Below are 72,089 nucleotides of genomic sequence, written 5' to 3' on the forward strand. Positions count from 1 at the left end.
GTGTGTATGTAGGAGGCATGAGGAATTGAGAAGGAAGCCTGCAGAGACTCCGTGTGGTCACATCCAGGGGGGCCACAAGGCTGAGTAAAGCCTTAGTTTGGGAGGCCTGGTGATGCCTGGAGAAGAGGGGCGTCACATGGTCTGAGTCGGGAGGACTGTTGGACCATATACCCCCAAGTTATAGCATGGTCACACTCAGGAGGAGTGGTGGACCGAGATCCCAATGTGTTGTGTTGGTCACAGCCAGGAGGCTGCTGGACTGTATGGCTGTGTGAAGCTGGATTTCCCAATGTGAACAGCGACCTATAGGTGAGATAGGCAAGTGCTGTGTATTTGCGAGAGCCTAGACAGGCAAGGTTTGTTTATTTTGTGGTGAGACACTGGAACTGTGTTCATCATGCCAAGTGATGACAAACTTGGACGTTTGATGTGCTGTGTGACAAATAAAGCGTAGTTTGAGCTTGAAAACCCCCTGTTCGATGAGAAGTCTGTCATCGCCGCCCCAAGCAAAGAGAGCAATCCTTACAATATTTTTTCACTGCTATATTGTTCTTACTGTTCAAGCCATGTTTTATTTTCTGGTGTGGCAAATTGGGAAATGTGTATATTGGTGTTTTTTGGGTCTGCTTGCACGGGCACTGGTGGATCCAGGGGGGGCAACAGGGCAATTGGCCCCCCCCCCCCCCCCCCCCGAGCTGCTCAGAAGTGGGGGCGGCGGCCGCAGGGCACAGGGAGATGAGCGCTTCCATTGTGGAAGCGCTCATCTCCATAGTCATCTGTATCGCCGTCCTTTTGGACAGCGATACAGATGGCTGTGCTGCGAGAGCGAACGGGCAGGGGAGGGAGAGGCGTGTCCCTTCCCCATCCTCGGATAGGCTACCGGCCTAGTGCCTGCAGCCTATCAGAGGCCGGCACAGGTGGCGCGATGAGCCGTACAGCGTGGGACACAGGCCGGAAGAGGCCTGCATCGCTAACATGGAGGTAAGTATAAGTGTTTTTTTGATTTTTTTTATATGTACAATAGTTTTACTGGCACATTAGGGGGGGGGCTCTGGTACTGGCACATTAGGGGGGCTCTTGTTACTGGCACGTTAGGGGGGCCTCTTGTTACTGGCACATTAGGGGGGGGCTCTTGTTACTGGCACATTAGGGGGGGGCTCTTGTTACTGGCACATTAGGGGGGGGCTCTTGTTACTGGCACATTTGGGGGGGGGCCTCTTGTTACTGGCACATTTGGGGGGGGGCCTCTTGTTACTGGCACATTTGGGGGGGGGCCTCTTGTTACTGGCACATTAGGGGGGGGCCTCTTGTTACTGGCACATTAGGGGGGCCTCTTGTTACTGGCACATTAGGGGGGCCTCTTGTTACTGGCACATTAGGGGGGCCTCTTGTTACTGGCACATGATTGGGGGGCTCTTGTTACTGGCACATGATTGGGGGGCTCTTGTTACTGGCACATGATTGGGGGGCTCTTGTTACTGGCACATGATTGGGGGGCTCTTGTTACTGGCACATGATTGGGGGGCTCTTGTTACTGGCACATGATTGGGGGGCTCTTGTTACTGGCACATGATTGGGGGGCTCTTGTTACTGGCACATGATTGGGGGGCTCTTGTTACTGGCACATGATTGGGGGGCTCTTGTTACTGGCACATGATTGGGGGGCTCTTGTTACTGGCACATGATTGGGGGGCTCTTGTTACTGGCACATGATTGGGGGGCTCTTGTTACTGGCACATGATTGGGGGGCTCTTGTTACTGGCACATGATTGGGGGGCTCTTGTTACTGGCACATGATTGGGGGGCTCTTGTTACTGGCACATGATTGGGGGGCTCTTGTTACTGGCACATGATTGGGGGGCTCTTGTTACTGGCACATGATTGGGGGGCTCTTGTTACTGGCACATGATTGGGGGGCTCTTGTTACTGGCATATGATGGGGGGCTTTTATTACTGGCACATGATGGGGGGGCATCTATGGGGGCACATTTTACTGGCACATTATTGGAGGCACTATAGGGGCATCTACTAAGGCCACAAAGAAGGGGTATTTTATATGGGGGGCTCTGTAAAGTAGAATTTTATACTGGGGCACATTATGGTGGGTACTATGGGGAAGGGGGGAGAGGAGTACTATGGGGTCATCTACGGGGGGCACTAAGAAGGGGTATTTTATACTTGCAAATTATGAGGGACACTGAGGGCATCTACTGGGGCACTATATATGGGGCATTTTATACTGATACATTATGGGGGGCACTAGGAGGGAGAGGAGCACTATGGGGGCACTATATAGGGGTATTTTATACTTGCACATTATGGGGGCACTATGGGGACATTAGCCCAACTGGGGGCATTACAAGGGGGTATTTTTTGCACTGTCACATTATAAGGAGAATTATTACTACTGGGGGGGGGGGGGGGGGCATTATGGTGAGCTTTATTACTCCCCCATGGTATGAGCCCCCTAGTAGCAGCACCAGCCTCTCCCTGCTCTACTATCCCTCTGCCCCTTCTCCAAATCCTTATTATGAAATCTTTCTCATTAGGATAAAACACATCAGCTCCGCCGAGCCTCCCAGCCAAAGTGTGGAAGTGGCGTCCGAGATCCCCAAGGGCCAAGTAATTGTAAGTTTTCATGTGAAATATGTTTGTTATACACATATAGCATACACTGTGCCACACAATATAAAGTATACCGCTACACTGTGTAGGCTTGTGGCGGCAGACAGAAAATAATCTGGAAGTGCCACTCCCGAGACCAGGCTCTGGATCCGCCACTGTGCACGGGCGGAGAGAACAGGAAGGAAACTTATGTCTTCTGACTCCACGGGAATTTATTTCCCTTCAGGGAAGGTTTTATTCCTAGTAGTTATCACTCTGTTATAACCTTGGACATCTTTATATGTGATGTCCTGGAGTGTACGAGGTATGGGGGGACCTAGAAAAGGTATGGCAGTTTTCTCACATATACGTAGACATAACCTTCGTATCCTTTGTATACAAGAGACTCATTTAACCTTTGAGACGGTTGGACAACTTAATAAACCTTGGGTGCAGTGGACGAAACACTCCTGTTGTACATCTTACTCTCGGGGTGTTTCCTTGTTAGTTCATCATTCTATACGGTGGGAAGAAACTAGGTCGGTTGTTTACTCAGATTTATTTTTACACATAATTCTGGAGCATCTATTCTTATGGCTCTGTGTTGTGTCTTTCCTTTATTATTTCTACTAGAAGTTTATGAATGAATTGCCAGCAGTAAAAGGTACAGGTGGGTGTTACCAGTTGAGAGTGTGTCCCTGCACAGTCTGATACCAGCAGCATTGATTGGACAGAGTCACACACCCGATACTAGTAACACTCAGCAGTACCTTTACTGCACACTGCTGGCAATTTATTTGTAAACTTCTAGCAGGAATAATACAGGAATGGCACAACATAGAGTCATAAGAATAGATGCTCCGGAATTTTTATCACATGGAGAATGCAAGTTGTTAATAAAACTGACATGTCAGGATAGAGGACTGGTCTTCTTTACAGGGTTTTTGTCACCTGAAAAATGGGTATTAAGCTGGCTGACATTAGCACATCGCTAATGTCAGCGGAACATAACTATATTAGTGCCATCTCACTGCCTGAAGCCTTTATTGAGAAAAACAAACTTTTATAATATGCTAATTAGCCTCTAGGAGCAGGGGGGGGCGTTGCCCCTGCTCCTGGAAGCTCCGTTTGCCCACCTCTGGCCACGCCCTTCTTCTCTTGATTGACAGGGCCAGGCAGCGCTGCTCTCCTCCCGCCGGCCGTGTCTGCAGTGTAAATCTCGTGCCGTTCAGTATTCGGCGCAGGCGCAGTGAGGGAAGGACGCTCGGCGGCTGCTGCCTTCCTCACTGTGCCAGCGGTAGGAGAGAAGCACTGTCCTGGTCCTGTTAATCAAGAGAAGAAGGGCGCGAAAAGAGTTATGTTCAGCTGACATTAGCACATTACTAATGTCAGCCAGCTTAATACCTATTTTTCAGGTGACAGAAACCCTTTAATTAGTAGGTCAAAGTGTGCTAGTGAGATTATAGGTTCTTGTCTCACAGTGCTAAGTAACTAAGTGCAGACGACGTCAGGGGGGGGGGAACTACTCTTCTTAGGGAAAGAGCACCTTAATCAGTGTGAGGAGACTTATAGGCCATCCATGCTCCTCTGGAATTCTGGGATTTGCATTCTTTCCCTCCCTAAGTGCAGACCAGACACTCATATTACATACCCAGCATACAGTACGTCGTTATTGATTGGGAGTGCAGCTGATTTTACTCAGGATATAGCACCATAAAAACCCAGACTATTGCAAAAAAGGAAAGTTTACAAAAAAGCGATATTTAGGAATATTGGAGGTTATTTAGTAAAACCAGCGTTTCACGCATTAGTCAGTATAAAAATTTGCCAGAGCAAGATTCGACTCATTTATTAAGAAGTGTACTCCTCTAATAAATTTGTTGCATCATCTGCTGTCTTTGCACCAGAAATTAAATAAACTCCAGCCAGGAAGTGGAGTATATTTCTGGTATATGTGCCAATTTTCTGGTGCGCATGTTAGGCTACTTTCACACTCGCATTTGGTGCGGATCCATCATGGATCTGCACAGACGGATCCGTTCATATAATACAAACGTCTGCATCCGTTCAGAACGGATCCGTTTGTATGATCTTTAGCATAGCCAAGACGGATCAGTCTTGAACACAATTGAAAGTCAATGGAGGATGGATCAGTTTTCTATTGTGAAAGATTGTGTGATAGAAAACTGATCCGTCCCCATTGACTTACATTGTGTGTCAGGACGGATCCGTTTGGCTCAGTTTTGTCAGACGGACACCAAAACGCTGCAAGCAGCGTTTTGGTGTCGGCCTCCAGAGCGGAATGGAGACGGAACGGAGGCAAACTGATGCATTCTGAACGGATCCTTTTCCATTCAGATTGCATAAGGGCAAAACTGATCCGTTTTGGACCACTTGTGAGAGCCCTGAACGGATCTCACAAACGGAAACCAAAACGCCAATGTGAAAGTAGCCTTAAATGAGTCAGATCAAGGAACTCCCATCAACTCATGCACTTTTTGAAAAAGTGGCAATAATGTCAGAAAAAAAGCTAAAAAAAAGTTACAAAATCGGCACCTTCGACAAAAGTCACAACTTTTCTACATCAAATAACTGGCGTGCAACTATGGTAAATGAGATTATAAATGACTCCTCTTACTAAAGGAATATTATTTAAAAAGTTAATATTTTTTATGCGTGGGCATTTCTTAGAAATGAAGAATGCAGCCCTTTAGCTTTCAGCAACAGACACACCAATTTGAGGAATGTGAAGAATAATAGTACAATAAGCTATAAACACAATTGCTGTAAATTCTCTGTATCTAACAAGTTTAGTTTTTATTTTTGAAGGACTATTAAACTTCTAATACAACCCACTTTACATAAAGTAAAGGAAAAAAAAGGGACATGTAGAATAATTAACGCATCCTTCTTTCTGACTTGGCCAAAAATAGTTTTTTTGACTACAGGTCAAAACATGAAACTAGTTATATAATGGCTGGTGGGACAATACATGAAATTCTTTTGCCATTAATAAAGCCCAGTTTGTAAATGGTGAGAGCAGCCAGTGAAACAACCCTAGTGCTTTGTCATGCTGTTCGCTCGAGCCTGTGCATCTGAGCTAGGGCTGTGGGAAAAGTTTCTGAACAACCTTATCAACATTAGGCTCTAAGTACGGACTGTATTTCAAAACAATGTCATCCTTGATCAAGTCCTTATCTGGAATCTTCTTGTTTCTTTTATGCTTACAGTGAAATAGAATGGCATCTTGACTCGAAACGTCTGTAGAATATCCTTCAGCCTTTAAAATGTGGTGGACTGATGTCTGAATAACTTTCCGTGGATTCATAATCATTTTTCGTGGTTTGACAGAATTTCTATCACTAGGTTCTCTATATGGATATTGAAGAATATTAATCCCAGGAACATGATTCCATCGATTGGATCCAGTTGCTTCGACCGATGATGGAAAAGCATGATTTTCAAAACGAAAGACGCTTGCTTCTGGGTGTTTTTTCTGGAGACTCTCCATTAAAGATGACCAATCCCCATATTTTACAGGAAGAATAATCTCATCAATGTCATTTAAGAGAATAAAATTGCTTTTATACATATTTCTGTATATGCAGTCATTTAAAGATGCAATTTGTCCATAGTAGCCAATATCACTGTCAAGTCCTTCAACGTATTTCCATTTTCTCGAAGTTCTCAGATAGGTGTCTATTGGCCAGGGTATTACATCTACATCACCTTCTTGGATGTAATGTCTTAAAACTTTGTCTACATTGTCATGGCAGCTGTTGTTGTAGATGATAATTTTAGAAGCTCCTAGTAATTTATACATTTCAATAGCCTGAATCGTCTGCAAAACATTATTATACTGTCCATAAAAGGCAGAGATACAAACACTAAAATTGGCAGAAAATGCCCTTATAGGATCTTTTTGAATTCTAAACATTGGAATTTGCCTTACGTCTTTTGAGCTGTTTGTATGGACAGACATGTAGACATAATCACATTCAGATGGGTTTCCACATAAGAGATGAGCGGTTTCATATGGAAATCCAAATTGATCCTTAACAATATCAATTTTTGCTTTAACATTTACATAACCATTTTGCTTACAATGGAACAAGCAGTAGAGGTTCTTCACTGTTTTATGGACTATGGCGAGTATTCTTATTAAGCTGTCTCCTCTGGGATCATAATAAGGAGAGATGATGAAGGTTTTGTTATCCTCTAATGCTATGAAGGAGCCGGTAACAACGTTGGTAACATAGCTTGTTTTAGAATCAGGAGATTGTAGTTGATATAATTGAAAGATGTAAATGAACCCAAATAGGTTGGATGCAATGAACAGATATTTAAACGAGTAGTGCATATTTTCTTCACAGGAACAAACTGTCAAATAAGAAAACAAATATTGTAAGTACGAAATAAAAATGAAAACCATAAAAATATACCATCATACTGTAGACATAAACATAGTGAAGTGTGAAAATTATTTAATTTTACTGACAAAACAACACAAACGACAAGTGTTACCCAAGCCCTTCAGGCCGATTCACCTCGCACGCTGTTACGCCCTGCGCCGAGCCGTAACTCGAGCATGAATCACCACCTGAAGCCTGCAAGCACACCCACGCACTAACACAAAACTTTCACCGCCACCACCTGTCAGTTATATGGTCGACAGGACACCCTTGAGTGTTCCACTCGCAAGCAGACACACACACACACATACGGTAGTAAGCCTCACGGAAAACAACATACAGCCTCAGACTGCACACACACTCTTCAAGGAGCTAACAGGTTCTTAAGGTTACAAGACAAACCATCAAACTTTTAGGTTTAATGTATTAAAAATAGACAGTAGTGATGTCCGATTCATCAACGAATTGTTCTTTTGAATCGATCCCTTTCACTGAACCGGAAGAGTCGGTTCACCTGAGTGAGCTGATCCGTGTGAAACAGCTCAGTCAGATAGCAGAGCAGAGACTCTGGCAGCAGGGAGGGAGGAGTGTAATCTGATCCTAGAGTGGAAGACAGCCCCTCCCGTCCCCGCCCTGCAAGAACCAATCAGAGCTGAAGCACAAGCACTGAGTCACACACAGTACAGGGAGTCTAAGAATCGAATGAGTCTACTAGTTAAAAGAATTGAATGATCCTATTTAGTTAGTAGTAGAGATGGGAAGTTCGGATCTTTTTCACGAATCGGTTCATTTGAATCAGTTCACTCAAAAGAACCGATTCATGAATCGGATCTTCGGTTCACTTGCTGAGTCGGCTCTCAAGTGAACCGAAGGTCAGAAGGGACTGGCTCCTGGCAAACACAGCTCTGCTGCAGTGGAGCAGACTGGGATGTAGTGGCTATAGTTATTGCAGGGACTCAGATAATTGTCTGAGAGTTTATTAGTTAAAAGAATCGTGTCACTGAGTCCCTGCCAGACTTCCTGCTCTGCTACAGCATGTAGCAGAGCTGTGTGTGTACAGGGTGCATGTAGCAGTGTAGCATGATGCTACACTGCTGCATGCACCCTGTACACACACAGCTCCGCTACATGCTAGACTAATGCCCCCCCTCCCGACGGACTTGTGGAGACAGGGAGCCGCAGAGCAGGAAGCCTGGCAGGGACTCGGTGACTCACGGTTCTTTTAACTCAAAGAATCAAATGAGTCTCTGACTCATTCGATAGTGATGTCCGGTTCATGAACGAATCGTTCATTTGAATCGATTCAGTTCAGTGAACCGGAGGAGTCGATTCATTTGAATGATCCGATCCGTTTGAAACGCCTCTTCTCAGTCACAGCTCACAGACAATGAATGCAGACGCTCAGCTCACCACCTCACGCTGGCAGCAGGAGCCTGAGGGAGGGACTCGGGAGGAGTCAGTAATATGATCTTAGAGTGGAAGCTGCTTCTGCCAGCCCCACCCCTCCCCGCCCACCAACCAATCAGAGCTGAGGGGGCGAGGCCAGCACAGCACAGTAGCAGCTCTGACTCGAGTCCTCGGAGTAGTACAGGGTCAGGGAGTCTAAATGAATCGAATGAGTCACAAGAATCTAAAGATCCGACTCAGTCAGTGACTCATTCGATTCATTGAGTTAAAAGAGCCGTGAGTCAGACTGTAGAACAGGTCACACTGAGGCTGTCGGCTCTTGTTGCAGCAGTGATAAGGTTAAGGGACAGACGGGAGCAGAGAGATAAGAGAAGGGACAGATGACACAGTTTAGATTACAGGTTGAATTAAATTAAACCTTTAGAATCAAATTGGCTTCTCAGGAGATATATATGACATATAGGCATCTCATTCAGTAGCTATATAACTAAGGGTGGGTTCACATGAGATGCCTTTAACATATATATCTCCTGAGAAGCCAATTTGATTCTAAAGGGTTAATTTAATTCAACCTGTAATCTAAACTCTGTGTCATCTGTCCCTTCTCTTATCTCTCTGCTCCTGTCTGTCCCTTAATCTTATCACTGCTGCAACAAGAGCCGAGAGCCTCAGTGTGACCTGTTCTACAGTCTGACTCACGGCTCTTTAAAACTCATTCGATTCATTTAGACTCCCTGACCCTGTACTAGTACTCAGAGAGGAGTCGAGTCAGAGCTGCTACTGTGCTGTGCTTGCCCCGCCCCCTCAGCTCTGGTCGGTGATTGGGGGAGGGGAGGGGCTGGTACTTGCGAGTCAGCTCTCAGCAGTCTGACTCACCAAGTGAACCGAAGATCCGATTCATGAATCGGTTCATTTGAATGAGCTGATTCAAATGAACCGATTCACCTAAAAGATCCGAACTTCCCATCACTATCATTCGATTCTTTTAACTAATAAACTCAGACGATTCTCTGAGTCCCTGTGACTCCCCCTGTGCTGTGAGTCAGTGCTGGACTGCTGGTTGCCTCTGATTGGTTGGTTGGAGGGAGGGGCGGGGCTAGCGTCCACTGTCGGCTCCTATTACACTGCCTGCTGCTGCCTCTATGCTAATCTGACTGAGCCGTTTCAGTCGGATCAGCTCAGTCAGAGGAACCGACTCTTCCGGATCAGTGAACTGAATCGGTTCAAAAGAACGATTCGTTCATGATCCGGACATCACTAGTTAGTAGACTCATTGGATTCTTTGAGCTAAAAGAATCGTGTGTCACCTACCTACCAGGAGCTGTCTGGTGCGGACACGGCCAGGCTTTATGTTCTGCGGCTCTGTGTCTCCCGCTGCTGACAAGTCAGTGCCCGGTGGGGGCTGAAGAACTGTTCTATACAAGGGGGGGAGCGAGTGGGCTTGTAGTTGTAGAAGCTACAGGTAAGATGTGAATGTTGGGGGGGACCCTCTGAGCTGTGGCCCCCAGTGCACCCATTGGATGCGGCATACACTGCAGCTGAGGTGACTCATGTTGGCTGCAGGGGGTGCAGAGCTATGTTTGCTGGGGGCGACTGACTGTGCAGTGCAGATCAGACGCTCCTGACCTTCAGTTCACTTGCTTGTCAGCCGTCTCTGCAAGTGAATCGAAGATTCGATTCATGAATCGATTCTTTTGAATGAACTGATTCAAATGAACCGATTCATTTAAAAGATTCGAACTTCCCATCTCTAATAGACAGCACTTGGTTGCAAAAAATGATTAACAAGAGACATACATAAATGGCAAACAATGGTAAAATAAACAGGAGAAAAACAAAGAAAGCTCTAATACTTAGCAGTTGTGTAGTAAAAGTCCTTTCCTCCCAGGAGATTTGGGCAGAATACTGGTGCAAAAACCAATTCGATTGGATCACCTACTTTGTGACACCCAAATATCCAGGGATTGCATGTTTATGCCTTTCCTTCAGGGGCAGACCTGAGGGGGATTATCCCGCCCACCTCTGACTCAGCCCCTCTGGCCGAGCTTCATTACCCATGCAGCCGGCCCCCTGGCCATCTAGGGAACAGGTATGAAAATATCAAAAAGATATCTTCACCAGGGCAACTGGGAAACTACAGACCCCAAACCTTCTTCATAATTCATATCTCATCGTTCCTAGTCCTAGCATATCAAACGAGACACGTCCAGGACGCTCAGAAGATGAGATCCTTATTTTAAGAAGATGAAGGCGAGTTGATATGCTATGTCTGGTGTCCATGCGATGTCCCCATCATACCAGATATGATGAGCTGGGTTTTAGAGACGTGAGCCCCATCCTGAACAAGTTATGAAGGATTACAACCAGGGCCGGCGCTTCCATATAGGCAAGGGGGGCAATTGCCCCCGGGCCCCCGAGTCCTTAGGGGCCCCCCGCGCCGGCCCGCAACTAGCTATATTTTCGTGGGGGCGGCAGGACAGTCACACGGAGATGAGCGCTTCCATTGCTCATCTCCAGTCATCTGTATCGCCGTCCTCAGGACAGCGATACAGATGGCTGTGCAGCAGGGAAGGGAGAGGTATGTCCCTTCCCCTTCCTCTGATAGGCTGCCGGCCTAGTGCCTGCAGCCTATCAGAGGCCAGCGCAGGCGGCGCGATGACGTCATTGCGCCGCCTGAGCCGTACAGCGCGGGACACAGGCCGGAAGAGGCCTGCATCGCATCGCTGACATGGAGGTAAGTATAAGTGTTTTTTTTTTGTGTACAATACTGGTGGCTACTGGCACATGATGGTGGGCTCTGGCTACTGGCACATGTTGATGGGGGGCTCAGGCTACTGGCACATGATAGGGGGGCCTATGGCTACTGGTACATGATAGGGGGGGCCCTATGGCTACTGGTACATGATAGGGGGGGCCTATGGCTACTGGCAAATGATAGGGGGGCCTATGGCTATTGGCACATGATAGGGGGCCTATGGATACTGGCACATGATAGGGGGGCCTATGGATACTGGCACATGATAGGGGGGCCTATGGATACTGGCACATGATAGGGGGGGCCTATGGCTACTGGCACATGTTGATGGGAGCGGGGCTCAGGCAACTGGCACATGATGTAGGGGGGGCTCTGGCTACTGGCACATGATAGGGGGAGCTCTGGCTACTGGCACATGATATGGGGGGCTCTTGTTACTGACACATGATGGTGGGGGGGCTCTTATTACTGGCACATGATTGATGGGCATCTATGAGGGCACATTTTACTGGCACATTATTGGGGACATCTATGGGGGCACTTATTACTGGCACATTATTGGGGGCAATTATTGTTGGCACATTGGGGGCACTTCTTACTGGCACATTATTGGTGGGCACTATAGGATTATCTACTGAGGCCACAAAGAATGGTTATTTTATATGGGGACTCTGTATAGGGGCATTTTATACTGGGACACATTATGGTGGGTACTATGGGGAAGAGGGGAGGGGGAGGGGGCACTGAGAAGGGGTATTTTATACTTAGAAATTATGGGGGACACTGAGGGCATCTACTGGAGCACTATATATGGGGCATTTTATACTGGTACATTATGGGGGGCACTAGGAGGGAGGGGGGAGGAGCACTCTGGGGGCAGTATATAGGGGTATTTTATACTGGCACATTATGGGGCACTATGGGGACATTAGCTCAACTGGGGGCATTACAAGGGGGTATTTTTTGCACTGTCACATTATAAGGAGAATTATTTCTACTGGAGGGCATTATGGTGGGCTTTATTACTCCCCCATGGTATGAGCTCCCTAGTAGCAGCACCAGCCTCTCCCTGCTCTGCTATTCCTCTGCCCCTTCTCCAAATCCTTATTATGAAATTTTTCTCATTAGGATAAAACACAACATCAGCTCCGCCGAGCGACCCAGCCAAAGTGTGGAAGTGGTGTCCGAGATCCCCAAGGGCCAAGTCAAGTAATTGTAAGTTTTCATATGAAATATGTTTATGTTATACACATATAGCATACACTGTGCCCCACAATATACAGTTTCTTCTGTAAAAGTCATCAAGTGTCATGGGGTGGGGGGGGGGGGCCTTATTGTTTTTCGTCCCAGGGCCTCATTTCACCTAGAACTGGCCCTGATTACAACTTATTGTTCATTGTCTGATATGAAGCCCCCATGCTGACACACGGCGCCGGAGAGTCTGCTGTCCCCTGTCCTGAATGTGATCAGCAAAATGGCCCATAATGGTTAGCATCTCTGTGCTAACTAACCCCCTGGGGAGCAGTTTGCTGTTTTCACAGGTATGAGGCAGACATCTCGGCCTATATGCAGCCTTCAACCAATTCATCAATGGCTGCTGACCTGCCTGTGCTGTTCCTTTCATATTGAATTTCTGCACCGTATTATTTCTTGTTTTACCTATGTTGTTTAAATCTATTGTTCTCTGCTGCCATCTGCTGGCCGGAATTTGTATGCTGCACGCTTCGTTCGTTGTCTATAAAGTTTTATGTCTGGGCGTGGTTTTAGCAGCCTTGGGCCTGGTCACTTCCTGTAGCCTTTTTCAGTGCTGCATCCTTTGTGACTGGAGACACACACCTCGGCTTGTGAAGGCATCAGTTTTTGACCAGCAGTTGCCTCAGCAGTTAGCCTCAGAAAAGACATCCACATGACAGCATCTACTGCATTCCTGTATTGCATCACTGTATGTCACTGCTCTGGATCAAATAAACCCACGTTTGATTGCATCCTCATGTCTACGTCTGGATCCATCTAACCTGAGCATCTGCCGGTCCGGTCTGCTCCACTGCTTGGATACGAAGGTAGGCCAGTCACAAAGTCATTATCATTTACACCTTCATTCGCCTTCATGTGGGGACAGAACAGTCAAAAACTGCCTTAAAGCCTTATACCCCAATCAATATCCGTCTGAATGTCCAATGCCGGCTACAGATTCCCTCAGAGCCCAGTGCCACACTCAGGAACCTCCCCTGCAACAGGCCCACTCCCAGCAAATCTGCCCAGCAACAGTGCTCGTCCCATAAGCCTAAGGGGAAGCACGGCGTGTCCGCAGTAGATATACTCTCGCCTGGAAGTCCTCCACTACTCGCCAAGCCACTTATTACATCCTATATTAACCCTTGCTTGCATGATATAAGAACTGTTCACGCACGCAGGGCCTCCCTTAAACCAAAACCCCGCAATTCACTCAAGACACCTTGGGAAACTCATCGGGGTGCCTCATCTGAGCCGCACTGCAATTTTCAGCCCCCAATTCAAAAGTTCATTTTCTTAAAGAGACAGCGCACCTTAAATCAAAATGGCCGAAAAGGACCTCGTACAGTTCCCCAGTGATCAAATAAAGCAAATGCAACCTGATACTGATCATTATGAAGAGCTGGAGGTAGAACCCACACTTCCAGCAGACCAAGTCACGCGACCAAGGCGCTCTCTCAAACCAACTATAAAGATCACAGAAAACTATCACACCATGAAAGATGAGCTATGTGACAACTTGGAAGAGCTATGGGGACGAGTTTCCTCCCTCATATCAGGACTTAAGTCCTCCTCAGGCGACACCACCAGTTTACAAGTTGCCGTCGGGCGGCTGAATGCAGCCCATGAAAGATACAAGAGACTGTCCACAAGGTATATAACCTTTCTAAAAGACTCTAATATTGAAGAAGCCCCATCAGAATTGTGCAAGGCAGAATCAATAGACAGACAAAGAGACGCCATGGTGCTGGATGCTAAAGATAAAGTGGAACTCCGCATCTCTCATTTGCAAGAAACCAGATCACACAGATCGCATTCATCCAAACATTCCTCGCGGTCCTACAGATCATCATGCTCTAGAAGCTCCACCCTGAGCGACAGATTACTAGAGGCCCGCATAAATGCAGAGCAATCCAAAGTGAGACGTTCCTTCACCGAAAAAGAAGTCCTTGCGAGGGCAGAAGCACAGACAGCAGCCAAGAGGGCTGAAGCGGAGGCAGAAGCCAAGAGGGCAGAAGCAGAGGCGGCGGCCAAGAGGGCTGAAGCGGAGGCAGAAGCCAAGAGGGCAGAAGCAGAGGCTCGAATAAAGATCCTTGAATCAGAGAGGGAAGAGGAAATTGCATTAGCAAAAGTAAGACTACTTGAGCAAGCATTGAGCCAAGGCCTTGATTCAGTCTGCTTACCACCAGAGGAGATAGACGATCCAGCTGATCGCACCAGCGACTACATACTGAAACAGTTATCTGCACCACCCCCAGTGTGCAGTACTGTCCAAGCCAACAACACTGAAACCTCCAAGTCAGCTCTACCTGCAGGGCCAGCGACACCCACAGCACCCGAGCAATCCAATAACAGTTGCCCAGACGCGCTCTCTCAAGGGCAGTTATTACAGCAAGATGGCTACCAGGTGTTTGCTGGCCTACCTCCACAGCTCAAGCAGCAGTCATCAGAATCTACAGAGGCTAGACCACAGCTCAACCCTGCAGCAACATCATTCTACCCGGAAGCATCTCACCCTTTCACGCCACGCAGCCTATACGCCCCAGGGGCATCACAAGTTGTCATGGCAACAAGCAGTGAGAAATCAGATATGTCTGAGTTTGCCAGGTTTATGGTGAGCAGAGAGCTAATTAACACCAGTCTTTCAAAATTTGATGACCGTGCGGAGAGCTACAGAGCCTGGAAGGCAACCTTCAAAGCCGCCATCGCCAACCTCAACCTAACCGCAGAGCAGGAGCTCGACCTCTTGATCAACTGGCTGGGCCCAGGCTCCACAAATCGCATCAAGAGCCTTAGAACTGTCTATGTGGGACAAGCAGAAGCAGGTCTCGCTGCAGCCTGGCAGAGACTCGAACGCACCTTTGGCAGTGCAGAAGCAATAGAGAAGGCACTATTCAGGAGACTGCAGAACGTCCCCAAGATCAGTCTCAAGGATGTCCATAAGCTTCAGGATTTAAGTGATTTGCTCATGGAACTGGAGCTCGCCAAAAGAGACCCTCGTCTGTCCGGGCTGTGCTACCTGGATACAGCCCATGGGGTGAACCCAATTGTCGTAAAGCTACCATACAGCCTGCAAGAGAAGTGGGCGGCATCAGTCTCAAGGTACAAAAGAGTGCATGACGTCACTTTTCCCCCATTTATTCATTTCTGTAGGTTCATCGATGAACAGTCCCAGATGAGGAATGACCCCAGCCTCGACTTCCTGGAGTTCAATACTACAGCCTCAGTGACACCATCATCAAGGTATGAAAGTATTGTACATAAACACAGAGACTTTAAGAGCAGCGTGAATGTTAGAAAGACTAACCTACCATCATCTGCAGTACCCACTGGTAGACAGTACACTACCTCATCAGGAGACAAGGCCTTCAATCGTGAATGTCCCATTCATAAAAAACCACACTCACTGAACAAATGCAGAGGATTTAGATCCAAAACAATACAGGAGCGCAGGAAAGTCCTGACCGAGCTTGGGGTATGTTTCAAGTGCTGCGCTTCATTGGAGCACATGGCTAAGGACTGCAAATCCATTATCAAGTGTGAGGAGTGTCATAGTGATAGACATGCCTCAGCTATGCACCCAACTCCACTCACAAGGGATTCACCTGCTGCCGTCACCACCAGTCCTGCTCAAAGTCATGGCGGGGAGCCCCAGAACCACGCTAACACAGCCACTTCTGTTTCCTGCTCATGCTTGGACGTATGTGGGGAGGGCCAGAGTGAGAAATGTTGTGCCCGCATATGCCTAATCAAGGTCTACCCGGAGGGGCTACCAGAAAAGGCAGTAAAAATGTATGCCATCATTGACGACCAAAGCAACCGTTCCCTAGCAGGACCTAAATTCTTTGAAGCCTTTGGAATAAAGGGACCATCAGAACCCTACATCTTAAACACCTGCTCGGGTCGCATAGAGACTAGCGGCAGGAGGGCACAAGGATTCATCGCTTGTTCCGTCAGTGGAAATACGGAAATACCTCTACCGACGCTGATCGAATGCGATCAAATACCCAACCATAGGGATGAAATTCCTACCCCGGAAGCTGCATTTCACCATCCACACCTAAGGCACCTAGCCAACGTTATCCCACCTATGGACAACAACGCCGAGATTCTACTCCTGCTTGGCAGAGACAATCTAAGGGTACACAAGGTGCGTCAACAGTGTAATGGTCCCGACTATGCACCATACGCCCAGAGACTGGACTTGGGATGGGTAGTCATAGGAAATGTATGCTTGGATCAACCAAAAATCCGCTCATTCAAAACGTACGTGCGTGGAGATGGACGCACAACTTGCATTAAGCCTTGCCCTCATCACTATGAGGTGAAAGAGAAGCCTCCAGACCTCATACAACCACCTGACGACATTCCCTACTTTGCTGACAACTTGGGAAGATTAGTCTTTCATACCAGCAAGGACGATGATAAAGTAGCTTTGTCAGTAGAGGACAGAGAATTTATCAAGATAATGGACAATGAGTTCCTTAAAGACGAAACCAATCACTGGGTTTCTCCATTACCCTTCCGAGCTACCAGGGTGAGACTCCCGAACAATAGGGAACAAGCTCTGTCTAGATTTAACTCTCTTCAGCGTACCATGAACAGTAAGCCTGAGATGAGAGAACACATCGTTGCCTTTATCGACAAAATATTCCGCAACAACCATGCAGAACCAGCTCCATCCTTAGGGAAGAACGACGAGTGCTGGTACTTGCCTTCATTTGGAGTGTATCACCCACGGAAACCTAATCAAATTAGGGTTGTTTTCGACTCAAGTGCCAAACATCAAGGTGTATCTCTTAATGATGTCCTTCTAACAGGTCCTAATCTGACGAATAACCTAGTTGGAGTGCTGATGAGGTTCAGAAAAGAGCTCGTTGCCATCACCGCCGACATTGAACAGATGTTCCACTGTTTCGTAGTCAGAGAGGACCACCGGAATTTCCTCAGGTTTCTGTGGTACAAGAATAACGACACCAACGCAGAGATGGCAGAATATCGTATGAGGGTACACGTATTTGGAAACAGCCCTTCACCTGCCGTGGCAACTTACGGCCTTCGGCGAACTGCCTTAGAGGGAGAATCCGAGTACGGTAAAGACGCCAGAGACTTTGTAGAAAAGGACTTCTACGTAGACGATGGACTCAAATCACTACCGACTGAAGAAGCGGCTATCGATCTGCTCAAAAGGACTCAAAGTATGTTGTACCAAGCTAAACTTAGACTACACAAAATTGCTTCAAACAGCCTGGCCGTTATGAGGGCCTTCGAATCAGGCGATCATGCACCAGGATTCAAGGACATTAACTTGGGACTGGACAGTCCACCTGTGCAGAGGAGCTTGGGCCTCAGATGGGATCTCTCGGCTGACTCCTTCGGTTTTCAGATAAGTTGTGCAGACAAGCCATTCACAAAACGAGGCGTCCTATCAGTGGTAAACAGCCTATTTGATCCGCTGGGATTTGTAGCGCCCATCACCATACAAGGTAAATCTCTACTGAGACAGTTTTCTGAAACAGTCAAGGATTGGGATACCCCACTTCCCTCCGAGAAAGAGCAAAAATGGGAAGCCTGGAAGCGATCCTTGTGTGCCTTGGATGAGATCCACATCCCGAGATGCTATATTAAAACTTCACTTTCCTCTAGCATAAAGAAAGAACTCCACGTGTTCTCGGACGCCTCCACGGAGGCCATCGCAGCGGTTGCCTATCTGAAAGTGACAGAACCTAACAACCAAAACCACATTGGATTCGTCTTTGGTAAGGCTAAGTTAGCCCCCAAGCCCGATCATACTATTCCCAGACTGGAACTTTGTGGGACTGTGTTGGCAGTTGAGATTGCGGATTTCATACAACAAGAACTGGGTGTCGACATAGCTGAAGTCCAGTATTACACCGACAGTAAGGTCGTTTTAGGTTACATCCACAATCGGACCAAGCGATTCTATGTGTACGTTAGTAACCGCATAGAGAGAATCAGGAGGTCCTCCAAACCTGAACAATGGCACTACGTACCATCCGAACTTAATCCAGCAGATCACGCCACTAGGCCTATGTCTATAGGTTCCTTTATTAACTCTACTTGGCTTACAGGTCCAGAGTTTCTGCTTGAAGAGGCGGACGAATGTGTACAGGAAGTTTTCAGCATCCAGGATCCGGATAATGATCCAGAAATCCGCGCTGAAGTTAGTGCATTAGTCACTGGAACAAAGCAAACCGCCAGCTTCGGTTGTCAGCGCTTTGAACGTTTCTCCAGCTGGATGAGACTCGTCAGAACTATTGCAAGGTTAGTGCACATTGCAAGATGTTATCATAATACTCACCAAGATAAAGATTGTCATGGTTGGCATGCCTGTCATAAACCCTTCTCTGCTGAGGACATCTCTCATAGTGAGTACCTCATATTACGTCACGTCCAGCAGGAAAATTTCAACATAGAATGGAAGTGCTTGTACAACAAACAGCAGATTCCTTTAAAAAGCCCTCTTGCCAACTTAAATCCAGTTATCGACAGTTTTGGCTTGCTAAGAGTTGGTGGTCGTTTGAATCAAGCCCACCTGGGAATTGCAGCACAAAATCCTCTCATCATTCCCAGCAAACATCATATCACCGTCTTGCTAATCCGACACTACCACGAAAGGGCCGAACACCAAGGCAGGCAAATTACTGAGGGCAAAATACGGTCTGCTGGCCTTTGGATTATAGGTATGAAAAAACGCGTGGCCCAAGTATTGCATGAATGTGTGCACTGTCGTAAAGCAAGAGGAAAACAACTACATCAACAAATGGCCGACTTGCCTGCGGACAGACTATGTACAGAGCCGCCTTTCACCTATGTTGGCCTAGATGTCTTTGGGCCATGGATGGTATCCGCACGCAGGACTCGCGGCGGTCACGCAAACAGTAAGCGTTGGGCTGTACTATTTACTTGCATGAGTGTGCGAGCAGTTCACATAGAGGTGATAGAATCTATGGACACATCCAGCCTTATCAATGCCTTAAGACGGTTCTTCGCAATCAGAGGACCAGTAAAACAATTGAGGTCTGACCAGGGAAGCAACTTCATCGGAGCTTGTAGAGAACTTAACATCGACACCAAGTCCATTCAAGATCAGTTGGCGGAAAAAGGTTGCACCTGGATTTTCAATCCTCCTCATAGTTCCCACATGGGGGGCTCCTGGGAGAGAATGATCGGCGTCTCGCGCAACATCTTAAATTCTATGCTGATGGATGTAAACTCGTCAAGACTCACACATGAGACTCTAGTCACCCTTCTTGCCGAAGTTTCGGCTATTATCAACTCAAGACCCCTTGTGCCAGTGTCTATGGATCCTGAAACACCTGCCATACTGACTCCGGCTATTCTACTTACCCAAAAGACTGAGAGTACGCTAACACCTAGTGGAGAATTTACTCATGCTAACATCTACCAAAAACACTGGAAACGTGTACAATATCTAGCAGATTACTTCTGGAACAGGTGGCGAAAGGAGTACCTCAGTATTCTTCAAGGAAGAAGAAAATGGCAACACAACAAACCAAACTTGAAGGAAGGGGACCTTGTATTGATGAAAGAGCAACAAACCGAAAGGATTGACTGGCCTATCGGACTAATTTCAAGGGTTTTCCCTAGCAAGGATGGCAAGGTCCGGAAGGTGGAGTTGAAGATCTTCAGGAAAGGCGAGCTTAAAACGTTCTCAAGACCAATCAACGAACTCATTTTAATATTACCCATCGAGAACGTCCCTGCAGGGTGAACAGGACTGTATCAAGCTTCGCAGATCTTCTCCATTCCAAGTTGGAAAACAGGACTAATCTTTTTTGCATTCTAACATGTTTTTCTTTTACAGGTTGTTTATATTTTATGGACATTCGTCATAGTGAAATCCCCAAAGTGAATTTCAGACGGGGAGTGTGCTGTTCCTTTCATATTGAATTTCTGCACTGTATTATTTCTTGTTTTTACCTATGTTGTTTAAATCTATTGTTCTCTGCTGCCATCTGCTGGCCGGAATTTGTATGCTGCACGCTTCGTTCGTTGTCTATAAAGTTTTCTCTGGGCGTGGTTTTAGCAGCCTTGGGCCTGGTCACTTCCTGTAGCCTTTTTCAGTGCTGCATCCTTTGTGACTGGAGACACGCACCTCGGCTTGTGAAGGCATCAGTTTTTGACCAGCAGTTGCCTCAGCAGTTGCCTCAGCAGTTAGCCTCAGAAAAGACATCCACATCACAGCATCTACTGTATTGCATCACTGTATGTCACTGCTCTGGATCAAATAAACCCACGTTTGATTGCATCCTCGTGTCTACGTCTGGATCCATCTAACCTGAGCATCTGCCGGTCCGGTCTGCTCCACTGCTTGGATACGAAGGTAGGCCAGTCACAAAGTCATTATCAGTTACACCTTCAATCGCCTTCATGTGGGGACAGAACACTGCCAATGCAAAAACAAATACATACTGTATATGAATGGGAATCACACTGGACTATGTTATACTATGACATATACCCATAAAACATATAATATCACAGCAATCATAATCACTAGGAATAAGGCGTCCTTATTCCTGACACTAACAGTTTATAAGGCTGAAAAAAGACATACAGGACATCCATCCAGTTCGGCCTGTTATCCTGCAAAGTTGATCCAGAGGAAGGCAAAAAAACAACATTTTAGAGTGATAAAATTTCTTCCCAACTCCAATCAGAATAACTCCCTGGATCAACGACCCCTCTCTAGTAGCTATAGCCTGTAATATTATTACACTCCAGAAATACATCCAGGCCCCTCTTGAATTCCTTTATTGTACTCCCCATCACCACCTCCTCAGGCAGAGAGTTCCATAGTCTCACTGCTCTTACCGTAAAGAATCCTTTTCTATGTTTGTGTAGAAACCTCCAGACGAAGAGGATGTCCCCTCGTCACAGTCACAGTCCTGGGGATAAATAGATGATGGGAGAGATCTCTGTATTGACCCCTGACAGTGTCGGACTGTGGTGCCAAGGGCCCACCAGTAGAAGTGACTCTAGCGGCCCACCCTACATGCAAATATTGACACTTAAGGGGGTTCTCCGATTTGCATCAACATCCTTTAAAATAATCCTTTATACAGGAAGCTGTAGTGTAATAGCGCAGCTAATCACTGGCCTTGGTGCTGTACACCACTGAGATCACTGATTAGTTCCAGCGGTCAAGTGCGGTACACAGGCATTTTACCGCGGCAGCCAAAACATTATGTCCTAGCTGCAGCCTGGCGGAGAGAACAGAGTTTTGGTGCTGGATCAAATAGTGATCAGGATGGTGAGTTTAAGTTTTTTTTTTTTTTTTTTTTTTTTTTTTTATTTTAACAGCATCCCTGTAGTTTGGCCTCAAAAATTTGAACTTAGGCACCCCCTTCAAGCTCAGTACTTAGATACCATAACAATACCAAGCTCTGTACTTAGATAAGGTAACAATACCAAGCTCTGTGCATAGATACAACAACAGAACTCTGCTACACGCAAACTTCTACACATGCCCGCACTCTTTTACACACACACTTCTACACATGCCAGCACTCTTTTACACGCACACTTCTACACATGCCCGCACTCTTTTACACATGCCAGCACTCTTTTACACGCATACTTCTACACATGCCAGCACTCTTTTACACTCATACTTCTACATACACCGGCACTCTTTTACACACACACACACACACACACACACACTTCTACACATGCCAGCACTCTTTTACACACACACTTCTACACATGCCAGCACTCTTTTACACACACACTTCTACACATGCTTGCACTCTTTTACACGCACACTTCTACACATGCCAGCACTCTTTTACACGCACACTTCTACACATGCTTGCACTCTTTTACACGCACACTTCTACACATGCCAGCACTCTTTTACACACACACACTTCTACACATGCCCGCACTCTTTTACACATGCCAGCACTCTTTTACACGCACACACACACACACTTCTACACATGCCAGCACTCTTTTACACTCATACTTCTACATACACCGGCACTCTTTTACACACACACACACACACACACACACACACACACACTTCTACACATGCCGGCACTCTTTTACATGCACACTTCTACACATGCCGGCACTCTTTTACAAACACACTGTCATACATGCAGGTACTCTTACATACACACACTTGTACACATGCAGGCACTCTTTCATACACACACTATCATATATGCAGGTACTCTTACATACACACACTTTTACACATGCAGGCATTTTTTTATGCACACTGTCATACATGCAGGCACCCTTTCATACACACACTGTCATACATGCAGGCACTTTTTTAAACCAATTACAATACATGTAGATTCCTTCCTCACCTCATGGCCCTCTGTATTGCTAGTTGTGTCCCCAGGTCCTGAGCCAGGCTCCTCCCCTCTCAGCAGCAGGGCACCAGACTGATCACACAGGCAGCAGTCCGTCTAGCAGAGCTGCCTTATTGGAGGAGATGCTGTCAGTGCTATTGACTGACAGGTTTTAGTCCAATCAGCACTCCTGATCAGATCATGTGGAAACAGCCTACTGACCAGGAATCCTGATTACACAAACACTTGTCAGTTCCCATGAATCAGCGCTGGTGTGGAGCCCTCCTTCTCATTTAGGATGAATCACAGGCAGCATGCATCCTACTGTGTACAGGGGGCGGCTCTTATCCCATACAGCTTAAAATCAAGGAAGCTCACTTGCTGGTTCGGGGGCCCACCAAGGATTTCCCCGACTCCCGGGTGGGCCAGTCCGAGCATGACCCCTGATATATTTATACATAGTTTTTAGATCTTAATTTAGTCATACTTTTTCTAAAGTGAATAACCCTAATTTTTAATTGATAATCTTTCTGGGTGCATTAGTCCACCCATTCCTGAAGCCTCCCCAACTCTGCTATGTCTGCCTTGTTCACAGGAGCCCAGAATTGTACACAGTACTCCATGTGTGGTCTGACAGTGATTTGTAAAGTGGCAGGACTATGTTCTCATCATGTGAATCTATGCCCTTATTGATGCTACCCATAATCGTATTGGCCTTAGCAGCAGCTACCTGACACTGGTTTCTACTTCTACAGTTAAATTTACTGTCAGTTAAAATTCCTAAGTCCTTTTTCCTACCCAGATAGCGTCCATGTCAGTGTCACCACGTGTTATATGCAGATGGACAATTTTGCAGAATTAAAGGAGTTATCCCTAGAAAATCATTAATGACCTGTACACAGGATAGGTGATGAATATTGGATTGTGGGGGGTTCGACCGCTAGAACATGTGCACTATAATGCTCCATCCAGAGAGGGGACTTGGGGACCCGTTTTGTCAGGATCATTGTCCTCTGGATAGAATATTATTAAGGGAAAAGTAGACCGCACACCAAGGCTAATTAGTCTCAATATGTCAGTGCATGCCAGAAGGAGGGCTCAGTTCAATAGGCCCAAACAAATCAAGTGCATAAAAACAAAATACGACAGCTGATAACTACATTGTGAAAGTAGTATGTTTAAAAATGTAACCCATAGACTCCAGAGTTTCAACATTTCAACTAGGCATCAGCCTTTATCAAGCAGCGCACAATACAACTTAATATACACAATCATTAGGGACATCATCAAGAGACAATAGGTTATAAGGGTGACATATGCTCAATAAAATACAAGCAAAGTCAAAAAGAGCTTAATAAAGACATAATAGACTGATTAGATAACTAATAAAGAAGAAAATGTATATGTACCTCATATATATATTGTAAGTGGGTCATAGTCCATGTGGCATGAAGGTGTGGTGGGGGCCATATTTCATGGTTCAGCTAGCAGTCAGCATGCCACGTGTCCAAAACATGCTTCTGAGAAACTGCCGATGCTATAGGGTCTATGGATTGAAAATTCGCACAGATTACTTTGACTGCATAGTTGTGGGTTGCTGTTTTTCGTGACCTGTGTATAGGAGATAAATAATTTTCATCACATAACCTGTTTAACAAGATCGACTAAAGCACACTGGCAAAGAATGTTCTTTTAAAGACAAGGTTGCTCCTCCATAGACATCACAAGGCTGTACATATCATAGAAGAAGCCCATGGAGCTGCTGTGGGCCCTTTGGAGACAGGGAACCAGCCTTAGGCCTCCTGCACACGAACGTATTTTTTTGTGGTCCGCAAAAACGGTTCCCGTTTTTCCGTGATCCGTGACCGTTTTTTCGTCCGTGGGTCTTCATTGATTTTTGGAGGATCCACGGACATGAAAAAAAAGTTGTTTTGGTGTCCGCCTGGCCGTGAGGAGCCAAACGGATCCGTCCTGAATTACAATGCAAGTCAATGGGGACGGATCCGTTTGACGTTGACACAATATGGTGCCATTTCAAACGGATCCGTCCCTATTGACTTTCAATGTAAAGTCTGGAGTCCCTTTTATACCATCGGATCGGAGTTTTCTCCAATCCGATGGTATATTTTAACTTGAAGCGTCCCCATCACCATGGGAACGCCCCTATGTTAGAATATACTGTCGGATATGAGTTAGATCGTGAAACCTCATTTCCGACAGTATATTCTAACACAGAGGCGTTCCCATGGTGATGGGGACGCTTCTAGTTAGAATATACTACAAACTGTGTACATGATTGCCCCCTGCTGCCTAGCAGCATCCGATCTCTTACAGGGGGCCGTGATCAGCACAATTAACCCCTCAAGTGCCGCACCTGAAGGGGTTAATTGTACTATCATATCCCCCTGTAAGAGATCAGGGCTACCAGGCAGCAGGGGGCAGACCCCCCCCCCCCCCTCCCCAGTTTGAATATCATTGGTGGCCAGTGCGCCCCCCCCCCCCCTTCCTCCCTCTATTGTAATAAATCGTTGGTGGCACAGTGTGCGCCCCCCCCGCCCCCCCCCCCCTTCCTCCCTCTATTGTAATAAATCGTTGGTGGCACAGTGTGCGCCCCCCGCCCCCCCCCTTCCTCCCTCTATTGTATAAAATCGTTGGTGGCACAGTGTGCGCCCCCCATCGGCCCCCCCTCCCTCTATAGCATTAACAACATTGGTGGCCAGTGTGCGGCCTACCATCTCCCCCCCCCCACCCCCCCGATCATTGGTGGCAGCGGGTTACTAGCAATAGTACAATAGTAAAAGATTCATACTTACCTGGGAGCTGCGATGTTCGTGTCCGGCCGGGAGCTCCTCCTACTGGTAAGTGACAGTTCATTTAGCAATGCGCCGCACAGACCTGAGGCTGTCACTTACCAGTAGGTGGAGCTCCCGGCCGGACACGAACATCCCAGCAGCCGGTAAGTATGAATCTTCTACTATTGCTATGTAACCATGGCAACCAGGACTGTAGTAGCGTCCTGGTTGCCATGGTTACCGATCGGAGCCCCAGCGATTAAACTGGGACTCCGATCGGAACTCCGCTGCCACCAATGATGATGGGGGGGGGGGGGAGATGGGAGGCCGCACACTGGCCACCAATGTTGTTAATGCTATAGAGGGAGGGGGGGCCGATGGGGGGCGCACACTGTGCCACCAACGAATTATTACAATAGAGGGAGGGAGGGGGGGCGCACACTGTGCCACCAACGAATAATTACAATCGAGGGGGGGGGGCCGCACTGGCCATCAATGAAATTCAAACTGGGGAGGGGGGGGGGGGGGTCTGCCCCCTGCTGCCTGGCAGCCCTGATCTCTTACAGGGGGATATGATAGTACAATTAACCCTTTCAGGTGCCGCACCTGAAGGGGTTAATTGTGCTGATCACGGCCCCCTGTAAGAGATCGGGTGCTGCCAGGCAGCAGGGGGCAGTCTTGTACACAGTTTGTAGTGTATTCTAACTAGAAGCGTCCCCATCACTATGGGAACGCTTCTGTGTTAGAATATACTGTCGGTTCTGAGTTTTCACGAAGTGAAAACTCAGCTTTGAAAAAGCTTTATGCAGACGGATCTTCGGATCCGTCTGTATAAAAACTAACCTACGGCCACGGACACGGATGCCAATCTTGTGTGCATCCGTGTTCTTTCACGGACCCATTGACTTGAATGGGTCCGTGAACCGTTGGCCGTGAAAAAAATAGGACAGGTCATATTTTTTTCACGGCCACGAAACACGGATCACGGATGCAGCTGCAAAACGGTGCATTTTCCGTTTTTTCCACGGACCCATTGAAAGTCAATGGGTCCGCGAAAAAAAACGGAAAACGGCACAACGGCCATGGGTGCACACAACGGTCGTGTGCAGGAGGCCTTAGTTTGTTATTAGGTGGCAAGACTCATTAGGATGTGACTTCATAGGCTTCAGCGCTTGTTCTGTTTTCATCAAAATGCCCGCATCATTTAAATACTTTTTCTTCTGGACATTTTTTCTAGAGTATCGTTGAGCACCAATACTTAGATGATGTTCGTGGACTTGAAAATGTTCATTTTTTATTATTTTGATGGAAGTTTTAGTGAAAATTTATAGTAGCTGACAAAGGATGAAATGTCACAGAAAAATATACAACAATGAGGTAAAGGGCATTTCTGATGAGAGAGGATATTCCATTCATATTCTATAATCGTTCTGACTTGTGGCAAAGAAATGTTAACCTTAAGGGTTTGGTCACTTTCTGGCTACTTGTTACCAATGTGTAGGTAAGATAACTACATGGCACTTACTATTATAGCCTTTGTTGAAATTCTGGACCATTTTCTATATTTCATAAAGTATGCCACTTGGTTTATCACATCTTTTTTTCTTTCCACACAGAGGTACTGTCCATAAGATGGCCGCTTATGGAGAGTCATGCGACCAGGTAAATCACCTCCATGTGAAGTCTCCTCCATTCAAATACACTGCACCTGCACTAAACTCCCAACAGTGCAAGTACAGATGTATTTGAATGGAGGAGACCTCGCATGGAGACGATTTGCTTGATCACATGACCCTCCATCTTCAACCTTTTTTTGGACAAGAACTCTGTGCGTCAGAACAAAAGACTTGGCAAACAAGGGACATGGCTTATAAAATATAGAAAATGGCACATAATTTCAACAAAGGCTATATTATTAAAGCTAACCTTTCACCTCATTTTCACTTTATAAACTAGCAACAGTACCTTATAGATTATCTTGAGTGTGTTGTTATCCATGTTAGTGCCACTTTCCTGGGCTCTTTATACTTCAAAAAATAGTCTTATAAACTTCACATTCGGTGCTCCAACAGTCATGCAACCAGTCAAGGGGGTAGCCCTTCCATCTCCTCTGGCCGTACCGCCCCTGCCCTAACCCCTCCTCTATGCTCCTTAACTGACAGCCGGCTCAGTCGCCGGGACGGCGCTTCCGAAACCTGCGCATGCGCAGTCCTCCTGATTCGCCGCGCAATCCCGTCTTTCTTGCTGACAATAGTGGAGCGCGCGCACGGGAGGGAGAGCAGACAGGAGAGCAGACAGGCCGGCATCGCGTAAGGCGCATGCGCGATTCTCTTACATGATCGCGCTTTTGTCAGCAAGAAAGACGGGATTGCGCGGCGAATCAGGAGGATGGCGCATGCGCAGGTTTCGGAAGCGCCGTCCCAGCGACTGAGCCGGCTGTCAGTTAAGGAGCATGGAGGAGGGGTTAGGGCAGGGGCGGTACGGCCAGAGGAGATGGAAGGGCTACCCCCTTGACTGGTTGCATGACTGTTGGAGCACCGAATGTGAAGTTTATAAGACGATTTTTTGAAGTATAAAGAGCACAGGAAAGTGGCACTAACATGGATAACAACACACTCAAGATAATCTATAAGGTACTGTTGCTAGTTTATAAAGTGAAAATGAGGTGAAAGGTTCGCTTTAAGTTCCAGATAATGATGTTACAAACACATTGATTAACAGTAACCAGAAACTACCCAACCCCTTTAATATTTCCACAGGGGTGCAAATACAACAGTGTCAGTCCGCAGAAGAGTTTTTTCCTGATACTCACTTCTTGCTGTGCATTTTTATATAGATATGACAAATTATGCTGTATGCTCAGTCCAGAGAATACAGATTTTGAGATGAATATTGATAGAACTTTCTATTGTCTTTTATATGTCTATTTTCATTTGTACCTTTCCATTTATTGCCTTTAAGGGGTATTCCCATCTTAGACAATGGGGGCATATCACTAGGATATGCCCCCATTGTCTGATAGGTGCGGGTCCCATCGCTGGGACCCGCACCTATATCAAGAACGGAGCTGGGAGCGCTGTGGCTGGAGGACCCAAGATTTCCTGGGGTACGTCCACCACCAAGCGCAAATCCCCGCCTCTCCCATAGAAGTGAATAGGAGTGTGCCGCACATGCGCGGCCCATGCTCCCATTCATTTCTATGGGGCAGACGGCAATAGCCGAGCTAGCGCTAGGCTATTTTCTGCGGCCCCAGAGAAATGAATGGAGGGCGGCTGCACATGCGCGGTGTGCTCTCCTTCACTTTCGGGGCTCCTTTCTCGATATAGGTGCGGGTCCCAGTGTGGGACCTGCACCTATAAGACAATGGGGGCATATCCTAGCGATATACCCCATTGTCTGAGATGAGAAAACCCCTTTAACATCAACTGGAAAATCTTTAATACACATACTGAATCTGGTAAAGGGAATATTCGTTATACTCATCCCATTGTATCATTCTGGAGAAGAAGTACTTTTAGTCCATATGCAAAGGAGCAGTTACTGGCACCAAGAGCGGACCCAAGACAATCTGTGCACCGCTGTTCCTCCTGATTCCTCTGCCAGATCCTCTATTTCTTTTCTGACTGACAGAGTCACAGCGGGGCGTGGGGGTAGCAGGAAACAGCCAGGTAGCAGGAAACAGGGAGCAAGTCACCTCCTATGCAACCCTAGGTTCTCCCTAGACTCCTAGCGCATGAGCCGTCTCAGATGGTAAGGGGGCTTATGCTCACCGACCTAGGACCCTGGGAATCCCTGCTGTGCACTAATCATGAAGACAGGGCAGAGACCACCCATTCATCCTTCACCACGGATGAATGGTGTCTCCTGAAGCCCAGCAACTGACCACCAACTAGACAGGGCCACAGCCGAACGACAGGTAAGTACATAAGACAACAGACAACAAAAGTTATCAGGACTTACCTGTTGCCGACGAGATGGACCGGAAACTCACAGTCTAGCTGTTTGCTTAAACCCCTCCAGGAAAGCACACATTAGGAGCACACACACCAGCAAACAAGGCCCACACCATACAACTTACACCACAGGTGGGGAAGGGTAAACAGAAGCAAGCAGGAGGGAAAGCAAGGGAAAACAATTTAACAAATAATGGTGGCTCACACAGACATAATCACAACAGCCCAGGAGCAGAGCTCCACACCAAGCTGACAACAAAATACAAAACTGACCTCAGGCTCCACCACGCCAACATATAAGGAGGCATGAGGTCACACCCACCACACCTACCAGACACACCTTATTCCATGCACACCAAAGCAGGGAAAACACCATTACAAATACACGTTGCCGGAGGCAACAACATGCAAGGCAACCATGTCACGGCACACACCACGAAGGCCGTGACACTGCCCCCACATGCAGACACAGCAACACGTTGCCGCAGGCAACAGCAAGCGTGGCCAAGTGTCACAGCGCACACCAAAGGCAGTGACACATAGCCAGGTGAGGTGACTATGCAGGAACCTGGCCTTGTCAATCAAGGAGGGAGAGGCTGGCGGAGGAAGGAGAAGCAATGGTGCACAGAGTGGCTTGGGCCTGCCCCCAGTGCACTTAATTGCTCATTTGCATATGGATTAAATGCAACAGATCGCTAAGTAAAGGTATCATTACAAGAAGGAGTATGTTATTCCTCCGAAGCATGTTGGAAGTACTACTTTGTGAGTGACGTCACGACAAGTAGACCGTATTGCTGGATTAACATGCATATGAGTTAAGCCATCGGCTGGTGCTCCTCCCCTTATTGTTTCACACAATACATTGCGTGCTACTGACTATAATTTGAAGGAAGGAAATACTGCAAACAAAGCGTACAACCAAAGACAGCTCAGAGCACCACACATGCACCCTAAGGAATTCTGATCGTCATATGATATCCTAGAGGTATCCTTTTACAATGGTGCTGTTTATTAAGCTTAAGTACAGTACATTCATACCTACATTTTATCATTACATCCAGCTGATCTAGCCCTACAAGACACTGTTCCTGGTGTAACAGTAAATTTTCTCATGACAGATTCCCTTTAAGCCTCCTGCACACGACCATATGGTTTTGTGGTCCGCAAAAAAACATCCGCAAAAAATACAGATGACATCTGTGTTCATTCCGTATTTTGCAGAAGGGAACAGAGCTGGCCCCTAATAGAACAGTACTATCCTTGGCCATAATGCAGACAAGAATAGGACATGTTCTATGTTTGAACGGAACAGAAATATGGAAATGGAAGGCATACGGAGTACCTTCTTATTTTTTGGCGGATCCATTTAAATGAATGGTTCCGTATACTGTCTGTATACGGAACGCAAAAAAACGGAACGGAAACGGAAAAAAAAAAACATTCATGTGCAGGAGGCCTTAATTTGATGTGCTTTTGTAGTTGCGACAGTTTGGACTGTGAAATACTGTATTAGTACCGTTGTCCATCTCTTGTCCATGTAATATTATTATTATTATTATTATTATTATTATTAAAGCGCCATGGCGCTGTACATATAAGGGATACACATCCATAATACAGACACTTGCACTAAGCATGAACAAGACGAGTTACAAACTGATACAGAAGGAGAAAAGGCCCTGCCCGTGAGGGTTTACAATCTATGAGATATGCCAACTAGAAAAGCAACTGTAACTGTTACATTGATTATTATACCGATATGTACTAAGGTTGCCAACATGTAATTTTGGTCTGTGATTTTTAGTAATTTTACAGAAAAAGAAAAGATTAGCTACCAGGAGATGGTGTATCTTATCCCTTTATATTCTCTGCAGTGGTACTGCACAATTTGTGGGCTGGTGTGGCCTTGTTTCTGGAGGTCCATTTTTTCCATATAGCCACCAAATTAATTAAACTTTTGGAGGTCCCAAGACAAACTAGCAAGCTATTCTGACATTTAACACACTTAGTGACCAAGCCTGTTTGGGCCTTAATGACCAAGCCAAATTTTGGAAATCTGACATGTGTCATTTTAGCTTAGAATAACTTTGTAACGGTTTTGCACATCAAAGTAATTCTGACAATGTTTTCTCGTCACATATTGTACTTTACTTAGGTGGTAAAATTCTACCGATAAAATATGCGTATCTTTATTAAAAAAGTGAAAATTTATGCAAATTTGTAAAAATTGGCACATTTTCCTATTTTCAACTGCAATATTTCATATACATACATAAATACTATTCAATATTTTTTTAGCAGAAATATATTTCCACATCTTAACTTTTTTTAAATCAAAAATTTTTACTTTTTATTTTTTTATTTAGGAGACTTTACATTTTAACATAAATTTTAACATTTTTGAAGTACAGATTTTTTCCTGCAACAAGCCAAGTTTGCAGAGGCTTATAACTGTAAGAATAATAGAACCCCCCCAAAAGTGAACCCATTTTAAAAACTAGGCGTATTTATCTATGGGTGTAATGAGTTTTTTGACCCACTAGTTTTTTAAAGAAATTAATGCTATGAAGGTGAAAAAAAATGTAATTTTCATTTTTTACACAAAAGTGTCAATTTAAAGACAGATTTTTTCTACAGAGCACATGAAAATGAAGATGTACACTCCAAAATGTATCACCCCCGTTTCTCCTGTCTTCAGAAATATCCCCATTGTGGCCCTAATCTTATGTCTTGACAAACGGCAGGGCCCAAACATAAAGGAAAATGAAGATGTACACTCCAAAATGTAAGGAAACAAATCAGAAAAGGTAAAATTAATTCCAATGTCTGGAAAAAAAAATCGGCTCCACGACCCATCCCAAAGGGATCCCTCCCTCCCTGGAAAGCCCACTGTCATGACCATGGTCATGGTCGTGACTCAGAATCCGCATGCAGTTGCCTGCGGTTTGGTTTTATTGTCAACCACATGGTGAGGGCTGCTGATTTGTTGCCTCACGTGTGGTTGCCGCTGGCAACATGATTTGGTACTTGGCAGTATAGCAGCCTGAGCTGTTGCTAGGCAGCTTGCTGTCAAGTGCATGCGGTTACACCTGGTTGTGTGTGTGTGTGTGTGTATGTATGCACTTTGTATGTCTGGTGTGCACGAGGTTTATGTAGGTGTGCACTGTGACACTTCCCTTCACTGTGGCTGCCCGTGGCAATGTTTGGTATTGTGTACATGTGGTGGCAGTGTCTCGGCCTTCTGGCTGACTCCCAGGACATGGTTGCCACGCATGTCGTTGCCTGCGGTAACAGCTGCAGTGTGATGTTTATTTGGACACTTCCCCTTTAAGTGGCTTTTTCCCTTGCCTGGTGTAGGAAGGGTTAACTCCCTTCTTAGTGTGTGAACACTGGGTGTGTGTGTGGGTGTGGCTACTTGGGGCTATTTAGCTCCTGCTGGATGCCAGACTCTGAGGGGTACTTCAGCCATGGTTAGCTGAAGTCATCCTCCTGGTTATTATCCCATCTGCCAGTGAGGGCCACCCTTGTGGTCATAAATTACGTTACATGGTGTTATGAAGGTCTGTGTGTGGTCTCATTGTTATTGCAGCTTATGGTCCTGGGTTCCTGTGTGATGTGTGGTGTGTGCTGTGTTCGTTTGTCTTTTGGACAGCAGCACTTGCACATGGGTTCCAGGCTTTGTTGTCTGTGGCAGGTGAGTGTGGTGTTTGTTGCATTTACCTGCCATTGCCATAAGTTGTTTCTGTTCCCCTTGTAGCTTGACCACTTTAGACTCCTGTTTCTCCATGTCTACCCAGCTTCTAGTACAGGGATCGGCGGAGGGTCAGAAGGGATCTGAGGTTCTTGAGCATGAGTCCTCCTACCTTCAAGGGCGGCTCATGCAGCTAGGAGTCAGGGTCAGATTAGGGAAGCTCTACTCTAGGAGGTGACCTGCTCCCTAATTCTGTGGTTCTGGCCAAGTAGCGACCTTTCCATCTCCTGGCACCGCACGGCTGAGGGTTTTCCCCATCCTCAGCCGTGACACCCACAAACTAAACAGAAAATGAGAATAAATTGAATTCCTGAACCCCCCCCCCGTTCTTTTTGGTATTAAATAAAATTTAGAATTAGCAACTGTATGGTATGTTTCAAAGCAGGGGTAATTACAGAGGCCTGGTTGTGATGGGCAACTGGAGCAGTAAATCCGGGTGTCCCTCCTCCTTCCATGTTTGCTACACACCCGGCATCTTTTCTGTGGATACGTTTTGCTGGTAGTGGCAGGGACGGGGTGAGGGAAATGGCGTTCTGAAAGCCTTCGAACGTCCTCCGATTCGAAGGCTTGCCTAGGGGGGACTCAAACAGGAGACTCTCAATCACCTTCTCCTGGTACTCGAGGAAGTTGAGGTTTCCCTGGGACTTTTTAAATAAAATAAAACTATTGTAGGTAGCAATCTGGATGAGGTAGATTGCTACCTTTTTATACCAGGCCCTGTTTTTTCGCTTCACCAGGTAGGGGTGAAGCGCCTGGTCCGAGAGGTCTCCACCTCCCATAAATTTATTGTAGTCTGTCACACAGACTGGTTTGTGCTTGTCCGCCGTAGCCCCCCTCTCCCTAACTGCCACTGTGGTGTCTGCATCCCTCCTGTCCTTCCACTTCACAGCAAGCAGCTGGTCACTTGCGAGGGCGAAGGATGTTCCTTTCTCCAAACGTTTGGAGACCAGCGGTTGTGGGTATCCAACTCTATTTTTGCGGACTGTCCCACAAGCCCCTGTGTTTGCAGCATGGAGGGATTTATAAAGGGGTATACTGGTATAAAAATTATCTGTGTACACATGGTACCCTTTGTGCAGGAATGGCGCCAATAAATCCCACACAATTTTTCCCGATGTCCAAATATTTTCGGGGCAGCCTCGGGGGTTAAGTTGGGAGTCTCTGCCCTCATAAATAGACAGACCACAGGTGTAGCCGGTTGTGCTCTCGCACACCTTATACAATTTTACTCCATATCTGGCACGCTTGGAGGGAATATATTGACGGAAGGAAAGGCGGCCTTTAAAACTAAAAAGGGACTTATCAACAGATAATTTTTTCTCAGGGGTATATAATTTCAAGAATAAATCTGTAAGGAGGGAAATAAGGGGTCTCAATTTATTTAGGCGGTCGAAGGCTGGGTCAGTTCTGGGGGGGGACTTGGGAATTGTCAGAAAAATGCATAAACCGCATTATGACTTCATAGCGGTTACGGGACATTACTGCTGCAAACACAGGGGTTGAGTGGACAGTACTCGCAGCCCAATAGGATCGGACACAGTTTTTTTTTACAATGCCCATGTCCAGGGTAAGTCCCAATTTTTATTTTATTTCAGGGACACTTGTGGGGGTCCACCATCTTACATAAATAGACGTGGGCTTTTGTACAGCAAACTGTGTGGCGTACAAATTAGTTTGCTGCACAATTAACTCAAGGACATTATCATCCACAAATAAATGAAAAAAATCATAAGGGGTAAAATTGCCGACATCCACATTAATTTGGGGAGTGGATAAAAATTGGGGTACTTGGGGAGAAAATGAAGTGGCAGGAACCCACGAAACAGAAGGGACGGGACCGCTGGGTGGAGAATGAGAGGAGGTGGGGACTTCTACCACCATAGGCCTATGGGGTCTGGGGATGGAATCGGAGTCTCCGCTATCTGAAAATATTTCCGCCTCTGAAGCGGTGCCAGATTCAGAGTGGTCAGAGCAGAGAAATTCGTATGCCTGCTCCGCACTTAACAATCTCCGACCACATGATCAGGGACCATTATTATTGGTCCCTGATGGTTACTGTGCTGAAGGCAGATCTTCAGCACAGTAACCAGTGCACATGTCTGCGCCATTTTTTTTTTATTAGATGGGGGGGCGCCCTAATAACTTTATTGAAATATATCTGAGGGCCATATTTCCCCGATCGGGGTGCTGGGGGACCCGATCGGGGCATAATTTGAACTTCTCTCTCCTCTCCTGAGGAGAGAGACCTTACAGTTAGCGGCAGCGGCCGGCTTTAAGTCTGCGCATGCGCCGGGCCGCCGCCGCCATCTTCCTTGAGGGTAAGGGGGGGTGGGGGGTGAGGATCGGGACCCAGCTTAGGACCTGAAGCGCTGGGGGACCCACCCGATCCTAGCACCGGAGACTTTCTCCCTCCTCTCTTACATGAGAGGAGGGAGAAAGTTTAGTGCAGGCATCTCCGCTGCCAGCATTTTCGGTGATCGCCGTGATAAAGTGTATCACGGTGATCACGTGATCAGAGACCGCTTGTCACTGTCTCTGATCACTGCCCCGAGCCCTCAGCTACCTTCGGTAGCTGCGGGCACGGAGCTACAGTGATTGATTTTAGCGCTAACTTGGGCTGAAGTGCCGCCGTAAGAAGGCGGCGCTCCAGCCCAAGGCCCCTTAGTGACCGCTGTAAAAACACGTATGGGTGGTCACTAAGGGGTTAAACTGCTGCTGCTGTCAATTTGGTGTTAAAAAATGTACCCAACCCAAATGGGAAATTAAGCAAGTGATATTGTATGTATAGAGCAGTGAAATGACATGTAAGGCTTCGTTCACATCACCGTTCAGCCTTTCCGTTCTCCTGCTCCGTTTAGGAGCAGGAGAACGGAAAGGACGGATTCAGCACATAACTGAGCCGAACGGAGCCTACGGACCCCATAGACCAGGGATGGCCAACCAGCGGCTCTCTAGCTGTTGCAAAGCTACAACTCCCAGCATGCCCAGTCTGCCTACAGCTATCAGCCTACAGCAGTGCATGGTGGGAGTTGTAGTTTTACAACAGCTGGAGAGCCACAGGTTGACCAGCCCTGCCATAGACTATAGTGGAGTCCATTAGGTTTCCGCTTAGTAGTAGAGATGTCGCGAACATAACATTTTCAGTTCGCGAACGGCGAACTCGAATTTCCGCAAATGTTCGCGAACCGGGCGAACCGCCATAGACTTCAATAGACAGGCGAATTTTAAAACCCACAGGGACTCTTTCTGGCCACAATAGTGATGGAAAAGTTGTTTCAAGGGGACTAACACCTGGACTGTGGCATGCCGAAGGGGGATCCATGGCAAAACTCCCATGGAAAATTACATAGTTGACGCAGAGTGTGGTAAGTTGAATTCGCAATGCGATTAATATAACCTGTATTAATCGCATTGCGATTACAATTTAGGTCTGAGTTCATAATGGTTGTATTGGTCGCGCCGTCACGTGGTAAAGGGGGGCGGGGTGTGACTCACTGCAGCCTGGTGAGTGGTGGGGCGCCGCGGCAGCTGCCCTGCAGGAGTCTCTGGTGCCGGGAGGAGGAGGTAGGTAGAGCGGCTCTGACTTTATAGACCAAATTATTTTAATAATACCCCAATAATAATAAGTTAATAACCTAACCCCATTCATAAATTACTGGTGGATTATTATAGAGACGGCCCCAGGCCAGGAGACATAAGGGGTTGGGTTTGGGGCCACCCGGCCACATTTACTAATCTTTGCTCAGGGGGGCCCCTCATAAATATAGACCCACATGGTGTGGACTGGTCATTTTTACTAAGGAATATAGTTTAAACGTTTATGTGCAAAAGAGAAAATAAGAAGTCAGCTCCAATCAGATATCTGCACATAGACCAAGACTCTGGGTCTATGCAGATATCTGATTGGAGCTGACTTAGTGACTTCTTCATTTTTCTCTTTATCTCTTTATTATGGCTTCGGGGGCAGGGGTGACACAATTTTCTACCGCAGCGGGTGACACCAGCCATAGCAACGCCAACCATTAGGAACCCAGCTCTAAGTTGAATTCGCAATGCGATTAATATAACCTGCATTAATCGCATTGCGATTACAATTTAGATCTGAGTTCCTAATGGTTGTATTGCTAGAATTGACGAATATAACGAATATAGCACTATATTCTCAATCTTCGTTATATTCTAGCAATACAACCATTAGGAACCCAGCTCTAAGTTGAATTCGCAATGCGATTAATATAACCTGTATTAATCGCATTGCGATTACAACTTAGATCTGAGATCCTAATGGTTGTATTGCTAGAATTTACGAATATAACGAATATAGCACTATATTCTCAATCTTCGTTATATTCTAGCAATATAACCATTAGGAACCCAGCTCTAAGTTGAATTCGCTAAGCGATTAATATAACCGCATTGCGATTACAACTTAGTCAAATTTGTGACACTGCAGCTTCAGAATGAATCTAAGATGGATGCTGTCCCTAAAATGGATGCTGTCCTTGCTATTTGATAGGAGGTGGGAGGGTCTGGGAGGGAGGGTATGCTGATTGGCTGGAATGTGTCTGCTGACTGTGAGGTACAGGGTCAAAGTTTGCTCAATGATGATGTATAGGGGGAGGACCGATTCAAAAATATTCATCTGAGCGGAAGCCTAATGGACCCCATTATATTCTATGGGGTCTGTAGGCTCAGTTTGGCTCAGTTATGTGCCGAATCCATCCTTTCCATTCTTTCCTTTCCGTTCTCCTGCTCCTAAACGGAGCAGGAGAACGGAAAGGCTGAACGCTGATGTGAACGAAGCCTTAATCTGCACAGAGCACTGTTCTAGATAATCAAGTAGCAAAATTACTCTGGTATGTTAACCCTTCATACTGTGCTGTACCCATGTGCAAAAAAGAAATGCTGCTTTGCAGACATCAGCAATAGTATTCCAGTTTATTTCCTCCTTGAGGGCAGAGAAATGGCATATGACTGGCTTGTAGTCCAATACAAGTACTCAATGCCAGTCAATGCCCTTATAATGCATCACATAATTATTAATTACAAAGCTGATATTGGTGAGAGTATTGTAACAATAATATTAGAAATACTCACCAGGCTCTAAAGATCATTGAATTCTTTTGCACTTTTGCTACTGTCTTTGACTTTGCATGTCAGCAGTAGTGGAAATCTTCAGTCTTCCTAAATGGAAAATGGATAGGAATAGGATTCATTTGTGATTGAGAGATTTAAATAAAAAAACTTGTAATTGTAATTGTATCCAGGGAATGTATGTATTTTAAAAATTCCACAGGTAAAAGTTCAAAGGCCAGAGATCCAGAAGTGGCGAGAAAAGTGATGGAAGTTCTTTTCAGTAGCTAGGCAAGGCATTCACTTCCCCAGATTGTAAAGTTTCTCTACAGAACACCTGATGCCATCCAGGAAGATGTTTCTCCTAAATACCTGCTGATTTGTCACAAAAATCCCAACACTAAACAAGTTAGTCAGGTTTTAACTCCTCCCTATGATGTCAGATGAAATAAGTAAGGAAATAGACTTCTTGGTATTCATCATGTTTCCATACGCTTATCACTGTTGCTCCCTTATCTTTATTCCTCTAACTGCACATAATATAAATATATAATGGTCATAAATATAATATTGACTAGAGACTTAAAGGGAATCTGTCATCAACTTTATGCTGACTACACTGAGGGCATGGCACGGCAGCATACATTAGTGACAGAAATGCTGATTTCAGCGGTGTGTCACTCATGAGCTAAAAGTAAGTGGTTGCTGAGAACCAGCATCATCATCATTGCAGCCCAGGTCTTGAAAAGAGTCAAATTTACCTGAGAAGAGTCATGGATATTCATAATCTCCTGCTCTCTCACCCATCTGCTGATGATTGGCAGTTCTCTCCTAGAGGGAAAGGGAGAAAACTAGGTAGAAGCCTGTCAGTCATCAGCAGGTGGGGTGAATAAATTACATGACGTAGCGGAGGGGGCGGCGCCGTTCGGCTCTGATGTAGGAGTAAATTAATTTATGAGGAGGCGTGCTGGGCTTGAAATAAAGGCCGGCTGGGCACTGCAGGGGGGCGTTACTGGGCACTAGAAATGAAAAGTTGAATAAAAGAATGAAGGTACTTTATTGAACATTGCTATGTTAACAGTTTAATATGCTCAAACTAGGTGACAGATTCCCTTTAACCTTTTCCGGACCTCGGTCCGCTGTACATGTACAAACACGGTCTTTAAAGATAGCACCTGCTGTTTTATACAGCAGAGGTCCAGGACTAATATCTTAGACTGGCGGTAATGCCGATCGCAGCCTTTTTACCCCTCAGATGCTGTGATCAAATAAGACCACAGCATCTGGGAGCATTAAAACCAGAAGTGGCGCACTTCCAGTCCTGGGCCACCTTCCACTGAGATCAAAGAAGGCAGCCCACACTAGTGATAGGCCTGAGCCTGTGCAAGGTTTCCAGGCCATTTACTAGTATATTCCAATGTAGGCCTGCAGGTGGCAGCACTGTAATGGAATATACTGAATCTGGTATTATGTAATGCATAGAATACAAGAGGCAATCTAATGATTGCATGTTATAGTCACCTAGGCTGACTTAAAAAAAGTATAAAAAAGGTTTAAAAAATAAAAAACTTTTTATTTTTTTCTGTATTAAAACACAAGGAAAACTGTATAAATGTGGTGTTGCCGTTATAGTACTGACTCAAAGAATGAAGTTAACCACATGGAATGACATAAAAACGAAACCAATAAAACTGTGGCGGAATTGCATTTTTTCTCCAATTCCACGTTATTTGGGATTTTCTTTCCAGCGTCCCACTACACTATATGCAATAGTAAATGGTTCAATTAAAAAGTACAACCTATCCCACAGAAAAAGCCCTCGTGGCTATGTAATGGCTCCAAGAAGGCAGGGAGTGAAAATAAAAAATAAAAAACTGAAAATCGCACGCCCTGATGGGGTTAATACTGATGCTGCTAGTGTTCTGCTTGACATTTTTGTGCATCATACTTAGCAACCATACATTGTAGTGGACTTTGTACAACTTAAAAAAAAAATTCAAAGCTTATTAAAAAATCGGTTGATCACAGACTAGTGTACCCAACGTATTCGGGCCAGTTCTAGTTAAAGTGTGTCCCCGGGCATAAATAAAAAAATTGGGCCCCAAATGCTGAAATATTGACCGAAAATAGCAGTCGATCCGTCATTTTAGAAAGCTGTACTGCTGATCTTTAGCGCTTTTATGTACGCTTCTAGTGTCTTGTCTTAAAAGGCATACATTATACCCCCCTTCCCCACAGAGGTGACATATATATACATTTTGCAGGACCAAACAGTAAGGACCTGTTCACATCACATTAAGGCTGGTTTCACACGGGCGTTGCGGATTGGGGCCGGATGCGTTCAGAGTGCGTTCAGTGAAACTCGCACTATTTTGCAAGCAAGTTCAGTCAGTTTTGTCTGCGATTGCGTTTAGTTGTTCAGTTTTTTCCGCGCTGGTGCAATGCGTTTTGATGCGCTTTTCACGCGCGTGATAAAAAACGGAATGTTTACAAACAACATCTCTTAGCAACTATCAGTGAAAAGCGCATCGCACCCGCACTTGCTTGCGGATGCAATGCGTTTTTCACGCAGCCCCATTCACTTCTATGGGGCCAGGGCTGCGTGAAAAAACGCAGAATATAGAACATGCTGCGATTTTCACGAAAACGCAGAACTGATGCGTGAAAAACAACGCTCATGTACACAGACCCATTGAAATGAATGGGTCAGGATTCAGTGCGGGTGCTATGCAGGGGCGTAACTACTATAGCGGCAGACCATGCGACTGCTATGGGGCCCAGGGTAAGAGGGGGCCTAGTCTTAGTTGGGATCATCTCCTCTTCTACTGGAGGTGAACACTTGAGTCAGGACTCTACCCTGTACAGGAACAACTTTTAGCAAATGACCCAAGGGTCATTAAAAAGGGTTTAGACAGAAACCCTTCCGTCCTATGTGGGGGCCCGGTTTGATCCTTGCTATGGGGCCCTTAGTTCTCTATGTACGCCACTGGTGCTATGCGTTCACGTCACGCATTGCACCCGCGCGGAAAACTCGCTCGTGTGAAAGGGACCTTAGTGTGTAGTGCCAGGAAAGCTCGCACCAGCTACTGGAGGCTTCACAGGCATGCAGTGCTGTCAGCTGGAGGATGGTGGGGTGTAGACTGGAGACAATATCAGGCATAAGCACTGAGAAAAAAAAGGAGGCAAGAACTTGTAGGTTGTCATGCTGCCTCTCTCTGCTGCTGTCAGGGGACCATAGGCACCTGGACTGTGAAGAAGTCCAATATCTAGGGCTATTCAAATCTGTGTTTGATGCCTGCTTGTGCAAAAAGAAGGCTGAGGGCAGTATTGGCAGTGGGATATGTTGCAGTCTTCCATTGCAAGTTTGTGTCAGAAATCCTCCTGACATGTGCCTCCAGTGGAAGGCTCCAAATGTGACGTGAACTGGCTGTGACTAAGGCCTCATGCACACGACCGTTGTGTGCATCCGTGGCCGTTGTGCCGTTTTCCGTTTTTTTTCGCGGACCCATTGACTTTCAATGGGTCAGTGGAAAAATCGGAAAATGCACCGTTTTGCAGCCGCATCCGTGATCCGTGTTTGCTGTCCGTCAAAAAAATAGGACCTGTCCTATTTTTTTGACGGACAACGGTTTACGTACCCATTCAAGTCAATGGGTCCATGAAAGAACACGGATGCACACAAGATTGGCATCCGCGATCCGTGGCCGTAGGTTACTTTCATACAGACGGATCCGAAGATCCGCCTGCATTAAGCTTTTTCAGAGATGAGTTTTCACTTCGTGAAAACTCATATCCGACAGTATATTCTAACACAGAGGCGTTCCCATAGTGATGGGGACGCTTCTAGTTAGAATATACTACGAACTGTGTACATGACTGCCCCCTGCTGCCTGGCAGCACCCGATCTCTTACAGGGGGCTGTGATCCGCACAATTAACCCCTCAGGTGCACCTGAGGGGTTAATTGTGCATATCATAGCCCCCTATAAGAGATCAGGGGCTGCCAGGCAACAGGGGGCAGACCCCCCTCCCCCCCCCTATTGTAATATCATTGGTGGCACAGTGTGCGCCCCCCTATTGTAATATCATTGGTGGCCAGTGTGCGGCCTCCCCCCCCCCCCCGATCATTGGTGGCAGCGGAGATTCCGATCGGAGTCCCAGTTTAATCGCTCTGGGGCTCCGATCGGTAACCATGGCAACCAGGACGCTACTGCAGGCCTGGTTGCCATGGTTACTTAGCAATATTAAAATATAAGCATCATACTTACCTGCTGGCTGCTGCGCTGTCTGTGTCTGGCCGGGAGCTCCTCCTACTGGTAAGTGACAGGTCTGTGCGGCGCATTGCTTAATGATCTGTCACTTACCAGTAGGAGGAGCTCCCGGCCGGACACAGACAGCGCAGCAGCCAGCAGGTAAGTATGATGCTTCTAATATTGTAATATTGCTAAGTAACCATGGCAACCAGGCCTGCAGTAGCGTCCTGGTTGCTATGGTTACCGATCGGAGCCCCAGAGCGATTAAACTGGGACTCCGATCGGAATCTCCGCTGCCACCAATGATCGGGGGGGGGAGGCCGCACACTGGCCACCAATGATATTAATACAATAGAGGGAGAGGCGGGGGCCGCACACTGGCCACCAATGATATTACAATAGAGGGGGGCCGGGGGGCCGCACACTGGCCACCAATGATATTACAATAAAGGGGGGGGCCGGGGGGGGGGGGCGCACACTGGCCACCAATGATATTATAATAGAGGGGGGGGCGTGGGGGCCGCACACTGGCCACCAATGATATTCAAACTGGGGAGGGAGGGGGGTCTGCCCCCTGCTGCCTGGCAGCCCCTGATCTCTTACAGGGGGGCTATGATACCCACAATTAACCCCTTCAGGTGCGGCACCTGAAGGGTTAATTGTGCTGATCACAGCCCCCTGTAAAAGATCGGGTGCTGCCAGGCAGCAGGGGGCAGTCATGTACACAGTTAGTAGTATATTCTAACTAGAAGCGTCCCTATCACTATGGTAACACCTCTGTGTTAGAATATACTGTCGGATCTGAGTTTCACGATGTAACTCAAATCCGATGGTATATTCTAACATAGAGGCGTTCCCATGGTGACGGGGACGCTTCAAGTTAAAATATACCATCGGATTGGAGAAAACTCCAATCCTATGGTATATTAACTCCTGACTTTACATTGAAAGTCAATGGGTGACGGATCCGTTTGAAATTGCACCATATTGTGTCAACGTCAAACGGATCCGTCCCCATTGACTTGCATTGTAATTCAGGACGGATCCGTTTGGCTCCGCACGGCCAGGCGGACAGCAAAACGACTTTTTTTTTCATGTCCGTGGATCCTCCAAAAATCAAGAAAGACCCATGGACGAAAAAATGGTCACGGATCACGGACCAACGGAACCCCGTTTTGCGGACCGTGAAAAAATACGGTCGTGTGCATGAGGCCTAATGCTGGTACATTTAGTACAAGTAGGCTAACACATTAATCCTGCCTGCCATGACCTTGGACTTGCTTTAAGGATGCACATGGACTCTGTCAGCCCTTATCTTGAAAAATCACAGAAAATAATCCACTATATACAATAAACACAATAGATGTAAACATTATATATGGACTAAGCCCTCACTCTAATATGATAAAATCTGAGACTCTCAGCCAATATATTTTTATCAAAACACATCTGTCCCCGCCTACCAGCGCCAAGGTGGTCTCAGTCAGGCAGGTCCTACTCTAAATCTATCTATGCTGTTGGGCATCTACATATTTCTGTGTGGACCAAGCAACCAAAGAGGCCCTGATCTTGGCCTGTTTCCTGACTACAAGAATTACCTACTCTTTTGGTGCTTCGCACTAGTGTCTCAGACCACCATTGGTCAGCTGCCAACTACAGCGGGACTCTTCCAGGAGGTGACAGTCTGTTCTCTGCAGCGAAGTCTACATTCCGGCACAGGAGTTAAATTGTAAATATCAGGGGACTGCCAGGACGTCGCACTTAGGTTTAGCCTAGAGCCAAACCGGTTAGTTGGCACAGTGGATTCATACCCACTACCTGTTGTACTTTTTTTCAATGCAAAGCCACGGCCATTGGTTTACATCTCCCATCCCAAGACAGCATGCATGGCCACAGATGGCCACTTGAAACGACGTCTGCTGCACCTTCAGATGAAACCCAATGCATATGTGCTGGTCTCCTAACTGTCCTAGACCTGTGACTATGAAGAGGAAACTAGCACATATGCAGTGGGTTTCATGTAAAGTTGCAGACAGACATCTCTCGTCACATGTCCCTATATCTGTGTCCATTTTATGTAGACTCTCATAAATATACAGGCACATAAATATACATATATACACATAATGCACACGCACATGCAGGCAGGGTGATGAACAGACCCTCACACAGATGTTTTATAGTGAATGATAACCTGATCCCGATGCTCAGGATACTGCAAGGCAATTCCCCCAACTTGGATTGTCTCTGCAATGTACTGTATGCATGCAGATACTAACACTCTGCACCACTCTGTAGCTCTGCTCTAACATAGGTTTTAATTGGTTCTTCCACCCTGAGCCAGTGCCTGGAAACACCTTGGCCCCCCAGGGCCAGACTGGGATGGCACAGCAGCCCTTGCACACAAAATCAGTCCACATATAATATTGCATAAAAAAAGTGGTGTGTAATGCACACAGCAGCAAATTTTTCTTTACTTGGTCATGACCCTAGGTTAAGTATCAATAAAGTATCAAGGAAATAAAGTGGAAAATAAATGCTTAATCACATAAATGACATAAATTACCCTTCCTAACAGTAATACATACCATGATAAAGCTCAAATACCTCCCAGTAACATCTGATAGCACAGTGCAGCATGCAATACCACGCCAACAGTGCCAAGTAAATGCCATAGTGAGGCACAATATGCTTCCCCCCTTTGTAGTGTATTCTGCCTTGACTACCCCTCCCCCACTTGTAGCGGTATAGTCCCTGGGTACTGGTCCCCCTTGCCCCACTGGCAGTATTGTCCCCTGACCGACCCTCCCCCACATGTAGTGGTATTGTCCCTGGGTACTGACCACCCCTCCCCTGCTGGCAGCTGCATTGTCCCTGGGTACTGATTACCCCTCTCCTACTGGCAGTAAAACTGTCGCCTGACCACCCCTCCCCCACTGACAGTAAAAGCTCTCAGAGGGCACAGAACCTGTCATGATGTCATCACAGGTCCACCACCCTCCTAACCTGCATTGACTATCAGTGCAGATCATATACTTTCTTAGGAAGTTAAGGACCTGGGATGAGAGGTCCTTGAGTTTTCCTGTGCTTGGAATGGTTTGCACCATTAGTGCAGTTCCTGTTTAACTTATGTTGGGAGGTCCCCTGACACATCGGCCCACTGGGAATCTACTCAATGGGGCAAATTACGAGTCCAGATCTGGGGCCACCTCAGAAACCTGGACAATTTCCCAGTTTACTCCCCCCAACACCAGACCTGGAGATATTGGTATGTGTCACAGTTACCGACCGAATGTCTACTACTATCCATACACAGCCACACATCTCCTGCCTTGTCTGTCATGTTCCATACTGTGCTGCTGCTACTACTACTATCCTTACATAGGAGCAAATCTCCTACCTTATTCATTATGTTCCATACTGTACTGCTACTATAGGGTACCTTGTCCTGCACAGTATAACAAACCTAAAACTGCTCCCAAAAAAGGGATACTTTTTTACAGCTTTTATAAAAAAAAGCATTGATCTTCACTTTCCTGGACAATATACAGTAGATATAAAAAGTCTACACCTTTAATGTGACCTATAAACTGTACAACTCAATTGAAAAGCAAACTTAAATATTTTAGGTAGAGGAAAGAAAAAATATAAAAATAAAATATGGTTGCATAAGTGTGCACACCCTTAAACTAATACTTTGTTGAAGCACCTTTTGATTTTATTACAGCACTGAGTTTTTTTGGGTATGAGTCTATAAGCATGGCACATTTTGACTTGGCAAGATTTGCCCACTCTTCTTTGCAAAAAACACTCCAAATCTGTCAGATTGCGAGGGCATCTCCTGTGCGCAGCCCTCTTCAGATCACCCCACAGATTTTCAATCGGATTCAGGTCTGGGCTCTGGCTGGGCCATTCCAAAACTTTAATCTTCTTCTGGTGAAGCCATTCCTTTGTTGATTTGGATGTATGCTTTGGGTCGTTGTCATGCTGAAAGATGAAGTTCCTCTTCATGTTCAGCTTTCTAGCAGAAGCCTGAAGGTTTTGTGCCAGTATTGACTGGTATTTGGAACTGTTCATAATTCCCTCTCGCTTAACTAAGGCCCCAGTTCCAGCTGAAGAAAAACAGCCCCTTGGCATGATGCTGCCACCACCATGCTTCACTGTGGGTATGGTGTTCTTTTGGTGATGTGCAGTGTTGTTTTTGGGCCAAACATATCTTTTGGAATTATGGCCAAAAAGTTCAACCTTGTTTTCATCAGACCATAACACCTTTTCCCACATGCTTTTGGGAGACTTCAAATGTGTTTTTGCAAAATGTAGCCTGGCTTGGATGTGTTTTTTCGTAAGAAAAGGCTTTCGTCTTGCCACTCTACCCCATAGCCCAGACATATGAAGAATATGGGAGATTGTCAGATATTCCTGCAGCTCCTTTAATGTTGCTGTAGGCCTCTTGGTAGCCTCCCAGACTAGTTTTCTTCTCGTCTTTTCAACAATTTTGGAGGGACGTCCAGTTCTTGGTAATGTCATTGTTGTGCCATATTGTCTCCACTTGATGATGACTGTCTTCACTGTGTTCCATGGTATATCTAATGCCTTGGAAATTCTTTTGTACCCTTCTCCTGACTGATACTTTTTAACAATGAGATCCCTCTGATGCTTTGGAAGCTCTCTGTGGACCATGGCTTTTGCTGTGGGACTCGACTAACTAGAGCAGCGGAACTTTATTTGGGGTTAATCAGAGTCACTTTAAATGATGGCAGGTGTATGCTGACTCCTATTTAACATGATTATAAATGTGATTGCTTAATTCTGAACACAGCTACATCCCCAGTTATAAGCAACCACATTATTTTAGTTTTTTTTTTGTTTTCTTCCCTCCACCTAAAAGATTTCAGTTGGTTTTTCAATTGAGTGGTACAGTATATAGGTCACATTAAAGGTGGAAAAAGTTCTGAAATGATTTATCTTTGTTTCATTTTTTTACATCACAGTAACCTGACATTTTAACAGGGGTGTGTAGACTTTTTATATCCACTGTATATACTTTTTTAAAATAACATGAAACCTGTTGCTACTTCCTCGAAAAAGAGATAATTTATGGGCTGCTCACACTTGTTTTTTCTGATAGGGATCTGGCGAGTATAGAGGCCAAGTCATAGTTACATAGTTACATAGTTGCATAGTTGATACATTTGAAAAAAGACATAAGTCCATCAAGTTCAACCAAGGGATAGGTGGGGACGTGAATCCCAGAAGGAAGTGAGACTCTACACGTTTTCATAAGAATTAATGTTGTTTACTTTTAAGAATTCATCTAAACCCTTTTTAAAACTGTTCACTGATCCTGCTCCTTGAACTCCTTTAACTCTTTTTCCTATTAATCAACCATTCCTCAACAATTTTTGCAGCATGCTAGGTCACATTATCCTGCAGAAGAGTCCAATACCATTAGGAAATATATCATGTAAGTTCCCTTTACAAGGGACGACAGAGCTGCAGATTGTCGGGAAGGAAGCGTTCCTTCCATGGGCGTAGGGATCACCATAGAAGCCATAGCAATGGCTATGGGGCCCAATGCCACTGGGGGCCGAGGCGTACCTGCAGTGAAGAGAGGGAGTGGTCCCGCTCCCAGTCTGGGCGGCAGTCCTACTGGCTAGAAGTGGAGGAAATGGAGCGTACAGCGAAGCTGTGTGCTGCTGGGCCTGGCAGCGCTGATGGAGTGTGGGCGTGCAGACGTTCAAGTGGCTGTGAGGTGAGGGCTGGCTTGATCTGGGACTGGTAAAACTTACTCTGGAGTCCTGGACCATTATATCTGGGGAGGAGGGGGGAGCAGGACCCTGGAGGTCTGGACCAGTACATTTAAGGAGAAGGAGGGAGCAGGACCCTGGAGGTCTGGTCTGGACCATTATATAGGGGGGAACAGGGCACTGGAGGTCTGGACCATTATATCTGGGGAGGAGGGGGAGCAGGACCCTGGAAGTCTGGACCATTATATTTGGGGGGGGGTGCAGAACCCTGGAGGTCTGGACCAATTTATTGAGGGGGGGAGCAGCAGGATCTCCAAGGTCTGGACCATTATATTGAGGGGGGAGCAGGACTCTGGAAATCTGGACCATTATATCTGGGGAGGAGGGGGGAGCAGGACCCTGGAGGTCTAGACCATTATATTTAAGAAGGGGGAGCAGGACCCTGGAGGTCTGGAACATTATATAGGGGGGAACAGGACACTGGAGGTCTGGACCATTCTATTTAGGGGGAGCAGGACCCTGGAGGTCTGGACCATTATATTTAGGGAGGAGGGGGAAGCAGGACCCTGGAGGTCTGGACCATTATATAGGGAGGAGGGGGGAGTAGGACACTGGAGGTCTGGACCATTATATTTAGGGAGGAGCAGGACCCTGGAGGTCTGGACCATTATATATGGGGAGTAAGGGGAAGCAGGATCCTGGAGGTCTGGACCATTATATATGGGGAGTAGGGGGAAGCAGGAACCTGGAGGTCTGGACCATTATATAGGCAGGAGGGGGGGGCAGAGTTTACATTTGAGAACTCGCATAGACTCCCTGTTTGGATTGGGGGGGCATGTTTTCCATGTGGTAACGCGGCGTCTCTCCGGCGTCTTCTTAGCGCCCGCCTGTCAGCATGGCGAGCACATTGATTGCTGCCGGCCTTACCATCGCAGTTGCAGGATTTTCAGGCCGTTATGCCCTGCAAGCCTTCAAGCACCTGGAGCCGCAGGTCAAGCAGGCGATCCAGACCCTGCCCAAGCCGCCCCACAGCCAATAAACTGAAGATCAGGGAGGCTCACCGGCGGATAATGCTGCTCAATCACCCGGACAAAAGCGGATCTCCATATATCGCGGCCAAGATTAACGAAGCAAAGGATTTTCTGGAATGTCAAGCGAAAAAATAGACGCGAGTGACCAAGAGCACCCTAGACGCTTTATAACTTACCTCGTGGAAAATCCATCATCCGGGATTTCTGGGGACGTGATTGTCAATAAAGCTAAATATAGGCAGGAGGGGGGAGCAGGACACTTGATGAAGAGGGGATATCTGTGACATCAGGGGGTTATATAGTATATGATGCTATTATATGTCATGGTATTATACACGGATATTTGGATACAGTTTTAAGTAAGTATAAAAGAACAGATGGGTAGTATTGTGTGTTTAGATTAAATCTTAAAGCTTTCCCCTTTCCCCTCTCCTTTAAAGGTAACGTTTAATGATGACACGTCAGGAAGTAAAAAAAAAAAAAGCAAGTCTGCGAAGAGGACACTTCACAACTAGTGAACGTACAGGTCTTACAAGTAAGTCTAATTTCCCCTGCCCCCCACCACACACACACACTTTACTTTAAAATACAATTACTAATTATTAGTTTTTTTCAATTCTTCATGTTTATCAGATTTGCCACTTTATCAGTTACTGAATGGTTTTCAATTTTGACTAAAAATGTTCATATACTTATTTGTTTTTTCCTCTGACTATTCTATGCTCATGGCGGTGGGAGGTCTAGGAGGGGTGTTTGGGTGGGAGCTCTGGAAGGGGTGGGAGGTCCGAGAGGTATGCAGGGGTGGGAGATCCAGGAGGGGGGCCCATAAATTTTTTTGCTATGGGGCCCAGTCATTTCTAGCTACGCCCCTGGTTCCTTCCTGATAATCTGTTGATCACTGGTAGAGGATACTGCTGCATTTGCATGTAGCGATCTCCTCCAGAGTATGGGGAGGAGCGATCACTAATGCCATCACTCGTTCCCATACAGACTCATTGTTTGCCGGCAATAGATCACGTTTACACAGCATGATCTGCTGCTGGCAATCAACAATTTTTGTTTTGTTCATTCATCGGGTAATCAGCGGTACATTTACATCGCCAGATAATCGCTAACAAGTGTTACTATAAAGGCTCGTTAGCAATTATCTTTGGATTAAGTGCACATGGTCTACCACAATGTTTAGGAAGGTCATATATGTCATTTTAGCATCCCCATGAATCTCTGAAATATTTTTCTTATCACCCGGGGTGTTGTCTCTGAGAAAATATAGGAGCAGTTAGTGAAGATAGAGAAGATGGAAAAGATATGCTTCTATCAGGCTTCAAGTTAACTGTTATGGAGGAGAAGCAGAATGGATGCACTGAATACTGCCTCAAAGACACAGTGTCAGACTCGGAGGCAACATCAACATCATCCTGTGTGATTGAGACTATGTTCAAGTCATCCAGTCCACAATGTCATCAGCTTCCCCTGCAATAAAAATCCATCATCTACTATAGGCAAGAGACAACTGTTGCCTGATACTACTACTGGCCAGACGGCTGGTGCTACTGCTGCTACTTGTGCTACAGCTACCTATATTCTCACTGGCAGTGACATGACATAGATGTTTCCTCTTACAGTACCCCCTCCATTGCCACTCTGTATTTTACTGGAGTATTATTTTTAATCCTATGCTTATAGTGAAAAATAATCATTAGACACACAGTCTATATACTAAAAGAATCCTGTATTGTTGGGCAGAGTCCATTGCTATATAACTGTGAGGCAGAACAATTTTTCAGGTACACTAGTCTCTGATAAAGTGAATTTATTACATTAAGTGTCCATTCACATGTCCGCAAGTGGTTTGCGGACCGCACATGGCCGGCACTATAATAGAAATGCCTTTTCTTGTCCGTGTCTGTGAACAAGAATAGGACATGTTCTATTTTTTTGAGGTGCCGAGGAATGGAAGCACTGTGTGCTGTCCGCATCTTTTGCGGCCCCATTGAAAATGAATGGGTCTGCACCCGTTCCGCAAAATTGCGGAACGGATGCAGACCCATAATGCGGACATGTGAATGGACCCTAACTTTTAAAAATTGTTCAAAAAAGTCAGTTGGACAGGCTCCATTACAATACAACTATGATGCAGACCAATGCATTTTTTTAATAAACCTGACATTTTTTTTAAATGGTCACTTGGATAGAGTCCACTGCAAAATACGGTCTGTAACTGTGATGCACACCAGTACTTCAGGCACACTAGGAAAAAAAAAAATTATATGTATATATATATATATATATATATATATATATACACTCACCTAAAGAATTATTAGGAACACCATACTCATACGGTGTTGGACCCCCTTTTGCCTTCAGAACTGCCTTAATTCTACGTGGCATTGATTCCACAAGGTGCTGATAGCATTCTTTAGAAATGTTGGCCCATATTGATAGGGTAGCATCTTGCAGTTGATGGAGATTTGAGGGATGCACATCCAGGGCACGAAGCTCCCGTTCTACCACATCCCAAAGATGCTCTATTGGGTTGAGATCTGGTGACTGTGGGGGCCATTTTAGTACAGTGAACTCATTGTCATGTTCAAGAAACCAATTTGAAATGATTCGAGCTTTGTGACATGGTGCATTATCCTGCTGGAAGTAGCCATCAGAGGATGGATACATGTTCTCATTCTGTTTACACCAAATTCGGACTCTACCATTTGAATGTCTCAACAGAAATCGAGACTCATCAGACCAGGCAACATTTTTCCAGTCTTTAACAGTCCAATTTTGGTGAGCTCATGCAAATTGTAGCCTCTTTTTCCTATTTGTAGTGGAGATGAGTGGTACCCGGTGGGGTCTTTTGCTGTTGTAGCCCATCCGCCTCAAGGTTGTGCGTGTTGTGGCTTCACAAATGCTTTGCTGCATACCTCGGTTGTAACGAGTGGTTATTTCAGTCAACGTTGCTCTTCTATCAGCTTGAATCAGTCGGCCCATTCTCCTCTGACCTCTAGCATCCACAAGGCATTTTTGCCCACAGGACTGCCGCATAGTGGATGTTTTTCCCTTTTCACACCATTCTTTGTAAACCCTAGAAATGGTTGTGCGTGAAAATCCCAGTAACTGAGCAGATTGTGAAATACTCAGACTGGCCCGTCTGGCACCAACAACCATGCTACGCTCAAAATTGCTTAAATCACCTTTCTTTCCCATTCTGACATTCAGTTTGGAGTTCAGGAGATTGTCTTGACCAGGACCACACCCCTAAATGCATTGAAGCAACTACCATGTGATTGGTTAACTAGATAATTGCATTAATGAGAAATAGAACAGGTGTTCCTAATAATTCTTTAGGTGAGTGTGTATATATATATATATATATATATAAAAGGCCAAGGCAGCACTCAAATATCCGTGAAAAAAAGGGTATTTTAATCACCCATGTGAAAGACAGCAACGTTTCAGCTCACTCCATGGAGCCTTTGTCAAGCCATAATACATAGTGCAAAATCAAGTGCTTATATAGCGTACATAATTAGCAACGTTGAATTGGACCTCCAAAGGTTTTTTCGGATGATCAGGTTGAAAGTGTGGGCTGCAGGGCAACAGGACAGATCCTTGGCTGAGACTAGGGGGTTGAGTGAATTGAGTTTACATGGTACTGGATTATTTCTTAAGAGCAATTTTAACCCTGTGTCACATCACCCTGCTATTGAGGCATTTTCTCTAGCAGTGGGGAGAGACATTGAAAAATTGAGACGGGATGTGACTCTTATTCCTATGCAATATGCCAATATGACCACTGAGGATATAGGGGCCATTAGTGATCTGGCTTCGGACCACAGCCTCACCATCAAATCTGCTGACAAGGGTGGTGGGGTTGTGGTCATGGACACAGATCGCTATGTGCAGGAAATCAGGTCTCAATTGGCTGATGGAAACGTGTATCAGCGGGTCCACAATGACCCTAAGTTTGGATTGTTGAGAGAACTCAGAGAGGTGTTGATGCAAGCCAAGTCTGGCGGCATCATAGATGAGAAATTGTTCACTTATTTATTTTGTGAAAAACCGACTACGCCCATATTGTATACCCTCCCTAAAATACATAAGAATCTGTTTGCTCCCCCTGGCCGGCCCATTGTGTCCGGCAGGGGATCTTTATTTTGCAATTCAGCTGTCTTCTTGGATAGAATCCTGCGGCCATTTGCCATGTCCGCTAGGTCCTATATAAGAGACACCAGTGACTTTTTGCTCAAAATCAAGGATTTGAGGATACCTGGGGGTGCCACTCTTGCTTCGTTCGACGTGTGTAGCCTATACACGTAGATTGAGCACGAGTTGGGCCTCCTGGCGGTTCAACAATGCCTACAAGGTACTGACTACACAGAAGAATGCAGGGAATTTCTACTTACATTGCTGAGATTTATTCTATCTAGGAATTATTTTTTATTCCAAGATGAGTACTATGTTCAGTTGAGGGGGACAGCGATGGGGTCCAATGTGCCACCCACCTATGCAAATATATACATGACCCACCTCGAAGAGTCTTACATCTATGGGTGCCGCCACTTCAGCCATGTGCTGGGGTGGTGGCACTATATAGATGACATTTTCCTGATATGGGTGGGCGCCACAGAGGATCTCATGGCCTTCCACTCTTTCCTAAATGACATTGACCCGAGTGTCAAATTCACCCTGGTACATTCTCAAGACAAGCTACAGTTTTTAGACAACGAGGTTTCAATCAGTGGGCATGGTTTGTCCACTGATCTTTATGTGAAGCCCACTGACAAAAATACTCTTGTAAGGTTTGAAAGCCATCATCCATCGGCAATGATCAAGTCCCTTCCTCTCAGCCAAATACTACGGGTAGCCAGGATAGTAGATGAGGGCCCAGTCAGGGACCGTAGACTATCAGAAATGGCCACCAAGTTTCAGACCAGAGGCTATCCCAAGAGACTCATTGCTGATAGTATTAGCAAAACTAAAATTAGAATGAAGGATGGTGACCCCAGGAAGCCTAAGACTGGGATGTCGAGGATTCCTTTTGTCACGGATTATTGTATCAGCAGTCCCCAGGTTTCCTCTATTGTCAGGAAACACTGGTCGATTTTGGCCAGTGGTTTTGACAATATAGAGGAATTCAGGGTTCCCCCTTTGTGCTCCTTTCGTAGGAGTCGCAATTTAGGAGACAAATTGGTCAGGGCTGATGTTGGGTCCTCCAAAATTGATTGCAGCATGTATTTCGGCTCTACACGCAAGGGCTGCTATCCGCGCTGCAATTGTGTTAACTGTTCCTACATGATCAGAGGTGATTCCTTTGTAAATCCAGCCTCTGGTAAAACAATCAGAATTCAACAATACCTTACGTGTGATTCTACATATGCGATTTATCTATTGTCATGTCCGTGTAAACTGTGGTATGTTGGTGAAACAACTTGGGATGTTAAAACTCGCCTAAACCAACATAGATACACTATAAGAAAACAGAGGCTGGATTTACCTGTGCCCAAACATTTTAAGGAGGCAGGACACTGTGAGCGCGATTTGAAATTTAGAATACTTGAGCAAGTGCCCTTGTCCAGAAGGACGATACGTTTAAAAATAAAAGAACTCTATTGGATCTTTGAGTTACAAACTCTCAAACCTAGAGGGCTCAATGTTGATTTCAGGGTTATATGAATATCTTTCACAACTTAGTTTTTTTGTTTTCTTGTATTTTTTGTGGTCATATGTTCTTTCCCCCACCCCTTTTTCCCCCCTTTTTCCTTTTTTCATTTCCTTTTTCTGTTTCATGGTTCTGATCAACTCTGCTCGCCTCTCTCGTATGGGTGCTATATATGTGCAATTATTGTATTTAATCCAACAACTGATTTTTTGTTTTTTATATATTCTCTATATAGATGGACATGCAATTCTGTTCTACACTGAATTACCTCCCTGGAAGCTATAAGACAGCAGGACCGTACCGGCAATTATGGATATGTGGAAAAAGATTTTTTCATATTTTATCTTTAATGTTTATTGTTAGATGTATATAATCATAATGGAACATATGATGACGCAGACAGGATGGGACCCAATACCACACATTTTTGCAATATTTTCCGTACATTATGGGACCTTTGGCACAGTGTAGATGGCCGGTGCTACAGGCCATGTATTTGTGTACATTGGTTCCTTAGAATACCACACAGTCTGTATGCGATTAGATGGTCTTCTCATGATGGGGACCGGGATGCGGAGTCGCTTCACGGCGATGGCTGCGTCTGTGGCCCCTATCTGGGTGTGCTGCCTCTGTTCGGGTGACCCCCGGCGGAGGTGACACGCCATTTGAGATAAAGTGTGACTGCCTATGACTTGTGGACCATTAGGGACATAACCATTGATATATGAGGAAGTGGGAGTATTTGAACAAGGGTGATAGTGGCGGTATGCCATTGCCCGTTTTACAGTGTTTGACTCCCGTCGCTTGAGTTATTATTAAAGAAATGGTGTAGTATGATCGGTCTATTGTTATCTATGGTGGTCATGTGACCACGTCACATGGCATGTATGTGTCAGACTGTTTCCACCTTGATTCGAGAACGAGCATGCTCAGTTTCTGTTTGGTGCTGGGTCGCCATCTTGGATGCGGGCGTCTATGTGTTCTATGTGATAGATAGTCTCGCGGGACGAGGAGTTTCCCACGCCTGCGCACTACTTAATTCCGGACGCCGACTGAGTCCTGCCGTCTCAAGCTGCATGTGAGAGTTCTCTATTAGATAAATTATTGTTTTTAATCAGCTCGATCATGTACACTTGATTTGAATTATTGATTAATGATGTTATGCACTGTAACCAGATGAATTCATGACCATTTTTTGACACATAGCACTCTATGATATATGATCTGTTTTTAGTGAGATTTAATCATGTACACTTGATTTATATTGTTCTTAACAGTGTTTTTGTAAAATTTGATGTATAATCATGTAATCACTTTGCTAATTATGTACGCTATATAAGCACTTGATTTTACACTATGTATTATGGCTTGACAAAGGCTCCATGGAGTGAGCTGAAACGTTGGTGTCTTTCACATGGGTGATGAAAATACATTTTTCTTCGAGGATATTTGAGTGCTGCCTTGGCCTTTTTTATATATACCGTATTTTTCGCCCTATAAGACGCACTTTCCCCCCCCCCCCCCAAAGTGGGGAAAAAATAGCAGTGCGTCTTATGGGGTGAATGCTGCATTTTGCCGAACTGTCAATGATACGCCGATGCCGCGCGGCGGGTGTATCAGCTGAGAGGGAGGAGGGGCTGGGGGCCTGCATCTGGTTTTATAATGACAGCGTGGCCCGTGCAGTGACTGTATTCTACTACACAGGCCCCGCTCACCTTATATACCTTAATCTTATCTATAATTGTAGGCATTGTTAATATATACAAATTCAGGGTAATCAGCGCCTGTATTACTTACAACAAGCGCTCGGTAGCAGAGAGGAGGGAGGAGGCAGGCCGGGAGGACGGGCGCTGGCAGCGTGAGTCACTACGTCATGCGCCTGCACCGCCCACTTTATGAATGAAGCAGGAGGCGTGGGCGCATGACGTAGTGAGTCATAATACCAGATTCAGTATATTCCATTGCAGTGCTGCCAGCGCCCGTCCTCCCGGCCTGCCTCCTCCCTTCTCTCTGCTTGCAAGCGCTTGTTGTAAGTAATACAGGCGCTGATTACCCTGAATTTGTATATATTAACAATGCTACAATTATAGATAAAATTATGGTATATACAGTGAGCGGGGCCCGTGTAGTAGAATACAGTCACTGCACGGGCCACGCTGTCATTATAAAACCAGATGCGACCCCCACCCCCTGTATTGGGGGTCATTCACACTACAGGGACACTGTTATGGAGGGGATCTGTGGATGACACATATATGTGTCATCCACAGATCCCCCCATAACAGTGTCATCCACAGATCCCCATAACAGTGCCATCCAGAGATCCCAATAAGAGCCATCCAGAGATCCCCATAACAGTGTCACCCACAGATCCCCCATAACAGTGTCACCCACAGATCCCCCATAATAGTGTCATCCACAGACCACCATTAGTTCAAAAACCACCAAAAGCACACCTTTTTGTTCAAAATATATTTTTTCTTATTTTCCTCCTCAAAAACCTAGGTGCGTCTTATGGGCAGGTGCGTCTTATAGGGCGAAAAATACGGTATATCTAACAGGACCGGGTCCGTGGTCTGCTTCAAGGGATTGCACCGCTGTGGATTTGTGTGCTGCTCATCAACTTTTTTATACATACATATATATATATATATATATATATATATATGTATATATATATATACACAGTACAGACCAAAAGTTTGGACACACCTTCTCATTCAAAGAGTTTTCTTTATTTTCATGACTATGAAAATTGTAGATTCACACTGAAGGCATCAAAACTATAAATTAACACATGTGGAATTATAAACATAAAAAACAAGTGTGAAACAACTGAAAATATGTCATATTCTAGGTCCTTCAAAGTAGCCACCTTTTGCTTTGATTACTGCTTTGCACACTCTTGGCATTCTCTTGATGAGCTTCAAGAGGTAGTCCCCTGAAATGGTTTTCACTTCACAGGTGTGCCCTGTCAGGTTTAATAAGTGGGATTTCTTGCCTTATAAATGGGGTTGGGACCATCAGTTGCGTTGAGGAGAAGTCAGGTGGATACACAGCTGATAGTCCTACTGAATAGACTGTTAGAATTTGTATTATGGCAAGAAAAAAGCAGCTAAGTAAAGAAAAACGAGTGGCCATCATTACTTTAAGAAATGAAGGTCAGTCAGTCAGCCGAAAAATTGGGAAAACTTTGAAAGTAAGGGCTATTTGACCATGAAGGAGAGTGATGGGGTGCTGCGCCAGATGACCTGGCCTCCACAGTCACCGGACCTAAACCCAATCAAGATGGTTTGGGGTGAGCTGGACCGCAGAGTGAAGGCAAAAGGGCCAACAAGTGCTAAGCATCTCTGGGAACTCCTTCAAGACTGTTGGAAGACCATTTCAGGGGACTACCTCTTGAAGCTCATCAAGAGAATGCCAAGAGCAGTAATCAAAGCAAAAGGTGGCTACTTTGAAGAACCTAGAATATGACATATTTTCAGTTGTTTCACACTTGTTTGTTATGTATATAATTCCACATGTGTTAATTCATAGTTTTGATGCCTTCATAGTCATGAAAATAAAGAAAACTCTTTGAATGAGAAGGTGTGTCCAAACTTTTGGTCTGTACTGTATATTTAGTGAGGCAGTGACAGGCCTCATATATGAAGGAAGGTATGTATCTCCCAGAATGGTGCAGGAAACCTATTAAGGAGATACATATTGTGGTTTTCTGGGGTGCACCTGAGACGTGCCACCAAGGTACCCGGCCTTTGTGGAGTGTGATGGAATATAAGTAACTCCATTTTGTCCTTTCAGCAACGTGTATTACATTACATTTGGCCAGTGCATTTCCAAAATCCCCCTTCCCTCCTTTGGAATGTGAGAAATTTCCTGTGCGGTTTCAAGATACCAATACATTCCTTAGTTTGTAAGTTTGAACAGTCCTACCTTATAGGGTTATCTTGGCTTAAATGCATGCTGGCCTATGTGTATATACCTGATTGGTCAAATGCTGTTACTATGAGTCATCTATTATGTTAATGCAGAGCTCATGTGTATTCATGCTATAGGTCAAACAAATGCTAACATATGATTGGATGTCAAGGAAGCTCAACCCCCTCTATTATAAGTGTTTGCCAACTGTGAAATAAACCAGAATGGATTAGAACTACACACGTGTTCAGTGTTCATCTTATTCATTCTCCCGGTACCGGATAAGATTTAATTAAAGCTGATCACCGAAATCTTGTGTCAGGGACACATTAGGCAAAAAGAGTCTATATTGCCTTACAGCTTTGGGGGCTCATCTCGAGATCGAGGCGGTCATCTTTGGTTCTGTTGCAAGAGACATCAATTTTTGTCTTCTTCGGATCTGGAGGCACTGAATGTTGATTTCGGTGGATTTCTGTGTCCGGGACACACGCAAAAAGCTCAGGGAGCTAAAGTTGATTATAAGAGGCTCAGGGAGTCCATATCGGTAGATAAAGTGCACTATGAAAAGAAATCTGTTCAGGGAACAGAAGGTTACAAGCTTGGATTAACTCTTATGTATATATAGTATAAGTATTTTAGAAGTGATAAGATTATCTGTCTGTGTGAGATGTTGACCGGGTGGTAAGTGTACGGTCACATCCCACTGTGAAATCATTCTGTTTCCATCACTGCCAACATGTAAACTTTATGTTGCACGGTCTAGTCCCACATATTACTTCCTAGTTAACCCATGGGTAGACAATTTGGCAGGATGTGAGAATTGACAGTTAAAATGTGAAACAGAATGTTATGCCCAGCTGGCAACAGGGATGAAAATCTGTAAGAATCTGTGAAGTTAGAGATTACAGACTGTGTACATCAGAACTCCTGTGATGGTGAAAGAGAAAGCAGAGCAGTGTCAGGAAGTTAATTGATGGCAAGGGAAAAAGTGCCCCAGTGTCTGCAATCAGAAAGGGCTTGTGTTAAACGTTCAGAAATGAACTGGTTAAGTTTTGTTGCCCTAATGATATGTGTGTGTTTAAATAGGGACGATCTATAGCCCTAGAATTAGAGATTACAGCACTAAAAGATGGTCAGTTAATGGATGTGTATTGATAATTCAAAAGAGAAGTTGATTAAAAGGATAATAATAGGCTGGTGCATACTGAGTTATGGTTTAAAGTGTCCATGGAAGTAACTGAGAGAAATTGAAAGTTGGAGAAATGAGTAGCATTTCTTATTACAAAATGGAGGATTTTGAATCCTATAGAGAACAAAGAAGTTGCCATGTGGCATCCCTTCCCCCACCACATCTGCTGTAAATTCCAAAATGTGACTTGCAATGCCACAATAACTTTTCCTGTTCTCTCTGAAATGTGCTCTCAGAGAGAACTCCCTCCCATCTCACATCCCCCTCCTGTGCTCAGGAATTCCATATGGGGGTTGGGGAGAGGACTGGTAATTGGTAATGCATCTGCAGACTGTGAAGATACTAACCTGTGTTATCTATAGATCTTCCAGACAGGGCTCCAGCATTGGATTAGATCCAATGATATTTGCAAATCCACTAGTCAAGAAAGTGCCCACAGTAATTGTGCTATGATGAGAATTGGAAGTGTCCAATCCTATCAATCTAAGGTTGCACCCATTGATTAAATGGTCTTCTGAAAATGTACAATGCATTTGATTATCTGAAATGTTCACTCATGTCGAGTCCAGGGCTGGGCCTCCCTGACTATAATATGCCCTTCCACATGTTTGCACGCCAAAATTGTAAAACCATGGCGGGTGTACTGACACAAGAAAACGGAGGCAAGTTGCGTCCTTGTGTGTTTTTTTCAAAGGTAATGCCCACCCCTGTTCAAGGGATGCCGGCATGTCTGTGTTCTCTTGCAGCCTGTGCTATGATGGTAGAGTTGGCAAATTCTTTCACAATGTGACATTACACTATTTTGCACACCACTCATGATGTTGTAGGCCTACTCAAGGACATCCACACTCAACACAGCAGGCAGCTGAGCTCATTTCACTCACTAGGGCATGTATTCTACATACTGATAGTAGGTACGCACATGGGGTAGTGTGGGACCATGGTATGATTTGGCAGAGGAGCGGATTCACGGCAGCAGATGGTAAGGATCATGTCTCACAGGGCAATGCGCTGGCAGATAAGGTGGAGAAATGAGTGGCCAAATGCAACCTCACAGGTTTGTGTAACCATTGGGAGATGCCATGTCTGGCACCTCCAACCCCTGAGATGTTGCAAATGCTTACTGATCTTCAGTGGTATGCCACTGAACAGGAACAGTAAGACTGGTGTTATCCAGTATTGAAGAAAAATCCTAAAACAGGATTATTCTGCGAAGAGGGAAAGCTATGCATTCCCCAACACAGTGCTTCCATCTTAATAGCACATTTCCACGGAGTAGGACATAAACAGCATTGAGATACTCATGGGTAGGCCTTTCCCCACACCATGGGCAAGACGCCCCCTGGTAGTGCAGGAAGGGGACTTGGACCTGATCAGAGAGGAGTAATAATCTGATCAAGGTCCTCAGTAAAACTGAAAAATAAGTTGCTTGTAAGTCTCCCTCTCTTCCACAGGAACCCACCCACCCATACAGGGTGGGGGGTGAGGTGGTGGTCGAAACACTGAATAAAGGAAGAGCTCAAGGTGATTTCATATATGGCCCACCTACTACCGTGGTTGTAGTAACCAGAACAGCTGTGCTGACTGAACAATCTCCAATTTGGATCCACGCCACCCAAGTGAAGCTTGTGAGAGAAAGAGAGGAGGCAGGAACGGAGGCAGACAGCCTTGGCCTTGAAGAAAAGAGAGGTACTAACGGGGGCAGACAGCCCTGACCTCCAACGAGGCCCAGAGGTACTAACGGAGGCAGACAGCCTTGACCTCGAAGAAGATACAGAAGGAGTACTAACGGAGGCAGACAGCCTTGACCCCCAACGAGATGACGCAGTCGGGAAATTCCTCGAAATGGCTGAAATGTAGTGCCTTGATAATTGCAGTTTTGTGTCTCCTATTCATTGTCCCATGGCTGTGGAACAGACAGACATACCTGAAAACAGAATGCAGAGGGGAAGATAATCTGTGGAAGACAAAGGAGAACTTATGGTTGTACCTGGCCAAAACTCTGAACTTAACTGACTTTTGTCTCCGAACCACTTTATCTGCATTTAACATTTTGGAGACATGTCTGGTAGCAGTCCCCACCCCAGTAGATGTATGGACGGGGCTCCTACGTTCCCAATGGAATGACACAGACTTGGAGGATCATGATGTTAAATATGGATATGTAAATCCTTATCATGCTTGTTATGACTGTCCTACATATGAGACTCTGCAAAGTAATATGATAGAAATAATTACAGGTCTTGTTACAGCCACAGAAATATGTTGCAAGTTCTCCTGCGATGAGGAACTATTGCCTCCCTGCATACAAGCAAAAATGCAGAATAAGACTAAACTAAATATTTGTGATAGAGATTTAGGTAGTTGTAAAAAGATAGTATCAGGAAAGAATATGCAATGTAATATTACAAAAACAGTACCATCCCTAGACAAACATGTACCTCTACCAACAGGATGGGTATTGGCCTGTGGAAATACTAGTTACACATACATACCAGCCAATATTACAGAGGGACCATGTACAATAGCTAGGTTGACATTAGCAATGATACCACTATTCCCAGCAATGCAGACACGACACACGAGCGACACTTCTCTACAGCTACCAGAAAATTGTGATTATAATGTGAATCTCCTCTCTAGATCAGAATACATGAGTTAAGGGGTATCTTTGATAGGAGTACCAGGGGTGGCCATATATAACCACAGGACAATATCAAAACTTGCCTGTTTTATGGTAAAACAGATAAATGTCACTAGTGCAGTTCTGCAAGATATGCTGCTGGATATACAATCATATAAAAAGGCTATCTTGCAGAATAGGGCAACTATTGACTATGTATTGCTCCAACATGGTGTAGGATGCTCAGCGTTCGCAGGGATGTGTTGTTTCAATTTATCAGATCACTCCCGTGGAATAAAAGATAAAATAGGCCAATTAGAAGAGATGAGAAAACATATAAAACAAGATGTTGACCAAGGTTGGTGGGACTGGCTTTTTGGCTGGATACCTGACTTTGGTCAAATAAGATATGTTTTAGGAGTGGTACTCACCGTGATCGCTGCAATAGTGTGTCTCTGATGTTGTCTACAGTGTGTGCCCTCCCTTCTTGCCGTATGTAAAAAATGTGGCCGAAAGAGGGGTACACTCAACATTCCTCTATACTCCGGTAGAGGTAGAAGAGGCAAACACAACCTCAACAAAGCCTGAGGATTATACTCCTGAAGGGTATATTGGATACCTAAAGGCTTATAAGCAAACAAAGGAAGAGCAGAGAAAGAACCATATAGTATAAGGTATATATAAGGTTCTAAGAGGGGATTGATGGAGTATAAGTAACTCCATTTTGTCCTTTCAGCAATGTGTATTACATTACATTTGGCCAGTGCATTTCCAAAATCCCCCTTCCCCCTTCCCTCCTTTGTAATGTGAGAAACTTCCTGTGCGGTTTCAAGATACCCATACATTCCTTAGTTTGTAAGTTTGAACAGTCCTACCTTATAGGGTTATCTTGGCTCAAATGCATGCTGGCCTATGTGTATATACCTGATTGGTCAAATGCTGTTACTATGAGTCATTTATTATGTTAATGCAGAGCTCATGTGTGTTCATATTATAGGTCAAACAAATGCTAACATATGATTGGATGTCAAGGAAGCCAACTGTGAAATAAACCAGAATGGATTAGAACTACACAGTGTTCATCTTATTCATTCTCCCGGTACCGGATAAGATTTAATTCAAGCTGATCACCGAAATCTTTTGTCAGGGACACATTAGGCAAAAAGAGTCTATATTGCCTTACAGAGTGGAAGCCAGAAGCTCGAGTGTCCACTAAGATATATAGTGGATACTGTTGTTACCTAGTATAGCTGGTAACAGCTAATCCGGGCCTGGCTTTTACTGGGAGTAAGCAAAGAGCTGGGTGGGTGCTTACTCCCCACGATCCACTCCGGGGTTTATACATGGCCCATGTCCACAATTACATTTAAAAGTCAGCAGCATGAGGCAGGGTGTGTCTGTTGTGTGAGAGGCTGTAGATCACACCCTGCAAGGCACGTGTGAAGCAAACACTGGCCTGTGGACGCTTTTAAAGGAGCCCAGAGACTGCTTGACTTTATTGTGGATAACATGAACTGATTACTTGTCCCGGCTGCGTTTCAGCTGAACTGAACTGTAGGTTGGCTGGAACAAGCAATAAACTGTATTGAAGTGACTTTGTTGTGTCCCTGCCTGTCTTTAAAACTGGTCATAGGAGCCCACGGCATTACAATATATATATAATTTACCAAAAAAACAGTTAGCGGAAAAGAGTCTATTATAATATCCAGTCAGTAAGCAGCCTGTCAAAATCCCTTACCATGCAGTAGTATATTATTACAGTCTATGATACACGTGTCACAATTTTACACATAAAACATGTTTGCTATTGCTGCATCTTCAAATATCCAAACTTTTAAAATATTTAAATATTTCATGCGCAGTGAGCACCATAGCCAATTTGCTGTTTTTCCATCATGTTGCCCACCCAACAAAATTTAACAAAAAGTGATCATAAAGTAGTAAAAAATAATTGAAACTATGTACATTTGGTAATCCAAGAAAAGCAGCTGTCGAGGCTGACCTGGTCCCAGGTTGACAAGTGCAGATGCGATGTCCGCACTTGTAGTTTCCCTTAAAACGTAACCAACTCTGCTGTGTCTGGGAGTCATCCAAAAACAAACTAGGACTGATACGTTGGCCCACAGTAGGGCCTCGACGAGCAATACATTTACTATTAGAACTGAGAACATCAGACCACTGTCCATCCATGCGCAACAAGGACAGATTTTTTCAGATTATATGACAGATCTTGCTGAATTCAGCACTATAGCTCGTAGAGAAAACTGGGGCTCTGTTCTTGGGGACCACACTGTTAAAGTTAGAACGACTGCTAGTTTTTGGAAAAACTAGATCTACCCGTGGTTTGTGTTTGACTTGTGCCGCGGCCTGTGTCAGACTACTGTTGCTGTATCCACGGGCAACAAGACGCTCAGCAACCGTGTCACTGGAGCAATTCCATCTGAGGCGTATGAATTCGCCTCTGGGAATATTGCAAACAACATGGGCAGGATGACATGAAGACGCAAAAAGAGTGCTATTGCCTGCAGTCTCCTTGCGGTAAGTGCGGGTAACTATATTGGATTCAGCAACATTGCCCACCAGGGTCAAATCCAAAAAAGCAATAGATGTACAGTTGAAATTGAGAGTGAATTTCATGTTAAATGTATTCAAGAACCATCATAAAGAGGCAATGGCTGAAGCGTGAGGAATGACAGTATATAAAGATGTATTTACGATGGTTCTTGAATACTTACGCTGATTTCAGCGTGGAATTTCAAGACTACATATGTGATGTTGTCCATTTTCTGCTTAAACATAATGTATTCATGTTTAACCACCCCTTTTTTCTACAACGCACCGGCGTTTCCATGGGGGCAAAATTCTCGCCCTCCATGGCTAACATCTATATGGCGTGGTGGAAACACTGCTATCTTTTTTCAGATCACAATATTTGGGACCCCTCATTACGGTTGTATGGCCGTTATATTGATGACTTGTTGTTCATCTGGTCAGGTGACCATACTGCCATACCACTGTTTGAGGAGTTCCTAAATAATAATACATTTAACTTGAAATTTACTCTCAATTTCAACTGTACATCTATTGCTTTTTTGGATTTGACCCTGGTGAGCAATGTTGCTGAATCCAATATACACTGCTCAAAAAAATAAAGGGAACACAAAAATAACACATCCTAGATCTGAATTAATTAAATATTCTTCTGAAATACTTTGTTCTTTATATAGTTGAATGTGCTGACAACAAAATCACACAAAAATTAAAAAATGGAAATCAAATTTTTTAACCCATGGAGGTCTGGATTTGGAGTAACACTCAAAATTAAAGTGGAAAAACACACTACAGGCTGATCCAACTTTGATGTAATGTCCTTAAAACAAGTCAAAATGAGGCTCAGTAGTGTGTGTGGCCTCCACGTGCCTGTATGACCTCCCTACAACGCCTGTGCATGCTCCTGATGAGGTGGCGGATGGTCTCCTGAGGGATATCCTCCCAGACCTGGACTAAAGCATCTGCCAACTCCTGGACAGTCTGTGGTGCAACGTGACGTTAGTGGATAGAGCGAGACATGATGTCCCAGATGTGCTCAATTGGATTCAGGTCTGGGGAATGGGCGGGCCAGTCCATAGCATCAATGCCTTCGTCTTGCAGGAACTGCTGACACACTCCAGCCACATGAGGTCTAGCATTGTCTTGCATTAGGAGGAACCCAGGGCCAACCGCACCAGCATATGGTCTCACAAGGGGTCTGAGGATCTCATCTCGATACCTAATGGCAGTCAGGCTACCTCTGGCAAGCACATGGAGGGCTGTGCGGCCCTCCAAAGAAATGCCACCCCACACCATTACTGACCCAATGCCAAACCGGTCATGCTGGAGGATGTTGCAGGCAGCAGAACGTTCTCCACGGCGTCTCCAGACTCTGTCACGTCTGTCACATGTGCTCAGTGTGAACCTGCTTTCATCTGTGAAGAGCACAGGGCGCCAGTGGCGAATTTGCCAATCTTGGTGTTCTCTGGCAAATGCCAAACGTCCTGCACGGTGTTGGGCTGTAAGCACAACCCCCACCTGTGGACGTCGGGCCCTCATATCACCCTCATGGAGTCTGTTTCTGACCGTTTGAGCAGACACATGCACATTTGCGGCCTGCTGGAGGTCATTTTGCAGGGCTCTGGCAGTGCTCCTCCTGTTCCTCCTTGCACAAAGGCGGAGGTAGCGGTCCTGCTGCTGGGTTGTTGCCCTCCTACGGACTCCTCCACGTCTCCTGATGTACTGGCCTGTCTCCTGGTAGCGCCTCCATGCTCTGGACACTACGCTGACAGACACAGCAAACCTTCTTGCCACAGCTCGCATTGATGTGCCATCCTGGATAAGCTGCACTACCTGAGCCACTTGTGTGGGTTGTAGACTCCGTCTCATGCTACCACTAGAGTGAAAGCACCGCCAGCATTCAAAGGTGACCAAAACATCAGCCAGGAAGCATAGGAACTGAGAAGAGGTCTGTGGTCACCACCTGCAGAACCACTCCTTTATTGGGGGTGTCTTGCTAGTTGCCTATAATTTCCACCTGTTGTCTATCCCATTTGCACAACAGCATGTGAAATTGATTGTCACTCAGTGTTGCTTCCTAAGTGGACAGTTTGATTTCACAGAAGTGTGATTGACTTGGAGTTACATTGTGTTGTTTAAGTGTTCCCTTTATTTTTCTGAGCAGTGTAGTTACCCGCACTTACCGCAAGGAGACTGCAGGCAATAGCACTCTTTATGCGTCTTCATGTCATCCTGCCCATGTTGTTTGCAATATTCCCAGAGGCGAATTCATACGCCTCAGATGGAATTGCTCCAGTGACACGGTTGCTGAGCGTCTTGTTGCCCGTGGATACAGCAACAGTAGTCTGACACAGGCCGCGGCACAAGTCAAACACAAATCACGGGTAGATCTAGTTTTTCCAAAAAATAGGTGTAGCAGTCGTTCTAACTTTAACAGTGTGGTCCCCAAGAACAGAGCCCCAGTTTTCTCTACGAGCTATAGTGCTGAATTCAGCAAGATCTGTCATATAATCAGAAAAAATCTGTCCTTGCTGCGCATGGATGGACAGTGGTCTGATGTTCTCAGTTCTAATAGTAAATGTATTGCTCGTCGAGGCCCTACTCTGGGCCAACGTATCAGTCCTAGTATGTTTTTGGATGACTCCCAGACACAGCAGAGTTGGTTACGTTTTAAGGGAAACTACAAGTGCGGACATCGCATCTGCACTTGCTGCAAGCATCTCTCAACTGGCCAAACTGTTGTCTCTGTGTCCAATCAAAAAACTTTTACTTTGAAACAGTATATCAACTGCAATACTAGTTTTGTGGTGTACTGTATCACCTGCATGACATGCCGTTTACAGTATATAGGCTGTACTTCTAACAGCCTTAACCACCTCAGCCCCCAGTGCTTAAACACCCTGAAAGACCAGGCCACTTTTTACACTTCTGACCTACACTACTTTCACCGTTTATTGCTCTGTCATGCAACTTACCACCCAAATGAATTTTACCTCCTTTTCTTCTCACTAATAGAGCTTTCATTTGGTGGTATTTCTTTGCTGCTGACATTTTTACTTTTTTTGTTATTAATCGAAATTTAACGATTTTTTTGCAAAAAAAAAACGACATCCATATATAAATTTTGCTCTAAATTTATTGTTCTACATGTCTTTGATTAAAAAAAAATGTTTGGGTAAAAAAAAAATGGTTTGGGTAAAAGTTATAGCGTTTACAAACTATGGTACAAAAATGTGAATTTCCGCTTTTTGAAGCAGCTCTGACTTTCTGAGCACCTGTCATGTTTCCTGAGGTTCTACAATGCCCAGACAGTACAAACACCCCACAAATGACCCCATTTCGGAAAGTACACACCCTAAGGTATTCGCTGATGGGCATAGTGAGTTCATAGAACTTTTTATTTTTTGTCACAAGTTAGCGGAAAATTATGATTTTTTTTTTTTTTTTTTTCTTACAAAGTCTCATATTCCACTAACTTGTGACAAAAAATAAAAAGTTCTATGAACTCACTATGCCCATCAGCGAATACCTTGGGGTCTCTTCTTTCCAAAATGGGGTCACTTGTGGGGTAGTTATACTGCCCTGGCATTCTAGGGGCCCAAATGTGTGGTAAGGAGTTTGAAATCAAATTCTGTAAAAAATGACGTGTGAAATCCGAAAGGTGCTCTTTGGAATATGGGCCCCTTTGCCCACCTAGGCTGCAAAAAAGTGTCACACATCTGGTATCTCCGTACTCAGGAGAAGGTGGGGAATGTGTTTTGGGGTGTCATTTTATATATACCCATGCTGGGTGAGAGAAATATCTTGGCAAAAGACAACTTTTCCTATTTTTTTATACAAAGTTGGCATTTGACCAAGATATTTATCTCACCCAGCATGGGTATATGTAAAAAGACACCCCAAAACACATTCCTCAACTTCTCCTGAATACAGAGATACCAGATGTGTGACACTTTTTTGCAGCCTAGGTGGGCAAAGGGGCCCATATTCCAAAGAGCACCTTTCGGATTTCACAGGTCATTTTTTACAGAATTTGATTTCAAACTTCTTACCACACATTTGGGCCCCTAGAATGCCAGGGCAGTATAACTACCCCACAAGTGACCCCATTTTGGAAAGAAGACACCCCAAGGTATTCCGTGAGGGGCATGGCGAGTTCCTAGAATTTTTTATTTTTTGTCACAAGTTAGTGGAAAATGATGATTTTTTTTTTTTTTTTTTTCATACAAAGTCTCATATTCCACTAACTTGTGACAAAAAATAAAAACTTCCATGAACTCACTATGCCCATCAGCGAATACCTTGGGGTCTCTTCTTTCCAGAATGGGGTCACTTGTGGGGTAATTATACTGCCCTGGCATTCTAGGGGCCCAAATGTGTGGTAAGGAGTTTGAAATCAAATTCAGTAAAAAATGACCTGTGAAATCCGAAAGGTGCTCTTTGGAATGTGGGCCCCTTTGCCCACCTAGGCTGCAAAAAAGTGTCACACATCTGGTATCTCCGTACTCAGGAGAAGTTGAGGAATGTGTTTTGGGGTGTCTTTTTACATATACCCATGCTGGGTGAGATAAATATCTTGGTCAAATGCCAACTTTGTATAAAAAAATGGGAAAAGTTGTCTTTTGCCAAGATATTTCTCTCACCCAGCATGGGTATATGTAAAATGACACCCCAAAACACATTCCCCACCTTCTCCTGAGTACGGAGATACCAGATGTGTGACACTTTTTTGCAGCCTAGGTGGGCAAAGGGGTCCATATTCCAAAGAGCACCTTTCGGATTTCACAGGTCATTTTTTACAGAATTTGATTTCAAACTCCTTACCACACATTTGGGCCCCTAGAATGCCAGGGCAGTATAACTACCCCACAAGTGACCCCATTTTGGAAAGAAGAGACCCCAAGGTATTCGCTGATGGGCATAGTAAGTTCATGGAAGTTTTTATTTTTTGTCACAAGTTAGTGGAATATGAGACTTTGTATGGAAAAAAAAAAAATAAATCATCATTTTCCACTAACTTGTGACAAAAAATAAAAAATTCCAGGAACTTGCCATGCCCCTCACGGAATACCTTGGGGTGTCTTCTTTCCAAAATGGGGTCACTTGTGGGGTAGTTATACTGCCCTGGCATTTTCCAGGGGCCCTAATGTGTGGTAAGTAGGTAAATGACCTGTGAAATCCGAAAGGTGCTCTTTGGAATGTGGGCCCCTTTGCCCACCTAGGCTGCAAAAAAGTGTCACACATCTGGTATCTCCGTACTCAGGAGAAGGTGGGGAATGTGTTTTGTGGTGTCATTTTACATATACCCATGCTGGGTGAGAGAAATATCTTGGCAAAAGACAACTTTTCCCATTTTTTTATACAAAGTTGGCATTTGACCAAGATATTTATCTCACCCAGCATGGGTATATGTAAAAAGACACCCCAAAACACATTCCTCAACTTCTCCTGAATACAGCGATACCAGATGTGTGACACTTTTTTGCAGCCTAGGTGGGCAAAGGGGCCCAAATTCCTTTTAGGAGGGCATTTGTAGACATTTGGATACCAGACTTCTTCTCACGCTTTGGGGCCCCTAAAATGCCAGGGCAGTATAAATACCCCACATGTGACCCCATTTTGGAAAGAAGACACCCCAAGGTATTCAATGAGGGGCATGGCGAGTTCATTGAAAAAAAATTTTTTGGCACAAGTTAGCGGAAATTGATTTTTTGGATTTTGTTCTCACAAAGTCTCCCTTTCCGCTAACTTGGGACAAAAATTTCAATCTTTCATGGACTCAATATGCCCCTCAGCGAATACCTTGGGGTGTCTTCTTTCCAAAATGGTGTTATTTGTGGGGTGTTTGTACTGCCCTGGCATTTGAGGGTCTCCGCAATCATTACATGTATGCCCAGCATTAGGAGTTTCTGCTATTCTCCTTATATTGAGCATACGGGTAATGAGATTTTTTTTTTCCGTTCAGCCTCTGGGCTGAAAGAAAAAAATGAACGGCACAGATTTCTTCATTCGCATCGATCAATGTGGATGAAAAAATCTCTGCCAAAAAAAGAAAAAGGAGGGGAAAGGCGTCTGCCAGGACATAGGAGCTCCGCCCAACATCCATACCCACTTCAGCTCGTATGCCCTGGCAAACCAGATTTCTCCATTCACATCAATCGATGTGGATGAATAAATCATTGCCGGGATTTTTTTTTTTATATATACAAAGTGTTTGCCAAAGTATATGAACACCGCCACCTCCTCAGCTCATATGCCTCGGCAAACATATCTTTTACTGCAGAGGAGAAATCTCGTCTTGCAGCGCCGCATACACCGACTTGCGTGTAATCTGACAGCAGCGCAATGCTTCTGTCCGAATGCACATCAGTTCTGCAGCTAGTCGATCGGTTGGTCCACCTGAAAGGTAAAAAAAAAAAAAAAAAAAAAGAAAAAACCAGGCCGCAAAGCAATAACTTTATTAACTTTAGAACAGAACATATTAACTTTTTTTAACTTTTTTAACTTTTTTACTTACCGGTAATTTTTTTTTTGTTTAGTTTATTTTACCTTTATAGAACAAACCTCTCCTTCCCCATGGGACAATGTGCAAAGCGCAAATCGCCCAAAGATGTGGCGAAGTACGTTATGCACTTTATCCCAGGTGAAAGGAGAGGTTTGCAGCAGCTGAGAGTAAAAGGGCCCTAATAGCCCTGTGTGCCTGTCCTGTGAGATGCAATCCCTATGCTAGGTGTACCTGTGTGTGGTACTTCCGGAAACACTCACCAAAGCATAGGGCAGGG

General features: G+C 45.2%; 1 protein-coding gene and 1 pseudogene across 3 annotated transcripts; one reads left to right on the forward strand and one right to left on the reverse strand.

Annotated features, from left to right (window-relative positions):
* Positions 1 to 5,323: 5,323 nt before the first annotated feature.
* On the reverse strand, positions 5,324 to 44,825 carry LOC120991546 (beta-1,4-galactosyltransferase galt-1-like). 3 transcript variants are annotated; one of them, XM_040420337.1, is made up of 4 exons: positions 44,782 to 44,825; positions 38,360 to 38,446; positions 24,176 to 24,377; positions 5,324 to 6,984 (listed from the first exon to the last, which is right to left on the reverse strand). In XM_040420337.1, exon 4 carries the CDS (start codon positions 6,962 to 6,964, stop codon positions 5,705 to 5,707), a length of 1,260 nt encoding a protein of 419 aa, XP_040276271.1. In that variant the 5' UTR covers positions 6,965 to 6,984; positions 24,176 to 24,377; positions 38,360 to 38,446; positions 44,782 to 44,825; the 3' UTR covers positions 5,324 to 5,704. The 3 variants fall into 3 exon arrangements, with proteins under 3 accessions (XP_040276271.1, XP_040276269.1, XP_040276270.1); XM_040420335.1 differs by lacking the exon at positions 44,782 to 44,825 and having other exon boundaries at positions 24,176 to 24,312; positions 38,360 to 38,691; XM_040420336.1 differs by lacking the exon at positions 44,782 to 44,825 and having other exon boundaries at positions 38,360 to 38,691.
* A 4,293-nt stretch (positions 44,826 to 49,118) lies between these two features.
* On the forward strand, positions 49,119 to 49,593 carry LOC120991547 (annotated as a pseudogene).
* Positions 49,594 to 72,089: the final 22,496 nt, after the last annotated feature.

The sequence above is a fragment of the Bufo bufo genome, chromosome 2, assembly GCF_905171765.1.
Source record: "Bufo bufo chromosome 2, aBufBuf1.1, whole genome shotgun sequence".
Classification (NCBI taxonomy): Eukaryota; Metazoa; Chordata; class Amphibia; order Anura; family Bufonidae; genus Bufo; species Bufo bufo.

Bases quoted from the DNA above. Each gene is read 5' to 3' on its own strand.
- LOC120991546 (XM_040420337.1), bottom strand. From the start codon at position 6,964: ATGCACTACTCGTTTAAATATCTGTTCATTGCATCCAACCTATTTGGG.